The sequence below is a fragment of the Melospiza georgiana genome, chromosome Z (assembly GCF_028018845.1).
Source record: "Melospiza georgiana isolate bMelGeo1 chromosome Z, bMelGeo1.pri, whole genome shotgun sequence".
Classification (NCBI taxonomy): domain Eukaryota; kingdom Metazoa; phylum Chordata; class Aves; order Passeriformes; family Passerellidae; genus Melospiza; species Melospiza georgiana.
In genome coordinates, this window is record NC_080465.1 from 44117662 (window position 1) to 44189750 (window position 72089).

Genomic DNA, 72089 nt, shown 5'->3' on the forward strand with positions numbered 1-72089 from the left:
CCAAACATTTATTTGGAACTAGTGCTTTACTTGAACTTGTGTTACTGGACTTGAGTCACAGTATATTTGATGTTAAATTTAAGTCCATCACAGAATGTCACTCTTGATTTATTGTACTGTACTGCTACGGGTTGTCTTGTGGTTTGTGGGTTTTTTTTGCCTTGTTCTCTGTAATCCTTGTGTTTTCAGATAGAAATATTTCCATTGATTTTACTGAGTGTGATGCTTGTCTGAAGAGCGTGAAAGAATGTGCGATTTTGGTCCATTTACAGGTCAAATTCACTTGTGAGAAGTACAGATGGAAATAAGTTGAAGGGTTTCTGGTAAAAGAGTACTTGCCTTTCTCTTGCTGTGCTGAAGACTGAATCAAAACTTGTGCAATGTATGTATATTTCATCTATAAGCATTTCTAGATGACCTGTAAAGCTCTTGCCTTCCACATGAAATGTAAGGAAGAGTACTTCTTATTCTTTACGTTTCGCTGTGTACACTGTCTATGCTCATGATGAAATGTAGTGTTTAATTTAGTTTAATATCTGTTTCAAAATACACTTTTCAAAAAATTACGCTGTCACCTTGTAAATTGCGTATGTCACTGTGTAGGTCAAGAGAGAAGAAAGACCTGTACATACTGTTTAGGAATGTTAGGAGAATTTTAATTTTGTGTGCAGAGATAGCTTGTAGTCAGAAGTACATGGCTGGGTGTTTATATACTTACAGCACTCTTAAGGAAGAGTTTGCTGATTGATTTATTACCAGATATTTATTTGAAGAACAATGAAAAAAGAAAAAGCTGGGGGCATTGGAGTTATACTGTGCAAACAGTTGTTTATACTTGAGATATCTTGGAAGTTCTTTACTTAGAATCAGGGGTTTAGTGCTTTTCCTCCTCTTCTAAAATTTATTTTTTTTTTAATAAAGTCATTATGTTGACTAATACAGATGGGAAATATTTCTGTTTTGTGTGTGAAAAGCACTGCATTTTTTGTAAAATGCAGAATAATAAATCATAAATGTGGCTTAACCTAAACTCTGCATGGTAGTATAGTATATCTTTGCTTTATAATTGGTTCAAGTCTGCTCAAATAGGAAGTTTTAAATGTCCTGTGATTTAACACATTGATAAATCAAGGGTTTAAATACGTTCCTTTTGCATGGTTAAATACCAGAGTGCATCTGATAGCTCTTACAGCACGGCATTAATAATTAAATGTGTTTTTCAGAGGCTCATTCACTAGCTACTGTATTTGATCTTTCCAGTTCGAGCTTGAGGCACTCTGGCTGTGCTGAAGGGTAGAACTTGTGAAATGTACCTTCTCTTGGGGCACAGATAAACTCTCCTTCTGCTTCATCTGTACCATCCACCCCGAATTTGCTAGAGGTGACTGGGGAAGGTCTGCTTGGCCCCCTTGCTCCCTGCTGCTGCCTGACTGCCCTGTCTGCTGTAGAAACAACTCTGTGGCAGCAGTGGCAGGCGAAGGGGGAGAGCAGCTGGAGAGATGGCCACGGGGCCACGTGTCCTGGCACTGGGTTGGTGCTAGGAGACAGGATAGGAACAGCAGCGACTCTGCGCTGTAACTTTGCTGCCTTCTATTTAAAGACTGCCCTGAGTCAGGAGAAGTGAGTGCTACTGGGGATGACAGTTGCTTCAGGCAGCCCTGGGGAGGACAGGGCTGGGGGTAAACATCACCGGCGAGGGCCTGAGCAGGGAAGGGAATGGAGGGCTCCCGTGGCGCTGAGTGTGACAGGGCATCCGAGACTTCGTCCTTCATAGGAGATGAAGAAGAAGAAGAGGAGGAGGAGGAAGAGGAGGAGGAGGAGGAGGAGGAGGAGGCCGTGGACCCAGAGGAAGCAGAGGAGCTAACTAATAGGTATGTCCCCCCCCAAGGGATTTATAGCCCCAGAGGGAGCTGGCAACTCTACCCCAAAGCATCATCCCCCAGGAGATGCCAGAATTGGAGTCCCATGCTGGTTTATTGACTTTTCCACCTTCCCTTGCCCTATTGCTGTAGATAAAAAAGGGAGGAGTAGAGGGCTGTAATATTTTTTTCAGATGAGTATGGCTGTAATTAAATTTTGTGTGGTAAGCGCCTACCCCGAGTTCCCTGAAAGCTTTTCTATTTAAAGATCCTCTGATGTGCCAGCTCAAGTGACATCTCCTTCCACTCCTCCCTCTCTGGCTGACTCTTTGTCACATATGGATCTTAAATGCTTTGCAGATTTGCTTGTCAGGGAGAAAATGCTCAAAGATTATAATGGTGCATTAAAATTGGTTCCTTTTTATGGCCCTTTATTCCTTCCCACTTGTCCCTCCCTCTTCAGTTGCTTCTTTCCTTGAAAAGAAAGAAGAAGAATGTTCAAAAATTTGTTGAACATGTCTCCTATTGCTGGTCATGATTTGTAAGGTTGATTTTTGTGGTGAAATGGGAAATACTCTATCCGTTTGATCTTTAATTTTTTTCTCTTAGTATTTTTGTTTTCTTAAGTTTTCCACAGAAACAGTTTATTGTCCTGTGATTGCTCTCCTACCGTTAGGAATGTAATGAGCAAGGCTGTGGCCCAGTGCCCTGCCCAATGGTCCTGCGCAGGATGCAGAGGCGTCTGCAACTTGGTCCAGACTCTGGCTGTGCCAGCACCATTGGTTTCATACAGAGACCACAAGGCCTGAGAGTCCCCCAGCCCATACAAAGTCTCAAGATTTCTTCCTTGTCTTGAGTAGACCCCATCAGTTTTAAGTGGATATTGTAGAAGAACCTAAGATGTTAATATTGGTAGCTTGAGTTTTTTCCAGAAACCCATTTTTTAAGAAACTATATTTGTCATATAGTTTCTAATACCTCTGTGCTGTGACACCATCTGCATTTACCATCGCTCTGTGTGAATCACAATTCAAAGTGCTTTCTGACATTGCTGATGGTCACCGGAGAAAAAAAGATGGCAGTGGGGAGCGCTCTGCACCTTAACCTACCCAAAGTGCTGCAAGAACAAAAGCCAAATGGAGAAGTGTATCCTAGTACTCTAGGAAAACCCTTCTGAAAATAAAGAGCTAGTTTCCCACAATGAGGGAACACCTGGTGTGTAATGCTGCTTTATTCTCAAGGGATATGTTGGCTTTTCAGTCCTATACTAGCAGAGAGAGGGATTACATGCCAATAAAACACTGTTTGCACATGGCTGTATCCCTGCAAGAAAACCAGCTGAAGTCCATGGAGTGGAGCTGCTCACTGCACACAGCTAAACCGTGATTTAGATAAATAATTTTTAACAGAATCCGGAATTAAATAGCTAATAATAAAACTGAAATTGCAAAACACAAGTAGGAATAATTAAAAAGGGAGTGAAATCTATGTAGCCTCACAGTTATTTACTACTTGTGCTGAGAGGATGATTTTACCATAGGTGCCTTTTAGCAGCTCCTCACAGATGGGTCTTGCTTCTGGCTGGCAACCTCTGCAATGCAAATTTGGGCATTGCATCTCAGCACTTACTTAAATCACAGCAAACATTCCCTTTAGCTCCCAGTTATATTAAACACAGCAGAGTTTTTCTCTGTCCTTAACCGTCTTACTAATAAACAGGTCATAGTCTACCAGAGAGGTTTTTAACATCTAAGCTAAGTGGTAACTGAGCATATATAAATTGGTTTGTTTAATTAGGTTAAAGGAGATGTAAAATTTTGGGTTCAGCACAAATGTGGTGACTGCAACAAGCACTTAGCAGTAGCTTGGAAAAGTTAAATAAAACTGACTTTTTAATTGCTTAGATGTTGTCACAAATGTCAGCAGGGTTGTTGAGCTTCAGGCCTCCTCCTTTGGTCAGTGCCTGGGCAGAGCTCCTGGCAAGATAAGACAGGTTGAGCCCCTGGGGCATACTTACTCAAGCCATGAGCTAATTATTTGTTGATAAACAGGTTTTCAAACCCCCATTGCAGAACAGATTGTTTTGAGTGCATGGGCTTTGAAAACATAGCTTAGAGGAGGTGTAACTAATATGCAAACTTGGCTGAAGGCAGCTTGCCTTGGACCCTGCTGCCATCAATTTATTTTTAACAACCCCAAGTTCTCTGTTGCTTCTGCTTTCCTCCTTTGAATGCAGTTGAACAGTGCAAGTCAGCTTTCCTGCTGACTTCTTTTTCTGCCTTTCAAGCATGTTAAATAGCTTCATACCTAATTTATATGAGAATCATGGAATAAGGTCAGGAAGCACCTCTGTGAAACAAGTAGAAGAGCCCTGGTGGTCCTCTGTGACACCAGGCCCTGAGCTCTGACCAAACCACTCTGCTTCCACACTGTGCAGCAGCTGCAGCAAATAAAATCCCAAAAGATGGAGCAGAAAGGATTATTTGTCTCAAAATTACAAGGCACACATGTGAAAGACAGAAGAGTTTGGGTTTCATGTCTTTATTACCCTTATTAATGTAATGTTTAAATAATTTGGTTTCCTAGCACACTTTTTTATATAAGTAATGAGACTAACATGCCGCATCAGAACCTATTAAAAAGGTGGGATAGGGGTTTCATAACCTTGTCAGCACAAAAATGCCACTGATCTGTATAGCACCCATACAATAGTTTCTTGCCTTTGGGCATTTTACTGTCTAGGATAGATGATCATGGTAGATGACTTCTGTTTCTAGCTCCATGTATCCAATCAATCACCTAAACAGGGAAAATATTTTAAATACTGTATTAAGGCAAGCATGAGTAGGAAGTTAACAGGTTTTAATTTTTGTATTGGCAATGGTGAAAATTAAGTCTTAACTAAAGTAAAATTGTTTACTGTTCAACTGGTTGACATACCCACTGCAATATTTGTGTGTCTAACAAACATGTGATGGGTGAGCTGTTCTGACACAGTTCTGTCTTTCAGACCATTCTCAGCTGATTTCCTTCTACAGTGGGAAGGTCTCTGGATGTGTCTGTGTGTGGGGTTTACATAAAAATGGCTCTGCAGCCAATTTAAGTGTTTCCAGACAGCTTGTTTGCCTGGAATAGGTAAATAGCATTTTATCTGCTTGTTTAGTGTTTACCTATAACCAGTAGAAGGGGAGAAATATGGGGAGAAAGTCCTTAAATTCTGGAAGGGGTTGAGTTTGTTTGTTTGTTTTATTAATGAAGCAAGCAATCTTACACAAGATCAGACGTGTGTAAGCATTAGAGACAAGTGTCATTTATAATGATTGATGAAAATGAATATAAAGGGAAGGACAGTGGAGAAGGCGTCTTCCTGCCATGTGGGGGATGTTGCAGCATCTAGGAGAGCAAAAGACTGGAATGATAGCAAATGGATGGTGAGAAGAAAGGGGTGGGGAGTACTGTGGATTTGTCTTCCGAAAATAACAATTACCATACCCTACCCAAAGCAGAGAAAGGCATGGGGAAAGCGTGTGTGATTTTAGATGCCTTTAGATGAGGCAGTGCCTGACATGGGCTAGCGTGGAAGAGGCTGGCAGAGCTGTTCTTTTGCCACCTGCAGCAGGGAACGTGGGAGAAGTAGGAAGTAGAGTTGTGTGGGTCATTTCAGGCACATCACAGCAAAGGCTCAAGCAAAAGATAACTGAGCAGCTAAATGGGCCAGAATGCTGAGGTGGGGGCATTGAAGAGGGGAGGGGTGCAGCCAGCCCCCACTTGCTCCCACAGCTGGGCATTCCATGTTTTGTTTCTCTTTAGCTTTTTGATTAAAACCGAGTCCTTAATAAAGGCCTGTGTTGCGTAGGGCTCTCAGACTCAAGAAGTTCCCCACTGGGTCTCAACAGAGTGATTATGTAACTGTGTAAAGGAAGTGTCCCACCCAGACTGAAGTGTTTGGTACCTGTGTTCCCTCTACAACATGGTGGAGAATCCAGAATGCAGGAGCATGACAGACCCCTGGGCATGGAGGTGCTGTGGATCTCTCAAGCAGCATCTGATCCTGCAAATGGCAATGCCACTAGGACATGACCTGGTGTCTGGAAAACAAACTAGGACTATACCAGGCTATGCTCCTTCATAAGAGATGGAACAAAACGTGTGAAACAAGCCCAGGTCCTGGCTCCCAGCTACTCATCATAAACCCCGGCTTTGTAGCTGGGCAAGCAGCTGTCTTACTGTTTTCATATAGTAGTTCCTTTGTATTTCAACAGATGCATGAGCCACTTCATTGCCAGACAAAGCATCGTTAATTGAAAGAAGTCAAAGGTGGAAGGCTGGGTTTGAAATTATATCTTTCTGTAGCTCCTAGTTCACTTAGTCTGAAGAAGATGGATGAGCTGTAGCCCTGGGAAATGCAGAACAAAAGGCAGACACTCGCTGAGCATACTGATTGCTGTAGGGGGAAAGGGGCACCATGGTAAAGGCAGAAACTACAGATATGTACAGAATAGAAACACAACCACAGAGAAGTGCTTCCTTCAGTTGGGAAGACAAGCTGGCAATACCAATTTCCACCACTCCTACACTGTGCCTGAAGTAGGAGCTTTCAGAAAATGAGATCTTGTCTGTGCAGATTACAGACATAGGTTGACACCTTGGTCATTTAATCTATATTGTTTTCAGCTTGTGAGAAATTCTGCAGCAAACAGCTACAATTTTTATTATATCAGCAGTGGCAAGGTCTAATACGAAGAGGATAAAAGAGGCTAGGTAGAATTTTAGAAAGCTAATAGGCTGGCTACATGTCTATCTCATAGTAGTGGCATGCACAGGTGGGTAGACCCCACTCACTGTGTGAACACAACAGCAGCTGGGGTCATGAAAACTCTTCCCTCATATGATTCATAAAGGAACATCTGTGCAGCCTGCAAGGCTGGACTAGAAACCTGAAATCCTAGTGGACACAGCACAGAAGTCATGAGAAGCAGGGAGCTGTGAGAAGCAGGAGGAGGCAGGAAGAAAAATCTGGGTTTGAGCTATTATGGCAACACAACTGGTTGTCAGTGTCTCCAAGACTAAGAAAAGGTTTAAGTCAATGTCCTAGAAGTGAAATAACATGCTGATAATACAAATGCCAATAAGAATGGGCGTGAAATGTCTACATGGAAAAAAGACAGCACTGGCTTTTGCCCTGGATGTCAGTGGCTTCATATCTACATTTACGAGCTGAAACATTGCAAATATTGCAAACATCTTTTTCCAGTGGCAAATGCTTCCTCTGACTAGAGAGGGGTCTTTCAGCTACTACTATGCAGTTTGTAAACCGTTCATAAAAGGGCAGCATTTGAAGTGCTTTGGAAGTAAATGTTTGAGTTCCACGTCTCTCATTCTGGTCTTAAAAGTGTAAAGCACTATCTCTTCAAACTGTAGAGAAATATGAGCTGTGACTAGTTTGTGACCATGAAAATGAGATAATGAGGTATATAATTTAAGCTTTTTGCATAGGCAGGCCAGGGCAATCTATACTTATTCATTAATATCAGCTTGAGTGGAGTGCTGCTCTGTTCTGTATGAAGGTCTATTTAATTGCACCAAGTAGTGCAGAAAATAGGTTTAAAATATAAGAATGATTTTGAAGTTGAAAAATGTTAAAAAAAAATATCTGTTATTGTAGACTCAAACAACTGAAAACTTCCTTAGTAGTATTGCTATTGATTTTTTGGGTTTTTTTTTTTGTTTTGTTTTTTTAATTTAATCATATTTTGCTATGTCCAAGTCAGTGTTAAGCCATGGAACTGGCAAAGGAAAAACTAAGAGAAAAATTGGTATGAATGTGTTCTGCTATACCTCTTTCTCCAGCCTGTAAGTTTTCACCTATGGAGCTAGTCTGTCTACAGAGGGACAGAGGGCTTTGCAGAGGGACTTGGAACGGTTGGATGGATGGGCAGAATCTAATGGGATGAAGTTCAATAAGTCCAAGTGCCGAGTCCTGCACTTTGGCCACAATAACCCCCTGCACCGATATAAGCTGGGAACGGTGTGGCTGGACAGTGTTCAGGTGGAAAGGGACCTGGGGGTGCTGGTGACAGTCGGCTGAACACGAGCCAGCAGTGTGCCCTGGTGGCCATACAGGCCAGTGGCATCCTGGCCAGTATCAGGAACGGTGTGGCCAGCAGGAGCAGGGAGGTCATTCTTCCCCTGTACTCGGCACTGGTGAGGCCTCACCTGGAGTATTGCATCCAGTACTGGGCCCCTCACTTTAGGAGGGATGTTGAGATGCTTGAGCGTGTCCAAAGGAGAGCAACGAGGCTGGTGAGGGGCTTGGAACACAAGCCATATGAAGAACGACTGAGGGAGCTGGGGTTGTTCAGCCTGGAGAAAAGGAGACTCGGGGGTGACCTTATCACTCTCTTCAACTTCCTGAAGGGTGGCTGTGGTGAGCTGGGGGTCGGTCTCTTTCTCTGGGCAACAACAGACAGAACAAGAGGACACAGTCTCAAGCTGCGCCAAGGGAGATACAGGCTAGAATTAAGGAGGAAGTATTTTACAGAAAGAGTGGTAAAATACTGGAATGATCTACCAAGGGAGGTGGTAGCATCACCATCCCTCAAAGAGTTTAAAAAAAGACTGGATGTGGCACTTGGTGCCATGATCTAGTTGAGGTGTTAGAACATGGGTTGGACTTGATGATCTTAAAGGTCTCTTCCAACCTAGAATTTCTGTGATTCTTTGATACCAAGGCAGATAATCAGCTGTACATGCTGGGGCTTAAATCTGAGGGCTGGGTTTGAGGGGCAGGAGGCGATTGGCTAACATGCAATTATTCAGTACTGCACTCTCAGACATGATTTGAATTGTGGACCTTTCAGTTGTCCTGTCAGCCACCATCTCCAGGCCAGCCCTGTCAACACAACTGGATTTAAGCTCCATCACTGGAGTCTGATATTGCGAGGTTCCACCATGGGCTGGTCAGGCTACTGTCCCACGGGGTGACTTCAACCTTCAGTTAGCACTGACATCAGAGATGAACTGTGCCTCAGTCTGCACAGACCTGAGCATGGACCAGCCCAGGACAGCCCTTCTGGTTCTGGGCTCTGGAAAGTAAATTCATGGAAAGGTAAGGGTAACACCACCAGTGGCAGGATTACATTTCTGTTCCCATTAGGTTCTGAGCATTTTCACTGAGTGCCCTTTACAAAAAACTTACAGTTCTGAAAGTTTGCTGAATTAAGTACTTAATGACTTTCCACAGGATTTGTTTTCCTCCTTCAAAGACCCCTGCCTTCTGACAGGGGCTCAGTACCCTCTGGCATGGTGCCACCTTCTCCTCAGGGGTGTCCGCCTGCCTCTGCAAACTGCAGGTATCTCTGGTACCCGTGTGGTGCAGGGCCACAGCCCCTGGCAGTTGGTCAGACAGATTCTGCTTTTCTGATCCCTGATCAGTAGCTGGCTTTCTTCACTTTAGCTGAAACGCTTTTCTCTTTTTCAGTGGAAAAGTGACCCTTCCCTCTGTTCAGTGGAAGCAGGATGTTGTGTGGCCATAAATGTGCATTCGTCCATGGGAGCAACAGAATGATTATGTAACTGTGTAAAGGAAGTGTCCCACCCAAAATTCACTGTTTCTGCTCCACTGAAGGCTACATCTTATCCAGCAGATACTCTCCCTTTCTTTCCATCAGCTACAAATGTGATTTCCATAAATGAACTACTGTCTACTCAAGAAATATTAGGGTCGAGCTTTGATTAACTTTTCTGTGCCTTTTTTTTTGTTTTAAGTAAATATTGCAAGCCTAAAAATACTAAACCCTCCACACATTGTGTCTTTTAATTGCTTATGCTAATGTTTACACTCTTAATTTTAAGAACTTGAAGAATTTGAAGTTTTCTTTCCTAAAGCTTCTCATAAAAGCCTTTCTCCAGCCTTTTTACTATTTTAGCTGAAAGATTTGATTACAGCATATGACAGTGTATTGATTACACATGATAAGGTTTAAAACTACCTTTATAAAACATTGCAGTTTCATTTGGGGAGGTGTCAGTATATTTTAATTGTTGAATGTATTCTAAATTACTTTGTTAAGTATCAAGAATGCTCAGAGGATAAAATACATGAGAAGACAGTAACAAACCAGTGGATAGACTACTGCTTTGAGCATTGTATAATCATTCACACTTGCGCAAAGCAAGTGTGGGTGCTATTAAAACACTGACAGTATCTTTGAAGTGTTTAATGAAAGGTTTAATTTATACTGTGAAATAAACACATGCTGGAGAATAGCCTCAGAATCAGCTCAACCTCACACTGGCAAAACAAGGTCAGATCAAAGACTGTTCTTCCTGCATTGTCAAGATCTTTTAAACACCTCCCCTTCATTGAATTAACCTTGCAACATGCAGTTTTACATCTAAATTCATCTAAAATATAGTTGTGAGATGAAATATTACTTTTCTTATGCTTGTACTTCAAAATCTATGCTTATGCAGTATTTTTACAACTTTGAAAGCCATTTTAATTTTAATGAATGAATTCAGCTTTTTCCTCCAATAATTTAATTTGTTGTATGTTTTTAGAGCTTTCTTTTGTTTTTTTGTTTGTAGTTTAAAAGATCTTATCCAAAGTGAAGATGTGAAACCCAAGCTGCAGTACATCATGACTAACCCTTCCTTTTCTATGGTAACATGCCAAAGTGAAGACAGTGGAATAACCTGGGAAACCAGCTCGAGCAGATGTTCTACTCCCTGGACCTCAGAAACAAGTACAACTTCTGATCTTTACAGTATGGAAAGTTCACCAGTAGGTTCTCCTCCAGGAAAAGTTATCTTTATTATGGATGAAGGCAAGATCGTTCGGAAAAGGACACGCAAATCTTCAAATAAGGTGCCAATGGCTACAAGACCAAAGGGAGGCCAGTGCAATAAAAAACGTGACTCTTCTGGAATGCAAAGGCAAGAACCAAGAACTGTTCTAGGAGATGTGCAAGCCTCCACACTGAATGTAGAGCAGGTGGAAACACAAGACACAGATGAGGAAATGTTGGACAACAAAGAGGATCAAGAGAATATTGCAGAAGAGCCCGTAAAACGTGCTCCAATAAGATCAATATTTAGGGAGAGCAGACTGAGAAAAGTTGGTCCAATTCTTGGAGGACCAGTACAAGCTAGAATCCAACTGTTCAACTCAATTTTTGGTGGTACTGGGCCAGCCCCTGAAACATTGGAGAAAAACAGAATCCGGAGAAGTAGCTCAGCTTCAGGAGATTCTGAAAAGTTCCTTGAAACATCAGTAAAAGAAAGATTGCAGAAGTTTGGTTCACTCTCCACATATCCAAAACATTTCCAGGGAGCAAGAAGTAAAATTCTTGAAACACCTTCAGAGAGAAGGAGGAAACAAAGAGAGCAACTCACAGAACAAGCAAATCAAAGCTTTTCTTCACCAACATCACCTCTTGAAAAACAGCTTACTAAGAAGAATGATGTTTCATCTGAAAATATTGAACCTTATAAAATGAAAGAATCAACTCTTCAACATGAAGAAAGAAAAGAGAGGAAACCTCTTTTAGAGACTCCAAATCAGGTTTCAGAACATTTATTGAAGAATGAAGAAGAAGCCAGGGAGCAGCAAAGTCATTCAGCCACAGCCAGAACATCAATAACAGAGTCAACAACCTCCACACCATTCAAGTCTGACAAAAAAGAAGTGCTGCTTCCCTCAGCCGAAAATGCAAAAAAGAAGCCAGACCAATCCCTGCTGCCAGCATCAGATCATCTAGATGAAGTGAAGAATCAGGAAGTTCAGCCTAATTCTGCACCACAGTCTGTTTCAGCAGATTTTGTTAGTGAATTAGATAGACCAAGTTCCCAGCATATTTTGCCTATAGAATCTATGTCAGAACATCGTGAGAGGGAAATAGAAAAGTCTTGCTTACCTGATGTTCCATCAGCTAAATCCAAATATCCCACTTCAACTGAAACAAGACAGGAAGATGTTATTCCTCAGTCATCAGAAGCTGCACAGTCTGAGTCTGAACATGTGCTTTTACCACATTCTGGAAATGAAACAGAAAAGCAAGAAACTGAGTGTCCATCATCAACTGCACTGTCAGAGTCAGCAACTTCAGGTGTAATGTATTCAGCTGAAAGAGAAGAGGGTAAAAAGACCCCATCTTCAGGAACTCAAAATGTTCATTTGGAGAACCAAACAAAGTCTGAACAAGACTTTTCACTTCAGAAAACAAAGAAGCAAGGAATTAAATTAAAACCACCAATTCCTGAAAATATAGATTCTAAATATTTTGGCATTTCATATCCTGTTCATACAGAAACAGAAGAAACACAGAAAACTTCAGCTACAAATAAAGCAGTAGATTTTGATCACTCTGATTTTTCCACTGAAGAAAACAAACAAGCTGAAGGTGGGCAAATGGAGATGGAGCATCCAGACCTCTTATATTCCACCGAAGAAACTGGAGAATCAGAGACAACACAGATGGAGACAGAGCATCTGGATTTCTCTTCTCCCAAGGAAGAAACAGAGGAATTGAAGGGTGAACAGATGGAGATGGAGCATCCAGATTTCTCTTTTTCCAGGGAAGAAATAGAGGAACCAGGAAGTGCACAGCTAGAGACAGAACTTACAGATTTCTCATATTCTAAGGAAGAAACAGAGGGATCAGAGAGTGCAATACCAGATACAGACTACCCAGAACTGCTTTTTTCCACAAAAGAAAGAGAAAAATCAGGGAGATCCCAACTGGAGACAGAACAACCAGAATTTTCTTCCAAGGAAGAAACAATAGAACCAGAGAGTGCACAGCTGGAGATGGAGCATCCAGACTTTTCTTTTTCCAGGGAAGAAATGGAAGAATCAGACAACACACAGCTGGAGGCAGAGGTCTCCAGCTATGATAGATCTGGGGATCTATCATATTCCAGAGAAAAAATGGTGGAATCAGAGAATGCACAGCTGGAGATGGGTCATCCAGACTCTTCTTTCACCCAGGAAGTAGTCAATGAAATGCAAAGTGCACAGCTGGAAAATGAACATCAAGTTTTGCTTTCCAGGGAAGAAACAGAAAACCATGCATTCAGTCCTTTTGAACAGGAACAGTCTTATTCCCCTGAAAAAGAAAAGCAAGAAGAAAAAGAAGAGCTTGCACAGGTACATTCAGATTTACCATGTTTGATGGAGGAAGCAGAGAAAGAAAACACTGCAGAACTCCAGTTGGTACATCCAGATAGATTTGATTCCACTGGAAGGGCTGAGATACAACAAACTGGGTATCTGGAAACACCATTTTCAGATTTATCACATCCCATTAATAAAACAAAGGAGAAAGAACTGTCACAAACTGACAAAGGAAAACAGCCACAGCCTGTACAGCAGGAGTCACAGTCTGAAGGTAAGCTGGATTCCTCTGCCATGGCAATGCAAGGAGAAACTACTCAACTACAGTCAGAGCTTCCAGTTTGGCCACATTCTACCCAAAAAGAACAGGAAAATAAAACTTCACAGCTGAAGGTGAAACAGCCAGAGACAACATATTCTGCTGGCAAAACAGAGCATCAAAAATTGCAACCAAAGCTGGAACAAACTGATCCACTGTATTCCCAGGGAGAGACGGTACAAGAAGCTGTACAGAGAAACTTAGAAGGTCCAGAGCCATCATGTTTCATTAGTGAAACAGAGCAGCATGAAAATGTACAAGTAGTTTCAGAAAAGAGGGATTTCTCATTTACCACTGAAGAAGTGACACAAGAAGGAGTCGAGGCCAGAACTTTGTGGTCACAACTGACTGACAGAGCAAAGCCCTGGGAAACATCACAAATGGAGCAAGAGCAGTCTTTTCCTTCCTGTTCCACTGCTGGTACTCAGCAACAGGAAACACCATCACTCAATGTGCCCCAGCCAGATGTTTCACAGTACTTTGGCAGGATGGAACAAGATACAGTACAAAGAGAGGTGAGACAGCAGGAAACAGATCAACAAGAAGCTGTGGAAATGGAAACAGAGTATTCAGGTATTTCAGAAAGCCTGGGTAAAGAAGAGCCACAGGTCACAGACCAAAATAATTTGGCACAGCAAGAAATAGCTCAACCAGGGTTAGTGCATCCATCTTTGCCATATTCATTCAGTAAACAAATGCAAGAAGAAATGCAAACAGAACTAGCATATCCAGAAAAAACATTTTATGTAAGTACAGAAACAGAGAAGGAAATTGTGCAGCACAAATCAGAGCAACAAGAAATAGTACATCAAGAGCTGGAGCAAACATTTTTGTCTCCTTCCAGTGAAAAAGAAGCTCCACTGGAAATGGAAATAATTTCAGAATATCCAGATTTGCCATATTCCTCTCATGAGCAAGAAAAATTATTGAAAAAACCAACCATACCATTCCATTTGAAGCAACAAGAAACTGAGCCAGTAATGGTGGAACATCCAGATGTTTCATGGGACAGTGGTGAATCAAAGCAAGTTGATATTGTGGAGCAGGAGTCAGGACATCCAGAGCTCTCATACACCATGGGAGAAACTCAGCAAAAATCAGAACATTTTGATTCACAAGGAAGCCTGAGTGAAGCAGCACAAGATGAAAATATGGAAATAGAATCTCAATACCCAAATCAGTCATGCTCACAACTGGATTCAAAATATTCAGATTCATCCTTTTTCTTTGGTAAAGGCAAAGAACAATCAACTCAAAAGTTTAAGTCTAAACACCAAGCATTGCCTAAAGTAGGTAAAAAAAGAACTTCTCCAGCAACTGCACAAACAGAGTCAAAACATACAGAAATTGCACCATGGGAGATGAAGCATCCTGATTTGTCACATTCCACCGGTGAGACAAGCCAGGAAGAAGTAGCACCATTGGATCAAAAACACAGAAAACTTTCTTTTGGCAGATTAAAGCAGCAGAAAGCCACAGAGCAGGAGTTAGAGCAAGAAAAGTTAACACATTCTCCCAATAAAAGGGACACTTCAGAACATGCCCAGGAGATCTTGGAAGAACCAAATTTATCATTTTCCATTGAGAGGCCAGATGATGAAAGGATACCACCAGAGGTGGAGCATACTGATGCAATATCTCCTCTGGACATCACAGAGGTACAACAAAAAGTACAAGAAACAGAGCAAACTTATCCCTTTGAACAAATGGAACAGAAAACAGCTCAGCCAGAAGTGGAAATTTCACATTTGTCGCGTTCTGTGGGTACAGCAGAGGAAACAGAAATGGCAAAACCAGGGCAGGGACATTCTAATTTGCCTTACTCTGTTTTCAAAGTAGGAGGGCTGCAAACATCACAACTGAAACCTGAACACCCTGGGCTAGCACATTCCCTCAACAAAGTGCAGGAAACAATCCAGCTGGGATTGGAGAAGCCAGGTGCATTGTATGGTCATGACAAAATGGAGCAAATCCCACCTGCACAGCTGGAGCCAGGCCATGCAAGCTTGGCACCCCTGATGAGGGAAGTGGGGCAACGAGGGACAGAGCACACAGCTGTGGAATGCTCTAAAGAGGAACAGTCTGTCTGCAGAGCAGAGCATTCACAAGCTGCAAAGCAGAAACACAGAGTTCCAGATGCACCATCCCCAAGCGGAAAAATGGAGCAAGGAGAAATGTTAAAAGCAGAGCCAAAGCATCCTGATTCACTGCATTCCATTGATAAAGGAAAGCCACAAAGAACTACACAACCAGTGTTAGAAAAACCAGATCTGTCATCTGGCACAACAGAGCAAGAACAAACTGCTGGAGAGGTGAAGCAAGGCTTCTTGCATTCTTTCAAAAAAGAGGCACAAGGCGAGAAAGCACGGATAGAATTGGGACATTTAGAATTATGTCATTCTCTCAGTGAGGCAGAACAAGAAACTTTAAACGCAAAATCACACCATTCAGATTTATCTGCTGGCACATTAGAACACCATGAAATCATACAGCCAGAGGCAGAAACAATGGATTTATCATGTTCAATTGGTGAAACACAGCAAATTCAAATTGCTGATGAGGATTTTGAGTGCCTGGATTTATTTCATTCCACTGGCACAGTACAGCAAGAAAAGATTCAACCAGAGCAAGAAAAGACAAATGAGTTTTCATCATCTCTCAAAAAAGCAGAGGAATGGAAAGATGCAGGAATGCAAGCAGAACACCCTGAGCTACAGTGCTCTATGGAGAATACAGAAGGTATGCAAAATTCCCAAGCAAACTCAGAATATGCAGATTTGTCATTCTCTGTTGGCACAGCAGAACCTCATAAAACAACTCAGCCAGAGCTGAAAGAACAGAGTTTGTTGCATTCATCTGTCAAAACAGAGCCATCATGGGCTGCTCTACCTGAGTCTGAACATGCAAGTGTCATGGATGCCACGGGCAAAGTACTGCACACGGATTTGTCCTCTTCTGTTAGTGAAGAAAAACAAAGTGCACAGCTGGACGTCAAACGGGAGAGAAGAAGCTATACATTACATCCAGAGGAAAAAGTGCAACTAAAATTGGAGCAACCAGTGTTTTCAAGTCCTCATGGCATGGAAGAGCAACCAAATACATCTACAGTGGAAGGGGAGTTCCCAGACATCTTGTATTCCTCTGGCAAAACAGAAAAACAGGATGCTGCACAAGCAGGGTTCACTCCTTCTGATATTTTGTATTCCACAGGAAAATCAGAACAGTTGCAACCAGAAAAACTGAATTCAAAACATCCAGATTTGTCATACTCTCTTGGCAAAGCAGAGACTAATGTAATAAAGCCACTAGATTTATCATATTCCTGTAGCAAGGCAGATCAACCACAGACTGCCCAGCTGGAGCATCCAGAGAAACCATATTTCACTGGCGAAACAAAGTGGAGGGATGAGGTCCAACCAGAACAGCCACATGTTAGTTTGCAGTCCCCTGATGTTGAAACAGAGCAGCCAGAAACACCTTCTGTAGCACATACCTTTGTCAGGACCGAGGTGCAGGGAACTACACAACCAGATTTCCAACAATCAGATTTATTAAGTCCTACTTACAAAGCAGAAAAGCATGAAATGGCCCCACTGAGAGCAGGATATTCACAGAAGCAAGACACTGGTGCTCCTTCATCTCGAAATGCTCAGCTGGAAACTGAACAACAAAATTTATCATTTTCCACTGAGGAAGCACACAGCCACAAAATTCAACCATATTCATCTCTTACTGAACAAACAATGCCTGTACCTTTGGGTGCTTCACACGCTGTCTCTGAAACAAGCCCTGAAGGAAGTCCAAAGTCTTCACCTGTAACTGGAGGCTCACCCCCCAAACATTTAGAAATATCTTATTCCAGCTGTAAAACAGAACACTTAGAAACTGCTCTGCCTGAGCCAGGGTCCTCTTTTGCAAGAAAAGAAGTAGAGAATACAGAAAGTCTTCTACACTTGCCTGTAGCTGCAAAGTCAGAGGCTGAATATGAAATTTTACCTGAAGCTGAGAGAGAACAGACTCCACATTACTTTCATACAGCTATACAATTAGAATCTGAACAACTAAATTTATCATATTCTACAGATAAAACAGAAAGTCTAGAAAGTCAGGATTACCTGACTGTACCTTCAAAACTGCAGTCTGAACCTTCAGTTCCATTTTATTCAGGTGATGAAACATGCCAGCAAGAAGTTCCACCTTACTCAAAACCAGTTTCTGAATATATGATTCCCACACAGTCCCTTGCTAAACAAGAAAATAAAAAAATGCAGCCATTTATTACCCAGCCTATACAATCAGAGTGTGAACATGTAATTCCACCACACAATGAACAACAGTTGCAAAAAATACAACTCAGTTCACCTGAAACAGCAAGCTTAAAGACAGCGCACTTGGAGAGTAGGTCTCAAGTGCAAGACCAAGACAAGCCCGAATCTTCTTTGTTGGATACAATATATTTGTCTCCAGACCAGCTCAGAAGTTCACCCAAATTCACTACTGAGCAATATGAGCAAGAAATGCAACCTGATGTATACACAGGGCCAAGGGCAATGACCAGAGAGTCAAAGGTGACTGGTGTAGTAGACCAGCAAGCAGTGTCATCAGAGTCATTTATACCTTTTCATAAATTACCTGGAAAGTCAGAACTTGAAAAGCCAGTATCAGTGGCTCTCACTGATGATGAAGAGAAACAAAATATTCCATCATCTTTATCTGATGTAGCAGACATGCTTGGAAAGCAATCTAACAAATTTTCAGGCATTTATACTGAAGGAGAGCATAAACTTGAAATGCAACAAGGTTTTGAAGACCAAAAGCATACAACCTTGGAGCATCTGGGAGTTGTTCCGTCAGACCTTGTTCAAGAAACTGTGACACACAAAACACAACATTATTCTGGTGAATTGGGTAGCCTCTCCTCAGCAGAGATTAAGCCCCTTAGCTCAAGTTCTGAAGAAAAGCAGAACCCAGATATTCCATCTTTTGGGCTGGCTAGCTGGCTGGCAGAAGAGGTGAAAGCTTGCTCAATTAGTCCAATAGGGGCTGCAGAAGTAGACACACAAGGAATTCAGCTTACTCCAAATGAAGCTTCCAATTTTGGATCAAAGCAATTCTCAGCTGGAAGTTGCACAGAATTCACAGTTCATGGGACTACAGAGACTGAAGGACATACATTTAGAGTTTCTGAATCAGTGTCAAATAAATTTTCTCACAGGAAGTCCTCAGACACTAGTCCCAAAACACAGAGGTATGATTTACCATCTCTGGTAGGAGATAATCAAGGTCCACATAAACTTCTGCAGCATGAAACTAGTACTTTAAACCCTACAAAAACTGAAGCAATGCAACATCTGGAGGTAGGCAAAGTGTCTGAAGTGTCTGAACATTACCTGAGAGGAGAAGAGGAAGAAATGGTACATGCAAGTGCTGTAGAAGACAGCCAGCATGGTCTGGAGACTACTGAACAAAAAGATCTATTTAATATCATTTCAGAAGGTTATGAAATACTCAATATTCATGCACCTACGCATATTTCCTCTGTTGATCAAGAAGAAAGTAAACACATGCCTGATAAATTAGAATACTTGGAAACAAATCCTTCATTTAGAAGAAAATCAGTTGAGGATGGCCAGAGAGCCCTAACTTCTGGAAGAATCACAGAAATTTCAGAAAGCTCTCTATTGGGAAAGACTGCAAGCCATGAACTAACAGAATTGGTCAAAAAGGATGATGAGGAGCAAACTGAAGAAACTCAACAAGAAAATCTCCTGTTGCCAGAAAACAATAATTGTGCCAAGTTGTATCCTAATAATGGTACTGCTGATATGGATTATTTTGAAAAATATACATTGATTGATGACAAATCCCCAATTAAGCCACAATTTGAAAGACGAATTTCATTGTCTCCTGTGACAGAAGACCCCAATGAATCTAAGGAAGAAGCCAAACCTTTTAAAGAGAGTACTGAGGTAGATACTTTGGAAGAGTTTTCCTTACTTGAGGACCTGGATGAAGTCTTTTACGGTACCATAAAAGGAGAAGGCAAAATGCAATCCTACGCAGATGCCTCAAAACCTTTACCACTGCAGAAATCAATTGATTCTAGCAATAAAAGCATTACAAATGTAGAAGATGAATGCAAGTCACCAGGAACCCCGCTCTTCGATTCAGAAGAAGGAGTGCTAGAACGATCTCTCTTGTTCCCTACCACTGTTGCTGCTGTTAACCCAGAGCTTTTAGAGGAGCCACCTGCTCTATCATTTTTATACAAGGACCTCTATGCAGAAGCAGTAGGAGAAAAGACAAAGGATGAGACTCCCTCTGACGAAGAAAGTGGTAATTCTAATGCTTCTTTCCCTAGCAGAAATTCAGACACAGATGATGGAACTGGAATTTATTTTGAAAAATACATTCTTAAAGATGAAATTCCAAGTAAAGACATTGGGCCTCAGAAAGATCAGATACCAGAAGATGAGTCCTTTAGGGGAGGAATTTTGGTTTGGAGGTCAGAGAATAACCAGGAGGAGGGATCTGGTGATGTTCAATATGTCAGAACTGAGGTTCTGTCAGAAAGAGTTGTTATGGAGAGAGACAAATTCCAGGTTGACAGCAACATTCAAGCAACAATTTGCAAGCCAATGCATGCCGTTCCTTTTGGAAGCAAAACAGTTCTTTCAGGTGCAGGAACTGATACTACTGAACAAAGAGAAGAAGAAAATGTACCAGTAGAAAGAACTGAAGAGTTGCCAGAGCAGCCAAGTCAACAAAGATACAGTCATCAAGTGGAGTATCACGAAGCTGCGTATCAAGAAGCTAGTACTGAGCGGGAAGAACGGCAAGATGTAACAGCATTTCCTCAGATGGAAAAGTATGTTCCATATGTCAGGGCTCCCACTGAAGACAGTGTAGATGATCAGTTTACTCAGGAACATCTGTCCTGTGTTCCTACCATTCAGCAAACAGAAAATCCAGACTTGCAAAGAGAGGAGCAGCACGGTGATGTTTATGAAGATTTTGCTGAGTCAATGGACTATGATGTGATTACCCAAGAAGAGCTTTTGCAAGATGAAATATCATCTCAATTTACACATGAGGAGCTATTATTTGAAGACAGGGATTCCTTTGATCATGCTGCTGATAGTTATGAATTTGTTAATGAGCCAGAACAAAGAACTCCTGTTGAGCTTGAAGATTCAGGCTTTGTGGTGATGTATCCTGAAAAATCAGCAACAAACATTCCTCAAGTTGAGAGCCCACAGAGAGAACTGAAAAAAGCACAAGTAGACACTTATTGTTACCACTGCAAATGCCCAATATCTGCTATTGATAAGCTTTTTGGAGAGCATAAAGACCATGAAGTCACAACACTAGATGATGCTGCAACCAAGATGAAGGTAAGTACTAATTTGGGCAAAAAAAGAAGCTACTAAGGCTAATTTCTCCAGTTCTCTTGCATTGTCAAGAGGAGAGGCTTCCAAGAGTAGTCCAGAAGCTAAGATGCAGTATCTATTAAATAAAAACTATTCCTACACACCTGCTGTAGATCTTGAAGGGAGACCATCTTATTAAGGTATTCTCTGAGTCCTAGACTTGCTAAGCTGGTATTTTTATTTACTCATAAGTTTGAATGGTCTTGTTTATATGTAGTTGTTAGCAGACTTCCATCTTTCAGTCTTATCTGTATAAGTTTGTTCTGGTTTTGATATGTAGGGAGAGAAATGGGAAGAATGTTGTTTCTATGAAAATAAAACTTCAGTAACAGCAGTTCACTTCACTTGACAAGGTACAGAAACCTTCATATGTGGAGACTGGTAACATCATAAAGTGTTCCCTGTCCCACTTACATGCGCTGGTTGCTTGGAGATGTTAGACAAATCACCCTACACAGTTTTGTTGAAGTACCAACTTATTTGCTGTTCCATTCACTTTCATCTGCAAAATGGCCTTAAACTGGAGAGGGAGGTTTCACAAGGGCATCTAGTGACAGGACAAGGGGCAATGTCTTTAAACTGAAGGGGGGGAGGTTTATATTAGAAATTAGGAAAAAATTTCTTCATAGTGAGGGTGATGTGGCAGTTGAACAGGTTGTCCAGAGAAGTTGTGGATGACCCAGCCCTGGAAGTATTCAAGGCTGGGCTGGATGGGGCTCTGAGCAACCTGGTCTAATGGAAGATGTCCCTGCCCATGACAAGGAAATAGGAACTAAATGGCCTTTAAGGTCCCTTCCAACCCAAACCATTCTGTGCCAATAGCATTGTGGTGTCAGCACAGGTAAGAGTTTATAAAGTCCTACTTGCCACTATATCCAAGCTGTTCTCCCCTAATAGATAAAATGTCCTCCATTTCAGTAAGCTAGTCCATTGCAATAAATACCAGTGAAAATGCTTTTTCTGTGGAAGCTATTGTTCATTAAATTACAGTTTTGCTTGTGAAAACAACATGTATGTGATATGTCACTTCTCCCATATCAGATCTGCTCATGTGCAAGTGAACATATCATACAGCTGTTTCTTTCTTGATTAGCAGCTATTTACTCTCACCCCAGTAAATGAAAGGGGAGGTCTCTTTTTTGGCACATGTTCATTTGACAGGAATATAGATTTCATGTCATTTTACTGAAATTCCAGAAGGGCTTGTATTGGTGGTATTTAAATTATATTATCTCATATGTAGAAGAGAGAAATCAAAAGTAGGAGTCAATGTAACATTTCAATTATCAGTACTTGCAAACCATCTCAGATGTAGAGTTGTTTTTCATACATGGCCTTTTGGGTTTGACTTAGCAGTGATAACAAGGCACAAGTAAGTCAGCAATAAAGTCACAGATCCCATCCACCCCTCAAATGTACTCGCATTACAGTGAGTCAAGCTGCAAATAAACATCCCATGACATCACTCCCTGGCTGTGGAGCACAGATATGAAGCCAGTATTAAATTGACTGCAACACAGGCCTGGTTTCACATGATTTCTAACACTCAGGGCTCAGGTTACTTTGAGACTGCATTTGTATGTCTCTTGTTACTTCTGTATAATTACTGAGAAAACATTAATATAGTAAAATGCTTGTTGTATGATTTTTAATTTTTCTAAATTATTGTTGCATGAAAACTGTGAGAACAGAGCTTCACAGTGAATTAAATGAGCTAGGGATGGCATTTGTCAGATTTTACAGTTCATCCCGACAAACAGAAATTTGTTTCCAAATCTTGATGATTTCCCTAAATATTTTTAAAGAGCGCTTTCAATTGTATTCTCCAATGGCACATTTGTAATTAATGTAAAGTCTTGTGCTTTTCATCTAGCCGTAAAATTTTGCCGCAATAAGAAGCCGTTACAAAGGAAGATAACCTTCCTTTTAGATTTATGCCATCAAATTAAAACTAAGCATTTCTATAAATTATGAATTGTGCCAGAGCAGTTGAGCAACTTATTTTCATAAAAGGTGAAGAAGCACTAAGAAAAAGTTCTGAGTTGTCTTTGATCTGTGTGCCTTGGACTGCTTTTGTTTCCACATAACTCAACCAGTGATTTTGATGACTTCTTTTATATATATATATATACACATACACATAAACATGATAGATACATAAACATGTATAGATAAATAGATATATAAACATGTATCTATTTATCTATACATTAATCTATATAGAGACAGATATCTATCTTTTGAATTCTAATTTTAAAAGCCATGACACAGCTTTTAAGGTACCCTCACAACTACCTTTCTTATCTTCCTTTTTATGGGCTTGTTCCTGTGATCTCTCAAGGACACTCATGAGGTTCTGAGTACCCTCAAGCTGCTTTGGAATTTTTAACGTTCAACAGCTTGTATGGACAGAGTGCCTTATCGAACTGAGCTCACTTGTTTTGGTTTGGAAACAGTTCTGTGACTGTTCCAGTTGCTATTTCTGTGCTTGTCTTTGCAGCCAAGGTGACACTTGAACTTACTTAAAAATTGTTCCAATGGTGGCTCATGGCAAAAGAAAAATATTCACCTAAAATAAATTCTGTGTAAAAAGTTTATAAAATAACCTGCCTAAGTTACTGAAACATTTTAAATTTCAGGATCAGTTAAGTAAATTGCTAACAGCACTGGAAGAAAAGTCAATGAAGATTGAAGAGTTTGTGAGTGATATTGAATTGAGATTTAATTCAGTTGAGGTAAGTCCAGTGTTTTATCACACTATTTTTCTTTTCCTCTGCAGGACTACTTCTAAAATATGCTTGCCTATTTGTGCAGCATTATTGCTTCCACTAAAATGGGCTGCTGCTCCAGTCCTCAAATTGACTTCTCTGGAAGTTCACTGGAAGGTGTTAACTTCAGAGGAAGAAAAAGATTGCTTTTTTTCATATTACTGCAGATGGAATATGTAACTGTCAAACACTGAAGGAAAAAGTTCCCTTAATTTTGTTTACGCCTATAAAAAGCTCACATGGTGTTTTATTTAGAATCCCATGCAAAGCATTTAAATTAGTTGGACGGTATCTTAAATTCTGATTGCCCAAGTTCTTAAGTCTTGAGAACTGTATTAACTCCAGTTGTAACTATGCATTTTTAGCTATTTTTTGGTCAGACTTCCTATCTCAGTGATGAAATATTAAAGTTTAATTTTAAAGAGTTAAAAAAAATAAAAAGCTGTTGTTGTTATTGATTTATTTCTCTTGACATATTTCTCACAGAGGAGTTTGCCTGCAGAAATAAAATTGTCTTATTGTCAATGTGCCAGAATCAATATGGTGGATGGCTCGTCTATGGGTAATTTAGAATTTCTGTGTATTCATTAAATGTTGTCATTTTTTTCTGCAGGAAAACTGTAAAAAAAATGCAGATTTATTGGAAAAGCAGAATGAAGAGATGCTTAAGAAAGTGGTAGCGCAATATGATGAGAAATCAGAGAACTTCGAGGAAGTGAAGAAGATGAAAATGGAGTACCTGTATGAGCAGATGGTAAATTTCCAGCAAACTGTTGATTCAGCAAAGGAAACTTTGGAGACAACAGTAAAAGAAACAGATGAAGTGGATGGATTTGTTTTCCTAAATGTAAGTGGAATTGGCTTTCATGCTGTAGCTTTTATGGTATTAGTTAGGAAAAGACTTATGTATCTAGGGTCTCAATGAATTTTATTTTTTTAAGATAGCTAAATCCTGCTAGCTCAGCTATTCCACTCTGAAACTGCTGGATCATTTGGTTTTGATGTGGGAATTCTCAGAGAGAATTGTAGAGAGGATGCACAGGACAAAAAATATGACATGCTAGTAAAATGGTCTTGTTCTTTTTAAAGTTAAAAAGACAGTTTGATAATAAATCTAGAATTAATAATTGAAAAGTAAAAGATGTTAGAGTGTTTAGGTATCTTACCATATGAAAAATTAAATACATATTATGTATAATAATAAACATCAAGAAAGTGATTTTTGAAACAAGAAAATGTAATAGAAAAGTAAAATTGTTTCTGGGCTGTAGGGTTTTTTGTCATGTATTGTTGTTGGTTTTGGGGTGTTTTTAATAAGCAGATGGACAGTATTTATGCACTCAATTTACTGAGGCTATGATAAATAATTACTGTTGAAAAACAGTGAGGGGCTGTATTGGTTGCTGACTGGGATGAAACCATGACAATGAGATAGACTGAGGGCTGTGCATGTGATGTGTGTGGCTCTAATGGTCCTTCCTGGATGTAAAAACAACTCCAGTGAATCTGCAGGACTGGACCTACTAACTCATACAGTCATTAGTCTTAAACTTTGCTCAGAGGATGTTGCTGGTCCTGGGTCCTTCAATACTGTTCTTCTGCTGCAAGACTTGTCCTTAAGTGAGTGACAGCACTTTCTTCTCTCCACAAGTGTACTACCAGTCTCAAAGAGGATGGAGTTTCTGGGATAATAATCTTCCCCCATTATGGAATTAGCATGTGGCCTGGAAGTTGCAGATAAACTATCTTGGAATGCCAGAAATAGAAAGGTCAAATTACTGTCTAAAGACTGATCACTCACACAAAATAAGCCAGCTTTCGAAATACAAGTGTCCAGCCCACATGGGCCCCAGCAGCCACAGAAATTATGCCAATATTTGGCTTTCTTCTCTTCTCTGTGCCACACAATGTTGTAGTATCCTGTAACCAAGTGAATGTTGTGGTAGATTTGCTATTTTGGGATTAGATTATTTTCCTGATTTTGTGAGGATCAGTGTTTTGGCAAATACAATTTTGTAATCTGTAATTCTTTTCTGGGAGTGTGAAAATTACTGGATTTCCCTGCTCCCTTCTGTTAGTGATAAAGGATAGGAACTTTTTTGTTCACAGGCCAGGAAACATTATCTGAATATTCCTGAGGCATGGGACAAACTCTCATTACATAAGTAAAAGTACCACATGGCTTCTAGTAATAAAAAGTTATGAAGTACATTTTAGACAGAATTTGGATTTAACTATTCTTAATGTGCATTCTTAAGTCATTCTTAAGTGATTTCTTTCTCTAGAAGTCCTGGTTTTAGAAAGTACTTGATTATGCTCCATCTTTAAATCTAGATCTTGAATACTGACCCCTCAAGCACTTAAAATGAGATTTATACTCTAATACCCTTCTGAGCCAGAGCTTTGAAATGAAATATTTCTAAGGAAGTAAATTTTCTTCTGTTGTGAATGAGCAGCATTCCACACAACCTCAAGTCAACAAAGCTGGGTGGTTTTTGTCTGTGGAGAGTAGAAAGACTGTTAGATGACCATGACTGGCTTTTCAACACTTCGAGGGTTTTGGAAACTGTTAACACATTTCTTTTCCCTTCTCTAGTCATCTAAAGAATTGAATAAAAGGTACATGAAGTATGGGTTAAGTGCGCTGTAGTGAGTACTAGGCCTAGCATGCTGGATGCTTCATTTAGTATTTGTGAGCTTTTGAAAACACACTGCTAGCAATCAGAGCTACCTTTATAAACCTTGCAAATAATGAAATTTAGAAAAGCAGCTTTATACTTGTTGCTGTAACTGACTGGTTTTGAAGTGTTTTGCACACATTCTGTAATACATTAATTAAACAAATAGCATGTAAAAACATCAGCTCAATTTTAAATATCTACACAGACATTTTTAAACAGATGCTCCTTGTAGTTTTTGCTATGCATACATATACAACAACCATTGTGACCATGCTTCCATCTTTTAGACATACCACTGATGGTATGTCTTATCAGTCAGATGGTATTACATCTCTTTTTTCACTGGTCTGGTTCTGTAACACTTAGTCTCTGAAAGGTTATAACACAAAGCAACACAGGTAATTTGACTATGTTTCTGAACACAGCTCCAGAAAAATGAGACAAAGTAGATTTCAAAACCTGGCTAGGAGACTATGAGCTGATGTTTTCCTATGGCTTTCCACAATTACTGCCTGATTCACAGTGTGTCACAGGGCTGGTTCCTTGTCGTACCTGCATCTGCCTGTGCACACCAGTAAATGCATACAATCACAAACAGTTCTCTGCCATGTGGGATTTTCTCAAGGGAGTTGTTTTGGTGAGTCCCATGCTTTATGAGAGACATGTTCAACCATAAGCCCATATTCCCCAAAAAAATTCTCTATGGTAAAGGGAAATCTTTCAGAGGAGTTGGCTGCAGGCTTCTCCCATGCAAACCCCCAAAACTGCACTGCCCAGCCCACCACCCCTGACTCTCCCCAGAGGGCTTGGGCACTGTGCAGTGTGTATCAAACATTCCCTTGTCAGTGCTGCCTCAGCCATCACAGGGATATGTGTGCTGACACCGTCTGGAGTATAACACTAACACCGTGGTTTCAGTTTGCAGTCAAATTACAACCCCGGGAGAGCAATCTGAAAAGAATGTGTCAAACACCCCTTCAAGGTTTCTATAAATTTCCAGAATTAGAACTATAAATCTGGACTCACCTGTTGCAAGTCAAACTGTCTGGACATGTATCTGCATTTAGTTTATTGCATAAGATTAGAGCAGGTAAAACGCGACAAAACAGTGTCCCAAGGCTTTCTGTCCACTTGATCTTTACTTTTTTACTTACACAATGAAGTTTATTCTGCTTGGTGCATGGGCTTGGTTATTACTTTAGTTTGATAATACCAGTCTACATAAAATAGGTTAAGAACAAGTCTATTTAACAATGCATGTTTTCTTAAAAAAGTGTATTTTATATTTGTTGTACTTTGTTAAGATTATGCATAATTAACTACTTCAGTGACTGAAATAAAATGAAGGGGAGAAATATAAAATTCAGATGCCTTGAAAAAAAAACTTCCATTTTCTTGAGTTTGCTTCTGTCCCAGGGTTAAAAATGTTTGGGTTTTTTTAATATAATGAACCCAGTAAATACAGGGCAATTAAGTAGAATCTGTCTTCCCTCTCATGTTTTTTAGCTTGCCACAAGCAGCTGCTTTACATTACATCTCTGGAGTCAGCTGCTGTAGTTAGCTCTAAGGTTTGTAACCTTTAAAGGCATCGCATTAGCAAGCCCAAACCCCTGTGTTCTTGAGAGTCTTGCTGAGAACTTCCACACCTTCGCATTCTCATGGGTTAAGTGTAAACAGACCCATGAGCACTCTCATTGTGCTCCTGATTCAAAACTGCAGGATGGTGTAAATGTTCAAAATTAGGGAGACAGCTTCTGCTTGTATGCTGTCCTTAAGTTCCCAGGAAATATTCAAAGCAGTACACGTCACGTGGTCTTTGCTTCTGGCCTTTGAAAAACTATGCTATGCTGCAAAGGATTTACACGGACAGATATGTGTTTTCTTCCAATTAGGTTACTTTCTGCAATGGATACCACCCTCTCTTTAGAGAAGGTGCCCAGTGCTTTTTCCCTGTTTGAGCACTATGCAGACAGTCCAGGACAAAGCAATCAACACTCCGTACAACACACGGCTGGTAAGAAACTCCAGATATTGTCTTCACAAAAGCTAACATTTTGGCAATACTTTGGAAATTTCAGGAAGCTAATAATAGAATCTATATGAGAAGTGTAGATTTGCAAACCATGTAATTAGCAATCACAGTTGAATGTAAAATGATGTTTAATTGTGCACAAGTGTTTGGCTTATAGTAGGTACAGTAAAATGAGCAAGAGGGAGAAGTGCTAAATTGGGGGATTCTTGCATCATTTTAGACATCTGTACCTCAGACAAGCTGAAAGTCTTGATCTCTAAATCTCCCAGGGCTAAAGAAGTTGCTTTTCCTTGCATACAGAGATAGAAGAAGCAATCAAAGGGTCTCCTGAGCTCTCTTCATCTGAGGGTGGCAGTCCCAGAATGCTTGGTGTGGGAATGAGAGCAGGGGGCTAGTTGATGGCTGAGGTCCCTGGACTTGTCACAAGTGAATGGAGGCACCTGAAAATCCCAAGGGATGTGAAAGGGAAAGTGGTTAACTATAGCTAGAAACAGCCTCTGCCTGGGAGAATAGCAGTAAAAATTGCACATGAGAAAGGGGTTTACTTATCTCTGTCTGATATTTCATGTCCTTTAAAAAGCCTGCCTGGGTTTTCTGCTCTGCCTGTATACAGAGGTGTATTATCTTGATCTGGATAGCTGTCAACAAAGATCTTATCAGCACCATTTTGCGGATTCATTTTCTTCATAATGGAACCCCACTCCAGGGTTTCTTTTTCAAGAGAACAGTGGTTTAGGGATCTCACATCTCACCATCATGCTTTGTGCCCTCCCATTCGTCAGCACATGCGCCATTGCAATCATAGTCATTCCCTGGGTTTTGAAGGGAAGCCCCTTTGTCATGTGTTTGGTCCCTGAGCACTGAAACTAGAGCATTAGATTCCCTAAGCTGATTTGTTCATGGCTGGATTTTCAAGACTAATGGGATGCTGGAGAAGTGCCCACCTTGTGGTGCTGACTCTCTGATGTCTAATAAGGGCTGAGTGCACTTCATAGCAGTGTCAGTATGGGGAGATTGTCTCTCTCCTCCACACCACTGCTTTTATTAGACTTGGAGGAACTCAAATATATCTGAGATGTTAATGTCCTTGTCAGATGTGTATGAATTTGCCTGTGGCATTTGAAGCTTCTCCAGTGAAGCTGGACAGGCATTTGTGTATGCAGCATTATCTCAGTGTCATTTTATTAGGAAGTCAGATAAAAAGACCATTTTTGTAACTCACTCTGCCAGTTAACTTGCTGGTGTAAATGTGCTGTGTTTCTTGGCTTAGTTCCTAAACCTCCTCTTGCAGTCCCATGGGTGCAGTCGTTCTTTCCTCCTAGGCTGTTGCCTACTGGCAAAGTCATACAGGAGAATGGAGCCACGTACTTCTTTTTCCCACAAGCCTCTCCAGCATTTATTTTCCTAAACTGCTGAAGTCTGCTTTCTGGGTTAGTTTGCATTAGCTACTGGGTTTGCTGGCTCCAGACCAGTTTGCTTTGACAAACTGCAAATGAATAATTGTCCATTAGTAAGAGATCTTTAAAGCGCCTCATCCTTTGTGCCTACTTACTACCTAAAATACCAAATTTTCTGTCTTCACTTTTACTGCAAAGTATTTCAACTGCTATCATGATTTCTACTTTGGTAAGCAGCAGACAAAAAAATTGGTGTGTTTTTTTTTCATTTGTTTGATAGTTTGTTTTTTCAAGGTTACAACCTTCCTGAAGAAAAACAGTTATGTGAATACATGAAACTTAATTTGGAATTAAATGGAATTGAATGGCCATGAATTTATCACATACCTGGGGACCATTTTCAGACACTTGGAATTTTATTTGACTGAAGCCACATGATGAAATGAATGTGAATGTGCCAGGTTTCTTCAATCTATGTATTTTCCTTCTGAAAGAATTGTGTTTTACTGAACAATTTCATAGAACATTATTTTCACCACTTCTGAAATATTTTCCTTCAAAATGCCCTCCATTTCCAAATTTTCCATATCCACTAATGAAAAGCCCTTTTCCCTCAAGTTCTTCCTCCTTTCATGTAATCCATTTCCATTCATAAATGCATTAGCATAAAATACCCTTGCAGCATGCTGATGAGCATAATGGAACCCAGGTTCTGCCTGGGAATAGAAAAGTGGGAATAATTAAAAAATTAAAAATTATTATTTTCAAAGCTCACTGCCAGTCCTGGCCTTTTATACTGGAAGGCAAGGACCTTTGCTGATTGTAAAAAAGTTTCAAATAGAGTCACAGAGGAATGTATCTGCTCTCCTTCTTCAAGTACACAATGCCAAGGAAATAAGGAAATATTGTTTCTCATTACACCAGAAAACACATGGATTACTGTGGAGATTACACAGCATGACAGAAAACTTCCTTACACCACAGGACTTCAATGAAAACTGAACTGATGAGAACATATGCCACTTTTATTGAAAAATATCAGTTAGTCAAACTCATATTGCAAATACCTCATTTTTTTATTAAAATTCACTTAAAAGGGACCACTTAAAAGAGGATAATGCATATATGTTCTGTTTCTGAAGAGAATAGTTCAGCTTCCTGTTTTGAAATTGCTTCCTATTAAATTGTTTCATATTATGCAAAAGGAAATTAGAAATCAAATGTTTCTCAGTATTGCTGAACTGAATTTTGATCTATTTTTTTTTTTCAGAAGTTTCATTCAGTAAACTAGCTTCTGTTCAGATTTGGCATAATAATAGATCTTGCAACTCTGGGGTTTCTGTGATCAAAAATAGTGGTTTCTAGGCAACTTCATGGGGAAAAAATGGTTTCCCCATCATGTCCACTGAAAGGAAGTATTTTCCTAAAGATGATACATTTCCTAATTGCCAACTCTAGATGCAGTCAAAAGACAAAATGAGGATTGTTTTTAGCAATAAGAAGGATAATTTTTTTTTCAATGGGTAGCAGATGTAATGCTACTGTACTGGTGGCTCTCTGTATAAATCATAAGGAAACAGCCCAGCATCTGCATTTGCCTTGTTCATGCCACAGGGGATTATCATCATTACTGTGGAGATAACTGAAAAGAAAACTGAAGCTTTCTGCTGAGATTCTAAGAGAATTCATGAAATATGGAAATTTACTGGGTGAAGAAATAGAACCATATATTTTCGTTCCCTGCAATCATTTTAACAATTATCATCTTTTGGGGCTTTTTGTTTCTTTCTTTGCCCTCCCTCTCTTCTATGACATAATCACAGAGGCAAACAATATCTCATCTGGGGCTGGATCTGTGTCAATCAGGAGACAAAAGTTGGTGTGAAAGCTGGGGAACCTTGGAAATCTTTGAAGCACTTGTAAGGAATGATTCTGGTAGCCCCATGGGGTTCAGGTGCCTTGGCAGAGTTCAGCTTCAACTGCAAACCAAGGATTCTCAGTCCCCTTGGTCTGTGGGGAAATGACCATGGCAGGAAGGAGTGCCAAGCTGTGCATGTGCAGTAGGAGTCCACCCCAGGGCAGAGTGTAGTTAGAGCCTTCTCTGAGAGCGCAGTCAGAGCCTCCTCTGCCTGAAGCACATCCCTGCTGCTGTCACTGGCACTGACACACTGCATGAATCCCCTCCTGCTGTGGCAGGTCCTTTCCGCTGCCCACGTTTCTGGGATCAGTACACCAATATCTCTGTGGAGGAGGGTACAAGCACATGCTTTGTGCTGGTTTTGGCTGGTCCCAGTACTAGGACTGCGTCTTATTTTGTCCAGACTTGTGAGGCAAATGGGGGGCTTCCAATGCTGAGCAGATACTTTTTTCTGTTCCTAGTTTATGAGAATCTGTTGCTCTAAGACTGCACCAGTATTCTGTATTTCCTGCTGCACTTGCTCTCTGGAAATATGCAACCTGAGTGAAAATAAGCAATTGGGTTGACTCATGAATTTGTAGGTAATTCGGCTGACAACACAGGAGCATGTATAACAATGGGAAACTTTCCTCTCAGTCCCACAGACACCGACTGTCATACCTCAGGAGCCAAACTCAGCCACCAGCACCTCCATTGCTGTCTACTGGGCTGTGAATGATGGGGACACCATCGACTGCTTCCAGGTCTACTGTACGGAGGAGCTGCAAGCCAGCAAAGATGCAGGGGGTGCGTAAGATCTGCCCTTTCAGCCCTGGCTCAGGGTAAGCAGGTGGGAGGATGAGCTGCAGGGGAGTGCCCAGGACATGGAAAGAGCAATGGCTGTGAAGACATAATGCATAAAACTAAAGACAGACAATGGTGGGGGAGATCATGAGGAAGATGCTGCTTCTTCTCCTCCCCTTTGTCTCCACAAATGCAAAATAATATCATGCTCTGTAAAATCAAGGGCAGTTGTTTTCACCACTTGAAGTGCCTTCTCGTGAAGAGGCCTGACCATCAGAGAGGATGTGTCCATGCTGCCTTGCTGTTACTCATGGGGACTGCAGACAGAGCTCTCAAGGGGAGAGCTCCCATTATGCTTTTGGGACCCTGCATGTACTTCAGAAATATGTTCTCACTGAAAAAGCATTAGGAAGTATTTCCACATGTAGACAGAGATTTTTGTTTTCAAAATATTTCAAACATTAAAAATTTAAATTTAATAAAGGGGATTGAAATGCTCATTTGTTAAAAAGCTCAAAGTAGACCAGGCTCTGCACAAATCCATGTATGCATATACATCTAGGTTAAAGGATGTGAAGGGGTTTTTTTAATATGTAATTTATACCTAAGTGCTATATAGTTTATTATGAGGAATTGTTGCTATATAGTGGTGACATCAGAGTTGGTAACTGCTGCTTGCATGTCTCAAACTTGCAGTCCAGTAGGACTGAGGGCAATAATCTCCACTTGCCATGAATGGCATTTGTACTCTCAACTCAAGGGCATGTCTAAAGCTTTCTGTCAGTCAGAGTGAAATATGGAGATCTTAGCTAGTAATAATTTCTGGATCTTTTTCAATTGACTGTTTTTAATGTGTTATTTAAGAGGTTTAGTTGTAAGCCCTACCAGTGCGACAGTGTGAGGTCCTGTGCATGTGTGTGTTCTCCTAGCTTTAGTGGAAGAGTACAGAGTGACAGTGAAAGAGAGCCACTGCATTCTGGAGGACCTGGAGCCAGATCGCTGCTACAGTGTGTGGGTCATGGCTGTGAATGGCACAGGCTGCAGTCTACCCAGTGAAAAAGCCGTTTTTAAAACAGGTATGTACATTTTTAGTAATTTGATTATTATTACAAGTTTCAGGTCCTTAGACTAATTCAGTCCACAGTGTTACTGACGCAGAAGAAACGGCTCCATTTTGCCCATCTGGCAGATAGCAGGCAGTTCATGGTCATGCCCTTGTTTGCTCAGAGATAGTGACATAATTGTTCCTGAGAGGAAACTTGAAGGCATTCAATTTGAAGATGTTTCCAGTGTTGGGCCACATGGCTGCAGCATCAGAGTGGCACATTATGTATTTATCTTGTGAGTCTGCTGCACCGCTCCATGGAAGCTCTGGGAAAGCCCCCTGGCTACTCCCTGCTGCTACTCCCTCTCCTGCCCACAGTGGAGGAGATGGCTGCATGTTTTGCCTCTATCCCTGAATACATCTATGTTGCATTGATTTAAGGTATTAATTTTTCAAGGGAAGGACTGCTTTACTGATGTTGCATGCTGTGTCTTGCTCAGTGGGACACAAATCTCAGGTGTGGCTGAGAGGCTCTGCTGTTGTTTAAGTACTATAAATTGAGATGAGTAACTAGATGAGTATTGCTTATGAGCTTCATTTGACTGATTAAGTTTTCTGAGCATTAATTTCTTTAATAATTTGTATTGACAAAACTATTGCTTCTTGAATTGCAAGCAAGAAGTATTCTTGTGTTTGAGGCCCTCCTGTCAGACAATTTTTTCAGTGCTGCAGGATAAAAACAATTACTCCATTCCTGAAGTCACAAATACAGGCAAGGATTTCTAACAATTTCATAGCAAAAAATTCTATGTTCCATTCAGTTCCACACTGAGTTTCTTGTCAAAATTACTTTGCAGCAGCCACAGTTTCAAGCCTTTTGCTTAACCTACTAGACTATACATATGTTGATAATTCTCCCCGATACTTAATTTGTGATTTATATTTTAAGAAAGGTTATTTTCCAGAGAACTCAAAGGGGAAATTCAAATTTTTGGCTTCAGCAATGCAACTGTGAAGATAGTGGAGACTTTCTGCCAAATGCACAAATAATTATGAGTTATTGCTACCTAATAAATCATCATTTTAAAAGGAGGTTTTACCTTTCTAAAACCATTATTTTTAAGAAATCTCTTTGTCTTTTGGTGTCAGGCTCACTACCCTTTTTTTCCTAAAAACTGAATCCTTCTAAGAAAAGTTAATTTATATGAGTCTTTAATGGCTTTCCTCAGCTTGTTTCTTTAAGAAAACAAATAAACTGGGTAAAATGTGGGCTTATTGAACACCTTCCCTAAAACTCAGCTGAGCTCCCTCTGGAGTGCATGAGCCCCAGATGGACTTTTTGGGGACACTGCTGAGGACTGGCTGATGAAAAATTGCTGCATCTTTTCAACACCGAAGGCAGAAAGATCAGTACCCGTAATGGAAGCCAATTCTTCAGTGGGAGTCCAGCTGCTTTGATACAAAGAAAAATTTCAATTCTTCAAGTAGCCCAATAAAGTCAGAAGGAAGAACGTAGAGGTTTTTTTAGTGATTCAGACTGAAAGTTCACACGTACAAGAAAATAATTTACTTATATATGCAGTTAATAGCAGAACAAAGCTGAGTCTCTTCCAGTTCTTGAGAATGCTCACAAAATTTCTCTGTTGGCACTGCACCCATGGAAGTGTCAGTGTAGCCTGGAGAGTTGTGGGGAATGCAGGTAAATGCTGCTGTAGCATCCCCCAAGAGCCCCCCAACTCTTGCTCCTCCACCTCCCAGACACACAGCCTGCCCTTCCCTCCACTGAGGAGCATTCTGTTTCCAAACAGTATTTTCTGTGAGGGGATGATGCTCAAGGCAAGAAGTATCTCTCTATCCCCCAGAGCTCTCCCCCACAACTGATCTTCTCTCTCCTTGCAGTCCTAAAGACATCGAAGTAGAGACATCTGCTGTTGCTCAAAACCTGCATGATTTTCACCCTGTTTTGGTCTTTGCCTCTTACACAAACATTTGCACGAGTTCCAGAATATTACAATAAAATTAGATTTTGTATTCTAGCTGCAGTTAACTTGTTAAAAAAATCTCAGAAGCACAGTAACAGCTTTTTCTAGTATGCTCACTTCAGCTACTCTTTAGACAGATATTTTCAAATTACAGTAAAAACAGTTTAATGTCTTGTGACATGCTGTTTACTCATACATACATGTTGGTATGTGTGTAAGCTGCTGACTGCAGGTATTTGAGGATTCAGCCATTAGGACTGTTTATGTGAGTTTCACAACAGGTGGTAAGGTGTTTTCTGTTGCTATTTCCCAGAATGGGGAAAAACAAGAGAATACAACTGATCCATTTTCAGCCTACAGTGTTGAATATGCAGTTTCACACAATAGCTTTTGATTACTTGCAGCTAGTGCATTATTTTATATTCCGTTTTCTGTATTGCAGTTGGGCCTGTAGCTCTTAAACAGAATCTCTAAAAAGGAGAAATTACAGGACCGAATTTTAGCATTGCAAAAATAAAAAAGACATAATTAAACAGAAAGTCAGCATCTCCCTGTCATTTCTGCAGCAGCACATTTGTTCTGATGCAGTTCATGCAGGGGCTGCTGAGGACAGGATTGAGGCAATGCAGAGAGCTGTAGGCAGTGCTGCCTCGGTGCTCTGCTCCTTGCAGACTGGCAGAAATGAGGAAACATTGCTTGAGGAAAGGCATAAAAATTTACCTTTCTAAAGTAAATGTGACAAATGCACAACTATTCACAATGACTTTCCCAGCATGTTTTTATTGTTTGTTTTCCCTGTAATGTAGCCCTCTGCCATTCAAATACAAACAAGCAAAAGATCACTGCGGGATGAGCAAAGATCTATCGCAAGGGTTTTCACGGAGGTGACTGTTGCTTCCTTTCCCAAGACGCCCCTCGGGCACCCTCCTCACAGCACAGTTAACATGTCCTTGTGTCCCCAGCGCCCGCTGTGCCCACCATCAGGGCCGAGGATTGCACCGTGTGCTGGGACACAGCCACTGTCCGCTGGCGCGCCGCATCCGTGTCCGCCGAGTCTTTTATCCTGGAGTACTGCCGGCAGCACTGTCCGGAAGGAGAAGGCCTCAGGTCAGTGCCTCGGTCACACCGGCAGCCGCTGCGCCCGGCCTGCGGAGCGCCGCCCGTTACGCAAGAGATTATTCCGCCCGCAGCCACGCAAGTAGGAAATCTGCTTCTGTGTGCTGAGGAATTTAAGGGGCAGGCACTAATCCGTGAGATTAGGCTGAGACATAAAAGTACTTCCTTTTCATTCTGGTTAACCGGACAATCCCTTTCATTTGAGGCCAAAACCGCGGAAATGTTGTGCTGTCTGCAATGAAGCCGAAGTTCCAGGGCTGTGCTGGGCGGGGAAGCCATGGCGGCCCCGCAGCTGCCGCAGCCCCGGGGCCAGGCAGAGCAGGGCAGCTCCACAGGAAGGCGAGTGATGGAGGAGCGTGGCCGAGTTTGCTCTTGCCTTTGTGGAGAACCAGATGCAAGTCGTCTCTGGGCATAGTAAGGGTGATGTGGGTGTTTCAGTAATACTGGTGACCCATCTGTGCTGTCTAGACGTGCGTGCAGAGACCTCTAAACACACAGCTGAGCTCGGTGCTGTGCAGGCATGCCACACGGCTCCAAAAGTAGCTTTGAAGTTCAGGGTAGTGGCTGTTTATGCCAGACCCTCTCTGGTTTCCCCTATGCTAAGCCTGTGCTGCATAGAGGAGCGGACAAGGAGGGATGTTGGCAATTCTGAGCCGGGTAACTGTGCACTGTGCTGAAATGCCCAGAAAATTGTTGCAGAATCATCAAATCTTAGAATAGCCTTGGTTGGAAGAGACCTTAAAGATTATCTAGTTCCAACCCCTCAGCTGTAGGCAGGGAACTACATGGTTGTCTGCAGGTCCTTAGGGCTTGGAGGTCCTTGTTTGCCTTATAAAAACAGTGACAATATTTTAGCAAAATGCAGCTGCATAGGTCTGAGAAGTTTTGTGAAGTGGAGAGGGGTGACTTGCCATACAGAACCCCATGGAAGAGCCTCAGCCCAGCTGAGATTGTCTTTTTCACTTCCTGAGAAGCCGGATTAGGGTCTTCAACTATGTGCTAGTTCACATGGACATAATGAAGATGGCGTAGAGAGGTATGAGCTCCTTGAAGAGAAGGGAAGGGTTTGCAGTCAAAATTAGTTAAGTGGACTGAAGTGTTCTTAGCTTTGTAGGAGAGAAGTACAACTGTGAAATTGTGAATGCCTTGCTCCTTACAAAAGTAGGCTGAAAACTGAAATTAAAAGTTTCTGTGTGGGTGGGAGACTTTTTATCATGCAGTACCAGTGTGCTGCATTACTGCAATCAAGGAGAAGTCTCGCCCAGTTCTTCTGCTTCTCGGAGGGTCTTGCTGTGTTTTGTACCTATTTCATGAGGCCATCAGGTCTCTGTCAACCTGCTGAAGTTGCTGCTGGTCAAAGATAATGGATCTGAAACATATGCTGGTTGTTTGCCCTCAAGTTTCTGTGCTGTTATCTGAAACTGACTTTTTTCCTCTAAACCAGAAGCTGTGCTGATATCTGTAATCCATGAGCAAGGTGTTGGTAACATAAGTGTTTTCTTGTGTGGTGATAAATGTGGCAAAAAAGCTTCCAGAACAGACCCCTTTGCTTTCTCAAGTGACCTTGTGTAAAATCTACCGTGTTTATAATTATACTGAGTTACATTTGACTTTTTGGCCTCCTTGTCAGCAGAAGCTGGCCTTTAACTGTGACAAGTGTGAAAACTTTCCACAGGACATAAAAATGAATTTTCTCAGAATTGCTATAGCTTAAAATTCTCTGTTTTTAGAAGGGCTTTGACCTCTTTTTGTGTGTCAAAAACAAATGTTTTACCACTTACTTTCCCTGAAAACAATTTCCCTTTTTTCCCCCTAAATCAACCCCTTGAGAATAACCCGGAAATCTTCTGTAGTGTCACAAGTTGTTATAGTGATGGAGAAGTTTTTTTAAAGATTTCTATTTAAGATTTTAGATAAAGTTGAGGGGGGGTAAAGCCTACTGCTAGATGGAGAATTGCCTGTATCACTCATATCCAGGGCCCCCAAAGGAGCAATTTAGAATTAGAAATCAACTTGAATAAAAATCAACTTGACTAGAAGCCAAGTACCTATATAAGGTAGAATAAAACTCTGACTCTATGCACACCCAGAATTTTGGTTTCAAATCTTGTAGGTGTTTGTTTTGTTTTGTTTTTCCCTTGAAAGCTTGGGGTTTGTCCTTTGCAGGTTTCCTGAGCAACGTGCATCTTGGGGATCAGCTGAATGGGGAGCCCTCTCATAGACAGCCTGTGCCTTTTGTGCTTGCAGCAGCCCTGGAGCTAAGCAATCTCCCAGTCCCTGGGTGGGAGTTCAAACACATTTCTCAGCAACCCTAGAAGGTTCATTCAGTTGCTGCTGCGAGCATCGTGTGAAAGCAAAGGTCAGGGAAGAGCATTCAAGAAAAGTTCAGGAGAAGGCAGCATGGTCCCATCCCCATAAGGCTACTTCTACAGATATCATTCTGGAATCTCACCCAAGGGAAAGGACACTGCCAAGGGATCAAACAGGGAGAAATGCCCTCATTGAACAGCTAGAGACTGGTCTGAGTCAGTGACATGTAAACTTCAGCATGCCACAGAATCACAGTGTGGTTGAGGCTGGAAGGAACCTTTGGAGATCACCTAGAGTAACACCCCTGATCAAACAGAGCCCCCTAGAGCCAGTTGCCCAGGATGCTTTTGAATAACTCCAAGAACATCCTTGGAGCAATCCCTGCTCCCGAGGGAGAGAATATGAAGCATATTTGGAAATGGAACCTCACTAAAGTTTCCTTTCAAATACTGTCAAAAAACAAAACAAAACAAAACAACCAAGCAAAAAAAAAACCACAAAACCCCAGTCATGGGAAATGGATTTGTAGAAGTCCCACACAGTTTGCATCCGTATGCAAACTTTGAGATAAGAAATGCTGACTTAGAAATGCCATGGAATAGGACAGATATTGCTGAGAGAAATGGAGCTAGAAAAAAGTTTCAAAAGATGGCCTTGCAAATAAGACTAGATACTTTGGAGAAATAGAACAATGAATGATGCATTGGGGTAGGACCCACAAGGGATAGTTTTAGATGATTGGCTTTAAGGCACACAGTATGGCATGGCAAAAAGCTGATAGGCCAAGAAACACTTATAGTGTGTTGGAATTAGGAAATGATCGGCTTCTGATTGTGATGGTGTGAATTATCTCTATTGTCTCACCCTTCTCATGAGACTGAAAATGGAATCAAAGTTTTTAAAATGCCTCTCAGTTGCCCCATGTCTAAGTTAAGAAAAAGGTATTATCCAACACCCAACCAACCAAAACATACAAAAAACCATCCAACCAACCAAAAAAACCCCACACAAATTTACATTTTCCCTTCTCCTTTCTGTCTTCTTGCCAGCTTGCCACCTGAGGGACATAATTTCATATAAAATCACCTTAAATCTTCAGCAAAAATGAGTCCCTGGCCTGCTGCAGTGGTTTTAAAGCTCTTTCACAGGTTGAATCTTTTTCCAGAATCTTTATGAGTGACTGTTTGAAATGTTTCTTTCAGTTTCAAGAGCTCTGCTATTTTCTTACTGTTCAGCAGCCTCTTTGTGTTGAGAAGTCAATGGAGTTGTGGGTGGAAGATGGAAAGCTGTGAGAAATGTAGTCCAGGGATTAGGTATGTAGGCTGTTCAGATGGAAAGCCTGTGTCACATCATGAGAAATCTGTAAGACTCAGGGAGGCAGAAATAAGTGCAGTATGCAGTGAGCTTGTGAAAGTGGAAGTTACTGTATGTCATCCTTTCTGACAGAGCAAGACCAGCACTTCTGGGGAATGAAATTTTTGGGTTCCTGATGAAGCAAGTCTAATGCTGGAACAAAAGGAGCAAGTCTCCCTCCTCTGTCATTGCCCACATGGTAGTCATGGTAGCTCAGGAAACAGGGTGTTGGAAACGCAGATCCTTCCTTCCCTCTAACTCTGCCAATTGCAGATAGCAGCAAGCAGGGGGTGTTTTCGTGACCTAATCCCAAAACAGCCTGAGCTAGGACAGAGGAGAGGAGAGGAAAGGAAAGGAGGCATGTGGCACAGCTGGGAGCAAACTCAGAGCTATTTGCTCTTTATTTTTAGCTTCAAGAGCTTTTTTCCACTCATGGTGCACCCTTTCTGTACGCTTCCACATGTATCTTGAGAAGCTTGCATACTTTCACCCTAACTCCATGTCAGTGATAGCAGCACAGCTCTGGAGGTACTGTTTCAGTGGGATCTTGGGGGTGGAAATGACAATTATAGCACAGAGGGTGTTGTGATTCACTGCAAGGCATATCATTTGCTGGGTTCAGGCAATATTAAAAGAACATCCCCTAGATGTTGTTTCCTTTAAATAAATGAGGATGCTGATGAGAGAAATGAGCATGAAAACGCAAGATCAGATGTCCCTAAAACCAGAGTAATCACAGATTTAGCATAAAACTGCTACTATAATATTTCTTGGCAAGTTAAATGTGAAGGAACATGCAAGTCCTTTTTGTTCTGCTTTAAATAGCACATACCTGATATTTGAAGAGTGGATTTTCAGTCTTACAGATTCATCTTAGAATGAAAGGATTGAGAGGAGATACTTAAAATAGTTAACTTTGAATGCTTCTTGACTTTTTGTGCACTAATTTTTGTATCAACAATACCAAGAAATTGAGAAGACAGTGCAAGTAAGATAACGTTTAATCTAAAGACCAGGATGCTTCACACTTTGATAGCAACATTATTACATCTCAAATCGTCTCTGAAGTGGGCAGGTGTATATAAAGTAGAAACTATCTGACATTAGAAATATTGTAGGTGGATTTCTTTTTCTTTCAAAATTACAGTTCACTACTTAAGGTGAGCTTGAGGAAAATCCATCTGCAGTGCTTGTTACAAGAAATCAGAAATGAAACAGCCTTCCACCAACACAGTCAGGATGCATTTTCCCTCGCCTTCTCCTACACATAACCTGTATGCTGTAAGCTAAGCACTAATCATACCTTCTTCTCATACTTGCTTTTGTGGAGTCAGTCTAAAGCGTGATAAACTACTGTGATTGCTGGGACCCCTCAGTATTCACTCTCCCCTTTTACCCTACCCTCTAGACAGGGGAGGCAACAGATTGCAAGACCTATTTCTTTATTGCATGCAGCTTCTTTTGCTCTTGGATCTGGCTCAGAATGTAGCAAATGAAATTCCTTCTTGTCAGCATATTCTGCTTCATTAGTTGGCAGCAGCAGGACTGTTTTTAAGCCTTAATCATAGCTAAAATTGATGGGCTCTTATTCTTAGGCAGCTTAAAGCTGGCTGAAATAGATTACCAAGCAGATAATACTTTCAAAAATCTGATCACCGTTTTACAGCCCAGATGAGATTGAAGTCAAGATTTTTCTGTCTCACTGTTATGACTGAAAAGCAGCATGCCATTGACCTCTGATTTAAATATGCATCCAAATTCTGATTTGGAGAATTTCGCATTTGTAAGAGACCAAAGTCTGAACTTCGATCGCTGACCCTATTCTGCAAATGACTGGACCCAGCATGTTTTCTAAATACCTATGAGACGTCTCTGGGATCTACACTTCAGATTATAAATACCCCATGTCTACTTATTATACCACAATGTAACTATCTAATTGAATTTAGAAGTGATTTTGTATTTTATTATTTAATCATCTGATGAGTAGTACATAGTGAAAAAGATCTCCTAATTTCTATGGAAGGATACTGACTTACATAACATTTTCCAGATGACAGAAGAAGGAGCCGTGTACAGGGCATCACTGTGCTTAAGGCATGCTGATCTACATAGCACCACAGACAGCTTTCAAGGAATAGCTTAGCATGTCCTCTTTTCATGTCACTTGTAACTCTTTGCTTAAAACTCCTCTCTGGTGGTCTGTGCTTCAGATTCATGTCAAAAATGTCAAAAATGTCAGTGTGCTGCTTTTAAGGAACAGATTGGGTAAGTCTTGCCTAGGAAGCTTGGGCAAATTTCTTCAAAGCTTAGGTGCCTACTTCTTTTCTCCCACCTCTGCTTCTATCATGTTTTTTCCTTTCTCTCCTTTCATATTTGCCTCCTTTCTCAGTTCCCATCTTGTAGCTTTCTTCAAATCATCTTTTTTTTTTTTTTTTCTCTTGTCTCCTATACTCAAGTCTAAAGAGCTTGTGTTCTCATTCGTCTATTCATCAGGTTGCACCTCTTCCCTAAACCTTTCAGCCTGCTGTGCTGTCAGTGCCTTGCTGAAGTGGTCTTGTGGTCAGGGCCTTGGTGAGTCAGGAGGGTGAAGCAAACCATGCAATTTCTGCCATTTCTCTTTACTTCATCAGTTCCAGCATTAATGTGACACATTCCCTGAAAGTAGCATAGTCTTGTGCTGATCATGCCAGAGCCCCAGACTCTTTGAAATTCTTTTAAATTGAAGGTACACATCACAGAAGCACCCAGTGCATTTTCTTGATGCTTTTAATTGCCCTTAATGACAACTGTCAGTGCAAAATACCTGTCACAGACTAATAAGAATGACACACCAGTCTTTTCTGAAGATGCCATCCTTCTAGAAAGAGATCTGTGTGGTGTAAGCAGGAATCTGGTGTATTAAGAGCGGTGAGATTTTACCTTGATATGATAAATGCAGCAGAAGCAGGCATGTGAAAAATCCCGATGGATGAGCACTGATTATTCATCAGTTTGTACTGCTCTCTGGTGGGATATGTGTGTAAAAACAGTAACCCCTAATGAATAGAACGATCTGATCTGACTGCTGACTTGCTTGCCTTACCTCCTCTGGGTTCACAGCAATTTGTGCTGCAAAAAGTAATTTATTTAGTCTAGCTTTTCTCAGGGGCATTGCTTGCCATTGTGGAGAGAGACCATCGTGGACTCCACTCTCAAACCTGAGGTAGAAGGGAAAGTGTCTTGCTCACTCTCCAAAGGCAGGTCTCCCATTCTGGAATTTAAATACTTGTCTTGTAGATTCCTAAAAGCATTTCTTGAAGGAAATTACCTACTTAATACAGATAAACAATCTTTACCTACAGGCATACAATGCAGAGCATGTATTTTGTCTGGCTTTGCTGTTATCATAAGAGGCAAAAAATGAGGAAAATCAAGGTCCAGTGAAGAGAATTTGTTAAGCCAATCTTTCTTACTGCTGTCAATGTTGAAAATAAAATGGCATCTTTCTAGCCATCCAAAATACTTTCACGGATACTTTGAAGCACCTGTGAAGCAGATTGAGTGGGTGCTGACTCCTGCTTTCTAGCAGTGTACGAAGACACCAGGGGTAGAGGATGTGAGGGCTGGAGAGTTTTTAAGGCACTGCACTGGAGAGCGTAGTCAAAGCAGGGAACTGTGTAAAGGCAGCTCCTCTGCTCTGCCTCCTGCAAAACTGCCCTGTTAGAGTGCATGGTACCACAGCAAAGACAGAGCTCAGGCTTGGCTGTTGAAAGATTTGTCAGTGAGGAGTTCCTCATAAGAAGTTAATCACCATTCTATGATGATTTTATGATGAAGAGCATGATTTCTGTGCTGTGTCAGATAATGGTATCAATTCTTTTGGACTTGAAGCATGTGCCCAGATAGTAAAACACAAGTGTATTCAGTGTCATGTTACTAATTAATTAAAAGTGGATTTTTTCCTTCAGAAACTTGCTTATTTTGTAAAGAAAAAACAGACTTTTCACAGGAGGCAGATGAGGATTTGACTCTGTGCTGCTTAAATTTTATGTGATGAATTATGCCAAAAACCAACTTAAAGTGATCATTACACCAAATGACTGCACTGGGTCATAAGTAAGACAAAGTGAAGACAATCCCTCAAGTGAAATGCTGAAGCTCCTACATAACCCAGTTGTTTGTGAAAACAGTGTTTGTCTTTCTCATTTGGAGTTTCTGTATGGTTTTTGTTATTTCAGTTATAAACAATACAGTTAGGGAACTTAACTGTTGGCATAAAGCAGTCTTCCCTAGTTTGGATATTTGCATACATTTTAATGTGTCTTCAACATTTGCAGGTCTTTCGCTGGTATAAAGAAACCTGAATTGAAAGTATCCCTGGAGCCCAATGTGAACTATTTCTTCTACCTGAGGGCTGTCAACCCATTTGGGACAAGTGAACAAAGTGAAGCAGCTCTCATCTCAACTAAAGGTAGATCATAATTTCCTGATGTCAAAACAATGGGGTGGAAAGGGCAAAGTAGCCAAACATTTTTCTTTGGAAATTACACCTGAAGTTCCCAATATGGTTGTGACCAAGTTACTGAAATTTTTATCTTGTTAAATCAAATTTATATCCTTTTTTTTCTGCTTAAAAATAGCATAATCAGGACTTCACTTGAAGCTTGTATATTTATGTCCTGTGTAAAACTAGTGTGACCTCAAGCAAAAATGTTGAATTCTGTCAGAGAGACGAAGTGATTAAGTATTCTTCAGGGATCTCAGTTTCCTTGAATCTGACAGAGCACAATCAGATAAAAGTTGTCATGACTCTAAAGAAAACCTCTCACAATTAAAACTTAATGGAGTTTGAGTGATGAGGAAGCATGCAAAGCAGTTTTAAAACTGTAAGATTTCTAGATAAATAGTGTTATGTATGGTTCTTCCAAATCAGCCTGAAAATTGAAATTTGGTGTTTTGAAAAAAGCAATTGATTGAAAATTATTCAAACTTCTTACATACTCTAAAAGACCTCTTTATCACCTATCTGCATTTCTGAATATTAGACTTCTGTCTCAGTTTGGAAAACTCCTTGTATTTGCATCCAATTTTCTGTGACTCCTACCTACCAGCAGATACAACCCTGTCCAGCTGAGATGGCCATAATTGTTGCTTAACATTTTATGATTCCTCTCATGTTAATGTAGCCAGCCTCTCAGATCTGGTGTTTCTTTGTCATGAATTGTACCAGGAACTCGATTTCGCCTGCTGAGTGACACAGCGCATCCCGCATTGCAAATCTCTTCTAATGCAACAGTGATCCACCTTCCTGAAAAAACCAAACTCACTGGGTGAGTAGCAGTATGATAAGCAAAACCATCTTGTGGGGTCCAGGGTGGATCCTCACTTTAATTTTTTTTGCCAATAGGCATCTTTAACACAACACTAATTTTGTAGAACTGAATCATTTTGGTCATGCAGCCTCTGGACTTCATGCAATTGAACCTCCCTTTCAAACACTGCAAAATCTCAGTACTAAGTCAGTGGTGGGATTGATGTAAAGGAAGAGCTGGGTGTCACACTAAGGAATGGCCAGGAGGTGAAAGGTAGTGGTGCCTTTGACTGCTCGATTTGTTTCAGCCCATGGTCACCTCTTAATCCATCAGAGTCTCAAAGCAATTTTTTGCTGCCACTGAGGACGTCAGCTTTGTGGGCTTTGTTTTTAATACTTTGTGGATAGAAGTAATCCATCTTCCATAGTTTGCTTCTCTGCTGAGGGTATTATTGGTAGTGTTTTCCAAAGTATTTGTGGCTTTGGAGAACTAGGAAGTACTCCTGGGATATGTTCACATGATTGTACCAGGCTAGTTCTATCCATTGAGAACATTGCAGGGGGTGGACATATTGGTATCAGTCCTAGGACAAGCACAGGTCCCCTTGTATAACTTGTGCCACACTGATATGGCTTCTTAAAAGGTGATGAGGATTTACTGGTTTAAGCACTTTTTGTTGCTGTTGCCACTGAATGTACACAAGATGTTTGTGACTATGTCTGTATGAAACCCCAGACTTTCTAGTTTGAACAAGTCTTCTAAATTTGAGGTCTTTTAGATAAGTCCATCTCAGTGCAAAGATGAAAAGACTCTCAGTGAAATCTTTCATAAAACTCTGCAGTTAGAACAACAGAGTGCAATTTTTTGTGATGCTTCATGATTTGACTGAAAGAAATATCACAATATGGTTTGTCTACCACCACACTCTCTTTACTATATTGCCTCTTGCACAAACAGGTTTCCTTCAGTCCTGGGTGAACTGCTGCCTGCTCAAGGATGTCATTACTGGGAAATTGTTGTCTCTGCCTGCAGAAGCTACAGGATTGGGATTTGCTATGAGGCAATAACACAGAGCAGTGTTCTGGGGTTGAGTGATACCTCCTGGTGCATGAGGTGCTGTCCTACACAAACCAGGTAAAGAGGATTCAGTCTGGTGTATCTGAACAGGAAGTTACCTGTCTTTCATGAAAATAAAGCTGACCAGACACAAGAATCATGAGAGCAGAAAGGATTCTTCAGCTTCCTTTATGTAAATTTGAATAATAAGAAAAGACTATCTCCATAAAACCTTTAGACCTCCTCTTAGTTTAAAAATTATAAAGCACCTTAAAAATAAAATTAAACTCAAAATAGATTATTTTAGCACCCTTTATCCAGAGAGTGAATAAAACTTAAAGAACTAGTTTGTTGCTGCTCATATCCTGATTTGCTTCACTAAACACCAGCAAAGGTATTTATTTCAATAAATGCAGCCTTTTTAGAACCAATTCCATTTTTAGGAGATGTCAAGACTTTATAGGGAATGTTTTCTCCAGCCTTGTCCTTCACAGTGATAGACTTCCCCTGCCACTGTGGCAGGACTGCAGGCTGCTGGGATAGTCTGTGGTAGCAGGCCAGTGCCAGGCTGCTTGGAGATTTGTAAGGCACCACCCTGCTACTTTGTAAAGGTGCTCTTGATCTAAACAAGTGTGCTTTTTTCAGTGTGAAATCATACAGATGTATGAACATTACTAGCTACATGAAACATCCAAGAGTTTTTTTTCTACAAGTCCAAAGATACCAAGTGAAAAGGCTTGTCAAGGATGCCAGGCAGGGCTTGAAGTGATGCCACATTTGCTTTGCCTACGTACTGAGCAAAATGCTGCAGCCACATGATAGGCTGCTGTATGCAGCCACCTGTTAATAGATTGGAATTGAGCTGCAGGTTATTTCTGGTAAATTGCTATGGGGAGGCTCATTGTATTCTGGTTTCCATTTTCCCGCAGCTTTCTTTACAGATTTCTTCACACTGGTGTGATGAGTGATGTCCATGTGACGGAGCACCTGGCCAGGATTGGCATCCTGTTGGATTATAGTAGTGGAAGGCTGTTGTTCTTCAATGCAGAGAGAGGACTGGTGCTGTTTGCCATCAGGCACAAATTCACTGATGCTGCTCACCCAGCCTTTGCCCTGGAGAAGGCAGGAGTGCTTACCCTGTGCACAGGAATGGAGCTACCGGAGTTCGTGAAGCAGAGCTAATCTCCTGTTTCGCAATTTCCAGAAAACTGTTGAATACAGCATCAGGGGATAGAGAGAGGAAGAGGTATGCCAGGAAAGGACAGGTAGTTTTCACTGATGAATGCTACATGCACAGCTCTTCTTCACATCATCAGCAATTGTAGTTTCTGCTCAGATAGATAATCACCCAGAGCCTGGAAGAAGATCAACTCCTTCAGATGGAGCATGCACTTAGTAATACACAGAGCAGTACTTCTAAGGGGATAAAGAAGTTTTGTTAGATATGATAGTGCTAGCTGTCTTTTTAAAGTTAATTATGAACCCATGTATGAAATAAATGCATTTCTCACTGCAATACATGAAAGTTATTGTATTATCATTTGCCAGGACAGCCAGAGCCCGAATCCAAGATGATGTGCATGGAAAATGTATAAAAATTTCAACAACTGAAACATGCTAAAGATTGATATATCCTGTGCCATTGTTTGCCAAATCTTTAATGCACAAATTAAGCAAAGTTGATCATGTAGAGATCCTCATGTTTGCAAAATGGGAGGGGAGTCCCAAGCTAGGTCTTTGTATCAGCCATGTCCAGTCTGAGTATGCTACACCTACCTACTCTGCTTGGAGCAGACTAGCAGCTACCTGACTGTGTCAGTAAGTGCTGTGTTTGTGAGTAGCTTCTCACAAAACACAGGTATAAGGAAACTTGATAGTAGTGGTAAAATTCTTCCCTTGTGTTTTTCATCCTCAGTATGTCAGATCAGTGGTTTTGATAGTGAAAGGAGGATTGCTATTCCGGACCCTGTGCATTACCACTTTTCTCTCACTGCCTTTTACCTTTGCTCTTAGAAATTTGATGCTCCTAATTTCAGGTTTGTGTAAATTTTCCTGCATCTGCCCTGCTCTTTACTGTTATCCATACTAGGACCAGCATGACAGTGACGTGCAGTGTTTCAGGGCCCCACGAAACAAGCAGGCTAAAAATTGTTTATGTCAGCACAGGAGTAGGATGCTGATTTTTCTACTTGGCTTTTTCAAACCATTTTCCAAGCACTTCTTATATTGGTGCTGTGGCTATCTTCCTGCCTGTCTTAGGCTGAAGGCACAAATGCCAGTGGTGCTGAATGCCAGTGAGTGCTGGGGGAAATAAATCTTAAAGCAGGCAGGCAATGTTTTCATGTTGTGCCTGCTCTGGAGATTTCTGCCTCAGGGGACTCTGTTGCCAGACTAATTTTTGAGCTCAGCTGAAGAGCAATACTCTCTGAATTAAGACAGGTTTCAGGAGTCTAATAGAGTTTGCAGCTGAAAAGAGGAGTTAAATGAAGCTTCTGCTTTTTATGCTCAGAGAAGGTGCCTGCTGTTGGTTTATTTATAATTTAACACCACCAAGGCATGTGTTTTGTGCTCTAGCCTTTGTGCTATGTGCTTTGTCATCCCAGGAGAGCCACAATCCAGACTGTCATAGCAAGCTCAGGCAAGCCTGAGTTTGGTTAAGGCAACACAAAGAGGATCCTGTGACCACTCATTTTAAGCTGGAGCTCTTTCTGGCATTTCAATAAAACGGTGTCAGTTCTGAGTCCCTGTCAAGGAGAGAGTGGAATAAAACAGTAGGATTGTGCCATGTTGGCTCAAGTGAGAGTTTTGTAGAGGTGTGGAGGATGGTGAGAAAAGGTCCAGGATTAATTGGGAAAGAAAGACAGAAAGGGTATTGGGGGTAGCATTACTCTGAAGGCTGAAGCGGAGGAGGTGACAGAAGGTAGGCTGGAAACTCACACAAAGCAGATGGTGATAAACTAAGACACAGGTCAGTAGTGTCAGCAGGGTGTGTTCCTCAGGCTCCTGCAGCCAGTGAGCTCACCAGAGGTTTGACTACCTCCAGATCTCAACATGGTTCTTAGAAGTAAGCCTGAAATATCCCAGTACTGGGCTGATCTTACCTATTCCCTCCTCACCCTGATCACTGCCATTCCAAAGGTGGGATTACTTCATGGACCCCAATATGATATGTTGACAAGGGGAGAGACAGTGATAAAAGGAGAAAAAATGACAGGAAATTTTCTGGATTTTTTTTTCAACAAAGACAAGAAGCAATTGCCTTGTCAAAAGCAACTGTGTATTAGTAGTAATTAGTGATTTTAAAATGAAAAATGAAAGCTTTGTCTATTGCCAGACATTATCACATAGGTACTATCACAGCACCTGAGCTTGGCAAAATGTTTTTATTGGAGACATCTCATTCTTAGACATATTTTGTTAATTTCAAAAAATGGCTGGTGTTATTGGTGAATTTTATATAAGGTCCAACTTTTATATTGAGCAGTGTCCAAAAAATGTATTTACTGTTAATGTGAAAGCTGGGTAAGTTATTTTAAAAAGAAAGTGTCACTCAAAGAGCTTAAACCGTACTCACTTGAATGTCTAAATCTGGTCTGCTTTAAGCTATGCCTGATGAAGAAGTCCTGTTCAGAAAAATGAACAAAGTGCACACTAAACAGGAAACTATATACGAGTTAAGATTCTGTATAAAGAAAACACTCATATTAGTGAAGAAAGCAGACCCTAAAAGCCACAGCTAAACTGCTAGGACTTACAGTATAGGATGCAAACTCTGCTGCTCTTGGAAAGCTTAGAGGTATATCTGCTGTGATATTTTACTTGCCTGATGGGCATTAAGTTCAGAAACTTGCTTTCTAGAAGGTGACTGCCCTTAAACACTTCAATGTACAGCGCAGTGAGACTTTGACGTTTGTTGCTTTCTTTTTCCTCACCATTATAACTTGTATATTAGAAGAAAAAGGCAGAAACCTCCCAGTCACTATGTTTTTGTTGTGCTTTATGAATTTAGCATTTTAAAATGTCTCAGACACAGCAAATAATGTCACTTAACTTGACTGATAATCCCTAAGACTTCATGAAAATTCTGAGAGGGTTGTGTCACGTCTGTACACAGTCTAGTCATCATTCCATGCTTCGAGCAACATTTTAGGAGTTACACAAACATCTTTAAAAGAGTTCACCAGCAATTTGGGGTTTATTTTCATTCTGAAGTGCAAAAGCTGATGCCTAACAATGTAAGCATTGTTAATAAATAATAGGACTGACCTGAAACACATTTCATTAAAAGGAACAATTTCCTCTCACTTCAGCAGATTTTAGATTAGGCTTGTAAATGCCTGTGCATTGAGATGAGAATATAGGCTTGACTGTAAAGACAGAATAATTTATTTCTACTGTCAAACTAGGGCTGAACAGAAATATTGCTAGTATCAGTGGTATTGATCCACAAATCTCGCTTAGGTCAGTCTGCCCCAGAGAGAATTTCATGCTTCCTTGCGACGTCAGGCAGACGTTGGCAATGTGTCTGCAAACCACAGCATGCGCACTGTTCCTACACTTGCAGAACACCTCTGCTCTTGAACTGGCTGTTCTTTCAGATGATTGGTACTGGAATTGGTCAAGTAATGCCTTGTTTTACAAGCAGGTGCATTAACCCCCTCCAGACCATCGTTGTTGAAAACTGTATGCACATTGTCATCACTAAATCTGATGTATGACAAATACTTAATAAGTGTTGTTAAATGCACAGTCCTGTGATATTGCCTGTGATACACATGTGACATATTGTTTCTAGTAGCATTGCAGGGGTTTTTAATAGGTATGTAAAACAGATTTAAGAGTAATGTGAAATTAGGATCTTTCAAACCATTCTTACTTCAGACTAACAAGTAGGACCTATAGCATATTGAAGTTTAAGTTTGATTTGAAAAATCACAATCACAATTGCATTACTGTCATTTTGCTGATGGATTTACTAGCTATAAAGAATCCCAATATGCTCAGACAATCACAGAACCACCAAGGAAGAGAGAGCAACTCTTCCACTTCCAGCCTCATGCTGTGGAAGAGATACTGAGCTAGTAAAGTTTTTGTCATTTTTCATGGCAAATTTGTCCAGTCTTATGGCATAATGAAAAGTAGTATTTGTTGACCAGAGATTACTCTGCGGGACAGTTCCTGCGGGATACAGGTTGGAAGGAAATGGAACAGATTTCTACCCTGGACATTGAAGATCATCAAGTTCCAACTGCTCTTCCATGGGCAGGGACATCTTTCACTAGACCATGTTGTTCAGAGTCCCATTCTGCCTGGTGTAGAGCACTTGCAGGGACACGACACCCGCTACTTCTCTAGGCAACCTATTCCAGTGCTACACCCTCACATAAAGCATTTCTTCCTAATATCTAATCTAAACCTGCCTTTCTTCAGTTTAAAGCCACTCCCCCTTGTCCTGTCACTGCCTGCCCCATTTGAAAGTCCCGCTACCAGTGCTCTGGTAGGCTCCCTTCACGTACTGGATGGTGTTATAAGGTCTCCCCAGAGCCTTCTCTTCTCTAGGCGAAACAATCTCAACTCTCTCATCCTGTCCTTGCAGCAGAGGTGCTCCATTCCTCTGATCATCCCTGTGGCTCTCCTCTGAACTTGCTCCAGCTGTTCATTAGAATGGCCCCCAGAGATGGGCACAGCACTCCAGGGAGAGTGCTCATAGCCTCGTGAGAGTGGTGAAGCAGAATCACCCCCCTGGTGTGCTGCTGGCCATACTGCTTTTGATGCAGCTCAGGATGTAGCTGCTTTTTCAGCTGCAAGTGCTCATTGTCAGGGCATGCTGAGCTTCTTGTCTATAAATGTCCCCAAGTCCTTCTTTTCAGGGCTGTTCTCTATCCATCCTTCACCCAGCCTCTGCTCGCATTTGAGATTGTGCTGACCCAGGTGCAGGGCCTTGCACTTGGCTTTGTTGAACTTCTTGAGTTTCACACAGGCCTAGCTGTCAAGCCTGCCCAGATTCTTCTGGCTGGCATTCCCTTGCTCCCAGGAGTGGAACAGACTTCATAGCTTGATGTTAGCAGCAAATTTTCAAGTGAATTTCCACTCTGGAATCCCCTCTGGAATCACTTCTGCAGGAACAATACTGTCTTTTTCAGGACTTGTTTTACAAGCACACTATTTCTCATGCACAGTCTTCTGAACCCTGGGGAAGCAGTGGTGCAAGCAGAGGAGTCACTTAGAGCACTGTCAGTGCAGTGGTTATCTGGACTCGCTCCTGCCAGGCTGTGGCCGCACCGCTGAGGAGTGACGGATGGAGAGCTGGGCCGCAGCAGGCTCAGGAGAGAGCTGCCTTCTGCTGAGCAGGCAACAGGCCCGAGCAGCTTTGAATACTGGGACTGGCAAAAGGAGACCTTTGTCTGAGCATGACTTCACACAGCCCAGCCTTCTGAGGATGTAACAGTCTGCTTCATGTCCTTTCATGAGCCCTGCTCAGAGGGCACAGTGCATGTGTAGACCCCTAATTCTTATTTTTATTTTCACCGAGGAGAACTACATTTTGAAGTAAAATCAACAGAGATTATTTTACCTAATTCTGTATCATGTTTTAATATGTACATGTGGTCCCCACTATCTTTATCTTATCCCACTATCTTATCTTATCTTCCCAATTAAAAAAAGGTAAAAATGAAAAATTATACTTAAAGCAGCCTTTGGATCAAAAAACCAAAACAACAACCAAACCAAACCACACCAAAACAAAGAAAATAAGAAAAAAAAGAAAAAAAAAAAGAAAGCTTGGAGAAATTATCTCTGAATACTTTATAACAAGAGAAGGGTGCTTTGCATCTATTCCAACAGCATCTACTTGTCCCACACTGGCTACCAGTGTCATTCTTGTTTCCCGTGAAGGGTTTTATTCTGAAACAAATATTAATAAAAATATTTTGAACATGATGTACAACTAGCAGTGTGAGTAACTAACAAATGACTGCTAGTGCTTAGGAAATAATCTGTGTCACTATTTCCTGCATCTAGTGAGGGCTGCCTTTCAAACCAAAGAATGTGTGTTGAGATAAGTAAAGAACTTTCTGTGCTTTGACCACAGCAGAGCTACACAGAAACACTTACATCCTGCCCAGGTATAGAAAGAGTATTACTTTCTAGATAATAAAAGCAGATTTTGGAGATTAAGCTGGGGCATTTCTTGGGTGTTAAAAACAAACAAACAAACAAACAAACAAACAAATAAATGCAAATAAGTAAATAGTGTCCCTAAGCCCCAAGTGAAAAATTTACATTTTAACTCAGGGCCATATACATCTATAATATGATTCTCTGGCACAAATTTGGGCTGTGTTCTGTGATTTCAATGCAGAAGACTCAGCCTGGCTGCCTGGCACTGCAGTTATTTTTGCACACATTCAGTAACTTCAATGGAACCTGAATAGACTGGATGTGCTGATCATATGTGGCTCATTTAGGCAAGTAAAGAGCAATAAATCAAACAATTGCTCAAAGTGTGAGATTTCTAGGACACCTCCATGGTGTAAAAATGCCACCAGCTTTACTTCCAGTTGTTCTCCCACAGATGCTGGACCCTGGAAAACCATTTAGAAGGAGCATAGTATCCATCTGAACAATATTTCTGCTGCATTCAGAAGACATTCAAGCTGGAGAAGTTTACTTTGCACTTTAAATCATGCCCAAAGTTAACAGTTCAGTTAAAAGGACATAGGTGGGTAAGTCACACTGAATTTACCAGGGAAAAACCCCAAACCACTAGAAAGGTCATCTTCCCCAGATACTCTACCAAATACTTCATGGTTGTGTTCCACTGTAAGGAAACATTTGGTGTTCTGTTACCAAATGCTGTCTTTTCAACCACTTTGTAGTGTATTTCTCATCTTTAAAAAAGCAGGATCTCTGCTAACAGCAAAATGAGTTACAAGAAATCCCAAGAATTTATACAGAGCTCTGTCTTTGGCATAATTTTTACACTGTTGTTGTTCAAACAAGACTAGAAATAATTTAAGATCTTCACATTAGTGAAACTCTTCCCTTAACTAGTATAATTTTGATCTTGAATTAAGCAGACTAGCTTTAGCGTTCAAAGCTTAAAATAGTTATCTGCCTTTTACAGTTTAGTTTCTGTGTTTTAAGGTGGTACACATGCTCTGTTCATATAGTAGCTGCTAGGCAGCTCTATTTTCAGTAGTGCAGTGGTTATGGAAGACATTAAAGATTATGAAGTAATGGGTTAAAGGCTGCAACAATCAAGAGGAAGCCAAAATAAATAAAATCCATGACTGGTGCCACACTTGTGTAAACATTTAAATATTCCACAGGGAAGCAAAAGCTTGGAGATATTACTGAGTATTACAGATGTTACCCAAGGAAGATGTGAATGCTGACTTTTATTGCACAAAGAAAGGAGTGAATAAGAGAGATATGCTTGATGTTGGACCAGGTCTTATTTTTGTCAACTTGTAACAGACATGTAAGAGCACATTAATGACTGGATGTGGCACTCAGTGCCATGGTCGAGTTGACAAGGTGGTGATCAAAGGTTGGACTTGATAATATTGGAGATCTTTCCCAACCGAAATGATTCTATGAACTCTTCTTTTCAATGTACAGTTAATTAGATCTGTTAATTGAAAACCAATGGATCATATGTGTGTGCATTGGAAAAGCAAACATTTTGTCAGACTTCTGGCACAGAAATTAATCCAGAGCAACAGTTCCCACACTATGGCTTTACATAGTCTGGTTGCTTGGATACCCCACTCCAGCTGAGAACCAGCCATTCTGGATTCAGTGCCTGCTTCCTTGGGACTGCCACCAAAGGAGCCACTGAAAATGACAGTGATGCTGGAGTGCAGTTCCACCTCCTTAGCCCTGCAGAGGTGCAGCAGGGTAAGCTGTTAAATCACCCCTCTCAGCCCTTGTATCCTATACTTAGGGTAAAAGAAAACTGGGAGTGCCAGAATGGCAAGTTCCAAATCAGGTAGCAGAAAGACTGCAGAATGTGCTGGCACGTGGAACAGCTAGTCCCCGCCAAGCAACAGCTCCTAAACACAGCTGAAAGTGGTAACTGCATGTGATGTGTACTTGACTTACAGCAATTTCACAGCAACATTTCTCCTGCTGTAATTCTATGAGAGTGCAATTATTGTTTTTCAAGTCTTACTGAAATTTGCACAGTCCAGCTGTGACAAGCAGGCTTTTTTTTAATGAAAAAAAAAGACTTTTAAGGACATTCTTGACTTGTGGTGTGCAACTAGCCTTCTGTAATCCCTTCTATGAGCTTCTCTGTTCTCCCCCAGGTGGGGAAGGGTGCTTGTACCATGAATTCAGGACAGCTCTGGTATGGTACCAGAGTATATGGTACATCCTCCCCACTGAATTGTGCCTGCTTGTGACTATCAAAGACTGGTTGGTTGGTTTGGTGGTGTGGTAAATCAATCAATGACTTGTTCAATCCCTTCTACCTTTCATGGATTCACCGATACATGCCTGCTTTTAGCTTTTAAATGTTTATACTCTGCTTAAAATGTCCTTGCTCCCACCAATATTAATATCTTGGAAGACTTCAAGGCAAACTGCATGGACAGATGTGCTCTGGAGGCAAGAATTTGGCCAAAGAAGCAAGAGGAGCTTTCTTAAACTGGCAAGACCTCCAAACCAGAGCAGAGAGAGGCACACCAGCCCCCTCTGCCCTGAGCAATGGAGGAAGCAGTGGAGCCCTGAGTCACAGGCAGCTCTGACTCAGAGTAGGTGGCAGTAAGAGTGACAGTGGCCCCCGTATGTACAAAAGCCACCCCCAGGGAGTGCAAGCAACCAGAGCATGGTGCAGCAGCTCACAAGGAAAGGTGTACAGGGTAGGTGCTGAGGACTGCCAGCTCAAACATTTAGCTCAGCTGGTGGTCATCATTCTCACTGAAGAAGCTTGGTTTCCACTCAGCCAAATGACCATCCTCTTTGTGCACCAAAAGGACAGGTGGCCCAGGTGGAGCTCCCACAGAAGCACAGAGCTCTCCAGGTCACAAGCTGCAGGAAGGGCCAGAGTGTGACACTGCTCTTCGACGGCAGCAGAGAAAACAGTTGTGTGAGGAGCGATCATGTGAACAGTCTGTCAGCCTGGTGGCAGAGCTGGAATGAAAAGGAGAAAGATTGGGAAGTGCTGGGGCCTCTGAGAAGGAGATTGTCTGGTAGAACTGTACTCTACCACCCCTTGGACCAACACATCTGCCATCCACATTACAAGAAGCAATGGATCCTCCATCCTCTCACCACCAGAAGGAGTGGACATCAGAGACAGAGGGGAATTGAAATGACGTTCTGCTTGGGATGGAAGGCAAATCCTCTCCTGACCTACCTCACTTCACCAGATGGGACTCTGGAATTCAAAGATGAGGGAAAACAGAATGTGTGTATGAGTGTGCATCCAGGTTGGAGGCATTTCCTAGGGCAGGGCAACCATTCCTCTCCACCATGATCACCTTAATTAAGGGAAACAAAACAAAAAAAAAAGTGTCTCCCTTCTGAGAGGAGCAGAGGGCCTTTTGTGCTGACTGAACCCAACCCATAGGGAAGTGTGCTGCCTCCCTGGGGCCACATCACCAAAAAACTCCCCAGCCCAGTACAGCCCACTGCTACTGGTTTTCCAGGCAGGCAGCTGCAAAATCACAACAAGAAGCTGGCAGATAATGAGTCATAGAACCATAGAAAGGTTTGAAAGGGACCTTAAAGATCATCTCTTTCCAACAACCCTGGAATGGAATGCCATTAATAAGATGAGTCCCCCATCAAACCTGGCCCTCAACACTTCCAGAGGTGGGGCATCCACAGGTTCTCTGGGCAACCGAGAAATGCATCAGCAACAAAAGGAGACCCAAGGAAAATCTCCATCCTTAGTTGTTTGTGGGGGAAACAGTGAGAAAGGATAAGGAGAAGGATGGGGTACTTATTGCCTTCTTTGCCTCAGTCTTTAATCACAAGACTAGTTGTTCTTAAGGTACCCAGATCTCTGAATCTGGAAGACAGAGACACGGAGCAGAATGAATCCACATAATCCAGGAGGGAAATGTCAGTGACAGTTATGCCACTAAGACCTGCATAAATCCATGGGGCCAGATGGGATCCATCCAAGGCAGTTAGTGGAAGAGCTTAACCAAGCTAGTTTCTATCATTTACCAGGAATTCTAGTTAGCCAGGGAGGTCCCAAGTGACCAGAAGTTGGCAAAAGTGACACCCACTAGGAGGTTTGGGAGAGCATCAGACCAGAGCCAGACCTCACTACTGGGGAAAGTCACAGAGCAGCTCATCCTGAGTGCCATGGCATGGTGTGTGCAGAGCAGCAAGGGCTCAGCCCCAGCCAGCATGGGTTTGTGAAAGGCAAGTCCTGTCTGACCAGCCTGATCTCCTTCTGTGACAGGGTGACCTGCTCCACAGATTAGGGAGGGCCTGTGCATGTAGTCTGCATGTACATTACTAAAGCTTTTGACACTGTCTCCCACAGCATCATCCTTGAGAAACTGGCAGCTGATGGCTTGGGCAGGTGTTCTGTTCATGATTTAAAAACCTCCTGGATGGCTGGGCCTGGAGTGGTGGTGAGTGGAGATACATCCAGCTGGTAACTACCAGGGCTGCTTCAGTGACCTGGTGTTCCCCAGGCTCAGTACTGGGGCCAGTCCTGTTTAATATCTTTTTCAGTGACCTGGACAAGGGGATCGAGTGCACCCTCAATCTGTTTGCAGGTGACACCAAGCTGGGTGGGAGTGCTGATCTGCTGGAGGGATGTGGACAGGCTGGACCATGGCTGAGGCCAGTGGTGTGAGTCTGATGAGGAGCAGCTGAGGGAACTAGAGGTGTTTAGCATGGGAAGAGGAGGCTCAGGGGAAAACTCATTGCTCTCTACGACTCTGCAAAAGGAGGCTATAGACAGGTGGGGGTTGGTCTCTTTTCCCAAGTAACCAGTGATAGGACAAGAAAAAATGTCCTTAAGTTGTGCCAGGAGAAGTTTAGATGAGGTATTAGGGGGAAAAAATCATGGAAAGCATGGTAAAACATTGGAAAAAGCTGCCAAGGAAAATGGTGAAGTCGCTATCCCTGGAAGTGTTTAAAAATGTGTGGATGTGCCACTTGTGGAAGTGGTTTAGTGATGAACATGATGGTGGTTCTGGGTTGATGTTTGAACTTGATCCTTTTCAATATTAATGATTCTAATAATTCTATGACTTTATCTACAGCCAGCAGATACAACATCTACAAGCAAGGAAACTAGTAGCCATAGCAAGTCTTAGATTTTCTCTCATATTTCTCCTTCAGCTGTAGTGACAGCACTGATTTCTGTTTCTGCAAGTGTCTAATTCAGTGACTGCAGCAATGTGAGAAGCACTCTCACTTTCTCCTTTTTTAATCTGCAGTCAAAGCATGCATGTGTGGGAGTATATCATGCAAGTATGGCTTCACAAGGACTGACAAATGCTTAAAACACTTTCCTCTGATTGCATTCCTGGAATGACCCTGGTGCAAATGATGAATATTTGGACAATTTTATGCCAGCTCATTAGTTCTTGTAACTAAGATCGAGGAAAGGGGAAGAGCGTTTAATTAAAAAAAAAAGGTTGAGTGGAACTTTCAGGGAGACCAGAGAAGACAGGGTAATGTTACTAAGCCATATAATTTTGAGTTACTCAGTAGCTCAAAAAAGATGGGTCTATATCTTTCATTATAGAATATATATATATTCCCTGCTTTGGAATAGAGGGACATATCCTATGGAATCCAAAAGATCTACCAATATAAAAGGTCCGTCACCTGTATCATAGAATCACAGATGGGTTGTTGAGGTTGTAGGTCATCTTGTCCAACCTCCCTGACAATCAGGGGCACAGTTACTGGCTGCCCAGGATGATGTCCAGGTGGTTGTTGAAGATCTCCAAGGATGGTGACCACACCAGCTCTCTGAGTAACATGTACCATTATTCTGTCGCCCTCAAAGTAACAAAAATTTTCATGATGTTTCCTGCCTCCTAGCCCTGTGAAGCCCTCACACAATGTTTGGAGCTGCAATAGCCAGGCTTCTGTTTTAGAAGAGTGTCTTGAAAAGGCTTGGAGGGCTGTGACTGGAGGATGAAAAGAGCTGTTTGTTTGCAAAGAGGGTCCAGCAAGGAGAGGGCTGTCAGCATGGACTCTGTCCAGGGGACCCTGCTTCACAGGTCTTCAGGACAGGTGGCCCAGCAAATGCTGGAGATACTTAGACAGCTCTGGCCCAGTGGCTGGGAGAGAGGGGGGAGAAAATGGAAAGCATTCCCTGCAGTAGCTTGTGCTTTGGTTTTGAAGCAAATGCTATCCAAAAGCTTCTGCATCTTCGTTCAAATTCCTCACACCACTGCAGGTCATAGCAGCTGTCAGGTTCATCTGCTGGCCTGGCTGCACTCTACCCTGTGGTCTGCTGGACAGAGGCACAGGGACACCATGGAGCTGCTTGGCACCTTCCTGAAAGCCCCTTCTCCCAGTGGTGGGTTCCCTGCAGAGGCTGGGGCCTTTGGCACAGGGTGTAGTGCTGCTACAGGGTTCTGCTTCCCCCTGCTCCCTGGCCACAGTCTTTTTCTGGCAGGAGGCCAGGTTGAGCTGCTGACTGCCCTTACAGTGTGCAGGACGTGGCTGAAAGGCTGCCTGCAGGCTGTCACAGCTGTTACAGCACATCACTGCGGGTGCAGAAGCATCCCTCAACAACAAGGGCTGCACTTCTGATGTAGCTTGGGCAGCTGGAGCTCTACTCCAGTGAGCCCTGCCCACTGCAGCTGCCTGGTGGTGGCTGCTGCGGCAGGGGGGCTCAGCTCCTGGCTGTTCCCAGCACCCAAAACCGTGTCCTGCCAAGAGGGATGTTTAAAGATTTCTTGGCGCTACAAATAGAAAAGCAAAGAACGACCCAGAAAAAGGTGGGAGAGAAGAGTCAAAAGCTTCACAAATAGTTTCCTGGAAGGATGAAAAGTGGCAGCAGAAGCAGCCTGTGGGACAGCCAGCCCCAAGCACTGGCCCCCCTGCCCCCAATCTTTCTCAGCTCCTTCACAGTTCAAGACCCCTACCCGCTCCGTTCCTCCCCCAAATGCTCCACAATTTAAGCAAGCAAAGGGTACCGAAGGAGGCATCCAGGGAAGGCAGAGGAAGGCTGGCTAAGGCACCCACTCCAGTGGCCTTAGCCAGCCAAGGCTAGGCACAGAGGTGGTGTTCCTGGTGGAGGTCTGCAGTCCTGAGAGATCATCAGGACCCACAGGTCCCTTACTGTGTAGCTGCTTTCCAGTCAGCCAGTTCCCTGCATACCCTGGTGCTTGTTCCTCCCTCAGGGCAGGATTTTGCAATTCCCCTCACTGAAGTTGATGTTTCTTTCACCACAGTTCTCCAGATTGTCGAGGTCCCTCTGACCAGCAGCCTTACTTCTAGCATATCCTCCACTTGTGTCTCGTTGGCAAACTTGTTGAAAGTACACTCTACCCCTCATCCTGTTCATTAATAAAGATGTTGAACAATGTTGGACCCACTACTGAATTCCTGGAGTGACCAAGTTTACTGGCTTCCAACTAGACCTTATACCATTGATCACCATGCTGAATCCACCTGCCCATGCTTGTAACAAAGGTATCCTTTGTAACCCCTTCAAAAATTATTTTAAGCTGCCGCAGTAAAATTAGCACTATACAATGGAAACTTTGCATGTAATCACATCTCAGTGGGATGTTTGAGCTTCACCATGACATTCTGGTGAGGCAGATCCCCAAGATTTTCTGGAGGTCTGATGCCCACATAGATACTGCTTAGCAACCAAGAGCTTCTTTAGGAGAAAGCAAATCCTTTGCAGCCTGGGAGCTGGTTGCTCTGACTTCCATCCAGGAAGGAGGAGGAGAGCTGAAACTGTAAAGTGAGTGGCTCAGGGCTCATTCATCTCCAAGAAGATACCAATGGCTTTGTACCTCACCCCATTATCTGTGTTGCTATCTGAACAAGTACAGCTCAGAGCCAACCACTGCCTTGCAGACTTCCCGGGTGCTCTGAGGACATAAGGAACACTCACTTCTTTCCTTACAAAAATCTTTGCTTAAAGGTCTGCAACTGGACTCCTGCTGTCAGAACCTATATTGTTCTGAAAGTCTGTCCAAAATTTATTAATTTCCTCAGCTGAGGTAGCATTAGCCTAGCCTTGAGGAACACTGGCTATGAACCTAGCAGGGAGCTGGGGCCAGCTGAGGCTCAGTACTTGCTTGCCACCAAGAGGATCCGTCCCTTCACCTACAAAGTTACCATGGGACACTAATTCCAAAGGGTGCCATGTCTGCTGATTTTTCAGAGCTCTAGAAGTGTCTTAGCAAAGGGACAGATGAAGGAAAGGAGAAATTGCTGAGCCAGTCCCGGAGTAACAGTTGTGTTACTTAAACAGTGAGTGATGGGCACATGCAGAGATGTCTGTCACAGTCCTCTCTGACACAGCCTATTCAGATTATGCTGCAGCTGCATACCACTGGCAAAGGGATGCTTGTCCTGGTTTATTAACACCGACTAAAGCTGAACTCCTGTTGGTACCCTGGACCTTTCCTGGAGGATGGAAAACATGTCATCTTTCCCTCTCTCTGTTATTTTAGCTTTCCTGGCCATGGGAACAACACACTGTACACAAAGAGGAGACAAATTGGAAAAAATATGCTGTGTTTCATGTGTTCCCTCTGCTAAAAGCTGATTCTAAATCTCTGATACCACCTTCACCTACTTATCTCGTGATTCTCATTTTTTCGGTCATTTTCATTCTCCTTTAATGAGTCCATTCTCATGTGGATTTACATTGCTCTGCACCTTCTTACAGTTGTTTCTGTAAATATTAAGAGGTTGCCTTGGAATTCTTTCTATAAATATTAAGGCAGTCTTAACCAGCATCTTATATGATCTGTGGCAATATTTTGGAGCTATTTTTAGGGCCACAGTCTTTAAGGATGGTGTGTAGACTTCACAATAATTTTGCTCAGGGAAGTTCTCTTGTCCAATAAAATTTTAAATTCTATAAGCTTTCTGAAAAGCAGTCTGGTACTTGATGTTCCTTGTGGCTCCAGATTTTTCCCTTGTGCCAAATGTAAATCTTCTTGCTATGCTATAAGCAAGTGACATGCAGAAAGATCTATTTCTTTCCCTTTTGTAGGTACTTATTTACATCGTTGTGTCTTTGTACAATATCATCTTTGCATAAATCTGGTTTGTAATCTGTTTTCTCACAAGTTATCTTTCCACACCTCTGAACAGCAACTTTTCATTTTCTGTATGCTCCCCAGCTGCTGTACTCTTTTTGTAGTTTGGTTTTTTCCTGACATCTACTGACTAATACAAGAAATAGAGACCTACTAGTACTGAGTCAAGAAGAGCATTTGCCCAGAATTCTTACTTATGTTTGCGTACTCCCATAAAATGTACTCCCTTGTGTATAATACAGCTTATGATGCAGTGAAACCGACAGGCGCATTCCTGAACTACTGCTGCCATGCATTACTGTTACCTTCCTATGCATGTGTAACTATATATTCTTACCTAAGGGGTTTTTCTCTTTTTATTCAGGTAGGGCAGGGTTATTCTGGGCTCTGCTTCTGTCTTCCAACACTCTTGCACCACTGTGACTGTCACAGGGTTCTGCTAGTAAGTTCCTGGAATAGCACACAAATCACTGAAATTATTCTGAAATAGCAGTGGAGTCACAATTCCTTCTTGCATCTGGGTATTTTGGAGATGAAAGACGTGTATTTTCTAATTAAAACATTTGTAAATAATAGATTTTTTTCAAGAATTAACTTAGTTGCTGGTCACCTATTTTCTATACCACGGCAATATATGGCAAGAAGAATTGAACTGCACAGAAAGTTTTTGTCAGGACCCAAGACTGGGTGCATTTTTGCCACCCAGTTTTCTCTGCTATTCTTCATTAGGGAAGGAATTTGAAGGATCTCAGCCTATGGTGTTATTGATGTTGGTGTTGTCTCAGAGCTCTTGAAGAAGCTAATTTTATTTTACACACTTATGGCCTTCACTTGGGACAATTGTGCTGCATTTGTCTTTAGAGAAAGAAAAAGTTATTTGTAAGAGAAAATGGCAACTTTTGTTTTCCTTTTTGATATGTTGTATGAAGAACAGGCTACTAGTATCATCAAATACATCATTCAGCTGAAGCTATACAATTTTGAAAAAATAGTTTTTCCAGAAGTGGATGAGATTACAAGAGGAATATCCTGTCAGTGGTATTGAAAGGGAAATCTATGTCAGTCCACTGGCAGTTCACCCACCTTTATGCTTTCACAGCAGTGTCCCATGTAGAAGGGGGAGAGGGAAAGGTAATTTTCCAGCTCATATATGATTTTGCTATTCCTAAACCAGCCTGATCCTTCACATAAAATTAAAAAAGCCTTATGGATGGAAGCCACTGACGCCTAACAGCTGGGATTAGCCAAAAAGTGATGTGTTCCAGATGAATCCTATTTCCTTCGTCTGTGCCACAGACTGCACTGCCAGTGAGGCTGCTCTTCTGCACGTGGCACCCAGGGTGTCTGCCTGTGCGAGTCATGGCTGAATATTTTTGGTGGAGCAAAAGTGGTAGTGAGGTTCTCTGTGTGTCAGCGATGGGCACTTGCACCAGCAGTTTGCATCATTCTTTGACAGATAACAACAGTGATCATTACCTGTCCTGAAAAACAAGTATAATAGGATATGCAAGAAGAGACACTGTGTCATACTTCCAGAAGGAAAAATATGCACAGGAGACCCTGGTAGTCTCATCCTCTTTTCTGTTAGTCATAGACTGAAAGATCTGAGGAGTAAATCTGTAACCAGATTCACTGAGCTGAGGACAGTAATTATGAACTGGGGGCCAGGACTTGCATCTGTTAAGCAAGTCTCTAATAGGTTTTGGTTGTCCAGCTGCTGTTATCTGAAAGATATTCTGAGTGTATTGTACTATTTAAGTATTTTGGTGTATGGTAATGTTCCTGAATGTGTTCCAGGAACGGTGGCAAAAAATATCTTTACTCTGCTAATGAGTAAAGTTGTTAGCTTCTACAGAGGCCAGCTTCCCAATATCATTGAAATGCCAGGCAGTCTGAGTCAGCCTTGATCATCAATTTGGGAAAAAAAATTCACTCCTCTTCTGAAAAATAGCATGAGAGAGGCATGACCTCCCAATTACTCTGCCATTCCTCAGAACTGGAGAACTTGGTGTGAAGCACAGCACAACTTCCTGAGGTTCAGAATGGGCCATGTGACAGACAGCTCTTTTATGCCCCAATGCTTCAGGTACAGAAAAAGATATTTTAGACTCCATGGTGCTAAATGTCCTTTCCCCTCTGCACAGCTAAAGCCTATTTTTGTTTTCTGCCCCTCTTCCTTCCCAAGCACGGTAATCATCACCAGTGGAGCTCCGATTTACTTCTCCATTTAAGTCTTCTTTTATGCCACTTTTCATTAAATGCTTCAGAAAATCCAGGCCAGGCTCTGTGCTGACAGAAGCTGAGCCCTTATTAAGAGATGGTGGATTCATATTTGTGCAGCCTAGTCTGGAACTTTAGCCCCAGTAACATATTATGGAAACTAGTTGCTTCTTCTTATTTGGCTTTTCCTATGGCCACACACAGGTCCCTGCCTCCCACCAGGGTCTGGGACAGTGGGCCTCAGGAGACGTCTGTGTGAGATTTTGCAAAGCTTCCCATCACACTGCCCTGCTGTGGCTGCAGAGAACCAAAGCCAAATGAGCACCAAAGGATTCGGCTCCAAAGGTGCATCCTTAAGCACTAAGTGTATCCAGTCTCCCTAACTGGCCACATAACTCCTTACTTCAACATACTCTGTCTTAATACCAAATCTATTTCTAAAATTAGAATTAACAAGAATACTGAGGAAACAGAAGAGGGAGATAAAGTGATTTAAAATTCTAAGACTGAAAACATTTTTCTCTTATGAATTTGATATGAAGAACAGATGGTCCTCTTAAAAAAAACCCACCCCCCCCCCAAAAAACCACAAACAAACAAACAAACAAACAAACCCTCCCCAAACCCAAAAAACAAATGAACAAAACCCCCCAGAGAAACAAGAACAAAAATCAAACAAACAAACAAACCCCAAAACCAGTTCAGGCAGAAGAAAGGAGAATAGAATGAGTCTCCCACTGCACCGGAACTATGACCAACCAAAAGGCTAATGCAATTGATTGTTCTGTAGAATGGAAATGTCTATCTTGTCTGCAGAAAAAACAGCTCCAGGGTTTTTTAATTCATAGTTGTTTCTTTTAATTTTGTTTCTCAGTAACCAGAGAATCAGATTATGTGATGCTGAAATGTGCTGTCAGTGGGAAGCCTTAGCCAGTCGTCTTAGGATGCATTTTCATTACTAATCTATATGTGCAAGAGCTAGACAATGTTGCTATAATGATGTTTGGAAAGGGATTGTTGTTGTGAAGATGAAGAAGCGAATCTTATTTTCTTTATCCTAAAATACACTCTGTTTCCAGTCATCAAGACATTTGCTTAGTAGGTCAGTGTGTGTCTAGGAAGCTGAATTTTTCTTCTTCAGAGATTGCTCTGAAAAGCTCAGTTGTTATTAACTGAAACCACAGCCCCCAAAATGTAAACCCTACTGAAACAGGTTTTGCCTGTAAGAAATTATTTTTTTGCTTCAAAAACCCTAGTATTTCTCTTTACTGACATCTAATGATGAACAACTGGTAGCTGAAGGACCAGCTTTAAACTTTTCTTAAGTCAGTGCATTACTTAACTTGGTGGCCATCACAAAATCTGTCACAAATCCACACCATCTTGTCTTCTTTTCCTTCTGTAGTCACAGCTCTCTTAAGCTGCTTTCTATTCACATGGAAATAATTTTAAAATTGGAAGTCAAGCAAGTGGTTCTCCTGTGGTACATTTTCATTTAAAACAATTGAGTTATTAGCCATTTATGCTGGCTTGGTCTCCCACATTCTTCTGTGGCAAGCCTGTGATGCCATGTTTAAAAAGAGGTTTCCTTCTAAAACTAACAAAAAAGGTCCATTTCAAATGGACCTTTAAATGGACCAGTTAAAAATTTATTGTTTGCCAGGTGCCAAAGGAAGAGTATTTTGAGATAAACAAGCATTTGGAGCCTTCACCTTGCAAATCAAAGGATGCTTCCTCAAATCAAATGCTTTCTACTCCAGCTTTGTTAATGTTTTGTACCCTTCCTTCAATTTGTTTAATTTGGCAGGACCGTAATTACAGGCCAGTCATGGACAAGTGTTCATCCGAGGCAAAGAACAGTGAGTGAAGCAGAAGAGTCTAGTTGAATTTTCAAGAAGCATTTTTCAAGGATGAACATCCTGTTCTTTAAGCCTAAATACTCAGGGAAATGACAAGGCTCTTTTTTTTCTAATTGCTTCTGTTCTCCTTTAAAATTACTGCAATCAGTAATTTTAAAGGGGAACAAAACAGAACAAATTCATTCCAATCACATCACAAAAAAGGGTAAGACCTCACTAGAGGGGCATCAGGCAAATTCAGATTGCAGCTGTTACAGAAATAAACATAGAGAATCTTCTCCTCTTTTCTCCTCTGCAGAATCAATGTGCTTGTATCACCTTTATGCCATTGTAAGACTTTACTAGACTAGCTTCTGGTTTATTCCCCTTGTCAACAGTGGAGGATATATTCCCTCGTGTTCATGCATCCACTGTTGTGGGAACAGCAACACTGACCATACAATAAACTTAATCAATGGAAAAAAATTAAGAAGCATCTGACTACCAAGAGTGTTTCCCCAGGGGCAGAGGAAGAACTTTGCTGAAGAACAGCTTCTGCATATTCTGCAGTTTTCATCCTTTGGCTGCTCCAACTATGTGTCTGTAAAGTATGTATCTGTCTCCAAGTATGTGTCTTTGTGCTTGAAATTAAGTACTCAAATGAAGTACTATCACAAAAAATTTTTGTATGCTATAAAAGTTCCCACCCTGTATATGTACTTGTTGCTCTTACTGCTTTCTGATACTTCAGCATGAGGAAAGACCATTTTTGTAATTGGAGTTGAGTAAAAATAACACTTGAATGTGAAAGATATTTGCTGGGTTTTAGAACATTTTGATTTCTGGAAACAGACCACCTGCTGCGTAGGACCCATAAGTCTCCTAGCTAATAATCTTTTCTCCACTTGGACTAATTTTAGCTATTGCCACTTGAAACTTTTAATGGTTTCAGCCACCTACTGCCTTAACGTAACTTTTACAGCCCCTCTCTAGAGCTCTGCCTGTTCATATATCTGAAGATTATAAATAGTTTTATTTGGAAAATGGTCACTGGAGATGGAGGTGGAGAGACAGGAATCATCTGAGAGTAAATAGATTGTTAATTCCCTTCTGAGCACTGAGCTGCTGATTCATTCCCAATCAATTCCCACACAGCCTGGGCTGAGTCAGCCCAGAGGGTGTTGAATAGTCAAGAGCAAAGACAATTCAGAGGATAATGGTTCTGAAAAGTCCAAAACAGAAAAGTGATTCAGAAGGGGTAACTAAAAGAAGAAAAATACATAGTGGAGACGGGGGGAAAAAAGAAAAAGAGAAAAAAAGAAAAAAGAAAGAAAAAAGAAAAAAAACTAAAAGCAACCCCTATGCTGCCACCTCTGTGTGGGAAATGAAGGTGATCAGGGAGCCTAGAGAAGAAATGGGTACTGAAATGGATGGAAGTGGTGAAAAGACGTTAAAAACAAAAAATAGTATTGGAATGAAATCATCAGAAAGAGCCAAAAAAGAAGATGGGTGTAGGCAGGAAATGGACTTGAAGTAGGAGCACACTTCCAGGTATGTCTCAGCCTAGGCACTGATTTCCCATCCATGTAAGTAAGCACATAAGAGTGTGCATCTATAAATGTCATGCCATACACATCCTTGGGGAGGAAATAGAAGAAGATTGACCCTACAGTCAAGGACTTTCTATTCTTTATAGATCAAAGAGCATGAGATGGAAAAATAATAAGATTCATATGAGAAATGGACACTTCAGAGATATATGAGCATATTGGGAAGCACACTGATCCTGATTAAAGTCAAGCTTTTCCCTCTGAGTCTGCTGTCAATTAAGTGAAGAGGGTGAAGCTGCACTGGATGCTCTGAATCAACCTGTGTGACCTTCCCACAGCCTTTGATTGCTCTAACACTTCAAAAAGTTCTCTAAGCCTCCTCAGTCCTCATACTGCAGTTCCCTTAAATCTGAAGGTCAGTGCTGTAGCCTGCTTGGGCTCAGGACAGAGACCTGTCACACTGGAGAGTGCCTTGTGCAGGAGAGGGACACTGCACTTTGCTCGCATGAAAGGCAAGCTGCTGCCATGGTGCTGTGCCTCCCACAGCAATAAGCTCCTGCTTACATTTGGCACTGCTGAATATATGTTATGCCACAGTAACATAGACTCTGATCTCCTTCTTCTTAAAGCTTCTTATTTTAAAATAGTGTGTATATATTTAACCTGAGCTAGTTTAAGGAGGCATAGGGAAGGCTTATCAACAAGACAGAAGATTGTTAGAAAGATGCAGTATTGCCTTGTATCTGGCAAATTAAAGCGCAGTAATGGTTAAGATTTAGGCGCAAATTACTGGTATTAATCCCAAAGTTTGAGGACAAACACTTTAAGGCATGTCCCTGGGTACATTAGCACTGCTCCATACAGAACTATAGGGATGATGCAAGGCACACTTGAGTGAGATGCCTTAGTTAGGAGTGTGTTTGCCCAGTAAAAGGTGTGGTGTGAGTGGAGAGAGATGGCACCTGAGATGATGATTCAGCCAACTCAGCCCCTACAGAGCACTGGATGGCCAGCATTATCAGTTCAGACAGTTAATTAAAGATAGAAAGGGATATGCCCAAGTCTACATCCCCAATTCAGACACTAAGTTAGGTGATCAAGTGAGGCTGTTCAAGTTCCTACAAGAGCATATTGATTATTTATATGCAGAAACAAGCCCCATGTAACTGTGATGGGAATGTTTGTATGACAATTAATCCCATCTCATTCCTCTAGGGAGCTGAGATAGACTTAGCATTGCATCTAAGGATGCTGTGTTCTGCTCTGACACCCAAACAGTTACCAGAACAGATGAAAAATAAAATTAACAGTTCTGGTACATTGTTCATATGTCACGCTCCTCTGCCAAAGAGAGAGACTTGTATGATCATGGTTCATGATCTGGTAAGCTCTTGAAGTTGTTGAGAGAAATTTGTTTTGTTTTAGTTTTTTGTGTATTCACATAGGGAAGGAAAACTCTAGAGAGCACTCTTCACACTGAGCAAACACCATTGAGTTTTGACATGCTCCCTGGCTCCTGGCATGGCTGAAGAGCAACTTCCACAGTCTCAGACCAGCTCCAGAGAAGTTCATATCTCCATGAAATGGAGGTAGTTATTCTATCTCTGAGGCACTGATAGGCCTCCAAAGAGAGGCCTATCTGTGTCTGACTGATACCTGACTATTCTAACTGCTGACTGGGAAAAATTACCATGTGATTGCTACAGCAGGCTGTGCTAGTGTGACAGAACAGAAAACCTGTGAACAGTCATGCTGCCTGTGTCAGGACTAAGCAGGCTACAGACCCTGGGCTCCACAGGGCCAGCTGTAGAGCAGCTGGCCCAGCCTGGCATTGGCCTGAGTCGGTCAATCGGCACTACTCAGCCTTGCTTGTCCTCCTCACGGGCTGCAGGCTGGAGACCTCAGTGAAAAACATCTGCTTACCTGCAGTTCAGACAGAGCTCTTTGTCAAGTGCTGCCTCCATGCATTGCTGTGCTACAGGCTCAAGGCATTCCTTGCTCAGCTCACTCTGACACGGGCATGGCTCAGAGCCACACGGAGGTGCAAGGAGCTCCAAGCAGAGGTGAGCCCTGGGCACTCCTTGTCCCCCACCATTGCACGGTGTACTTGTCTTCGCTTCCCAACACCCTGCTTTAGGGCCTGCCACAGTTTTATTTGCTGCTCTTCCCACAAGGTTGTTCTGGATTTATCTACTATTACCTAACAACATAGGTGGGGGGTCAGGAAAGGAAAGGGAAGCGTCTTCATGTTCTGAAAAGTTCCAACAGTAGGAGACATGTCAGCTTGGATTGTTCCTTGCTTCAGAGGGTCTTTGGTATTGTAGCTGTTACACTGTAAACATAACATGCATTTTATAATTTACACGCTTGAACACATGACTAACTTCAGAAGACTGTTCCCATAATTAAAGTTAAGTCTGTATATAAGTGTGTTGATTAATCAGGGACCAAAGGCTAATGCAGAAACATTGATTCATTATATAAGATTATAATAAGAATTAATAACACCTTAACACACTAATAAACTCCTAATTGGTTTCTGCCTATTTGCACTGATAGGATTTAAGAAAAAAAAAAAAAACAAAAACAGTACACTTGCAAAACAATTTGGGATCCTTATTAAGCAGAAATGAATGGACTTGCCTTACCTCATTATGTTTGGCTGGAAAAATTATATTTGGTTTTACTGATGGTGTAATCAAATGTGTCCAGGTGAGGTGAAAAGCTTTTTATATCAGCTAATACCTCAATGTGCTAAGAAAATTTTGATAGCAAGTTTTTCAACAGCTCACTGTTCATTCTGTGTGTATATACTTCATAGATGTGGATCTGGAATCTTATGATGGTTATCTTTCGGGAAAAACAAAACAAAACAAAACAAACCCAACAATAAAACCACGAAACAGAACAAAACAACAACAACAAAAAAACAACAAAAATAAAACCAACCCTGGAATGATGATATTTAGATTTTTTACTTTCTGCCCAGAAAGAAAAAAAAAAATTATTTGCTGAAAACATTAATTTTTTATTCAAAATGGAGCATCTCCATTTTGATGTTGGAGATCGGAGAGTTGGGAAAGTACAGTAACAGAGAAACACATCAAGATAAAAGCAAGTGGAGACCTCCAAAAGACTGAGGAAAAAACCCCACTCTTGAAGGAAAAAAAAAAGTTTAAAATTACATAGGAAACTAAGGCACAATCAAGTAAACAAAGTAATGTATTGAGATAATCTCTTGTCTGTTAGCAGCCTTCGTCTGAATGAGACCAAGTCCAAACCTTTTGTGCACAAATATCTGGCTTGAGATATGTTTTAACTGTGTTCTGTGGGATGAATTACCTTACGCAGGGAGTGTGTCTTATGACCTAAGTTAATGTTTCATATCCTCTTAAAAACAGAGGGTTTACTTCTAAGAATTTGAATCCACTATGTGCAGGATGTTTGATCATCTGGAAAAATGTTTGATCATCTGGAAAAACATCTCCAGTTTGATCAGCTGGAGAAAGAGAGAGATCAGAGGATTGTAGCATATGCTGAGTTGGAAAAGAACCCAACAGGATCATCAAGTCCTACTCCTGGCCCCATGCAGGACACTACAAGAATCACACCCTGTGCCTGAGAATGTTGTCAAACGCTTCTCAAACTCAGATGCTCTTACTACAGACTGCATCAGTATGCTGGATAGCTTAGGCTGGGTACCAGGCATTCAGCTATCCAATACCACTCTGGAGTTTAGAAGTCAGCTAAAGTTTCATGAGAATACTTCAAGGAAAAACATTTTCCTTCACTTTAT

The 72089-nt window shown here is 41.5% G+C and overlaps 1 protein-coding gene across 1 annotated transcript; it reads left to right on the forward strand.

The window, feature by feature from the left end:
• The first annotated feature begins 1716 nt into the window (after positions 1 to 1716).
• CMYA5 (cardiomyopathy associated 5) lies at positions 1717 to 47980 on the forward strand. The gene is made up of 13 exons (XM_058044094.1): positions 1717 to 1871; positions 10449 to 20688; positions 23364 to 23459; positions 24106 to 24339; positions 26089 to 26111; positions 28066 to 28187; positions 32157 to 32306; positions 33233 to 33379; positions 36293 to 36437; positions 44429 to 44562; positions 45322 to 45421; positions 46361 to 46537; positions 47389 to 47980. Exons 1-13 carry the CDS (start codon positions 1717 to 1719, stop codon positions 47639 to 47641), a joined length of 11976 nt encoding a protein of 3991 aa, XP_057900077.1. The 3' UTR covers positions 47642 to 47980.
• The last annotated feature ends 24109 nt before the right edge of the window (positions 47981 to 72089 follow it).

Coding starts and splice junctions, on each gene's coding strand:
- CMYA5 (XM_058044094.1), top strand. CDS start 1,717: ATGGAGGGCTCCCGTGGCGCTGAGTGTGACAGGGCATCCGAGACTTCG. Junction 26,112..28,065: donor TCTAAAGAATTGAATAAAAG/GTACATGAAGTA, acceptor TCTTCCAATTAG/GTTACTTTCTGCAATGGATA. Junction 45,422..46,360: donor GAAAAAACCAAACTCACTGG/GTGAGTAGCAGT, acceptor TTGCACAAACAG/GTTTCCTTCAGTCCTGGGTG.